Consider the following 72089-nt stretch of genomic DNA (forward strand, 5'->3'; position numbering starts at 1 on the left):
ATGCCCAAAATTGGGATTGCAGGGTTGTGGAACTCTATGTGGAGTCTTTATGCACAATGGAATTCTATGCCTCCATTAGAAAGAATGGCATTGCTCCATTTGTTAGGAAATGTAAAGACTTGGAAAAAATTATATTAAGGGAAGTAAGCCAGGCCCAAAGTAACATAGGTCCCATGGTTTCCCTTATTTGCACTAACTAGTATATGTCTGAGACAAGCAGAAACGGTCAGATAAGTTGATATAAGGCGAAATGAACCCAAAGATAATGACTCAAATAATTTTTTCTTTCTTGCTATTGTTTCTAACATATTTATAAGATGATTTCCTTGTTGCTTTGTATGTTCCTCCCCCACGGTATAACCCCTGCTTTCACTGTATTTGATGTTGGTATAATTTGTGGAGGAGAAGGGAAAAAACAAATTATTTAAATAGGCATACAGGTGGACCCATTGCAACAATGAGATGTACAAAATGTTATGTTGAAAAACGAACTTTACAACTTTGGCGCCAAGGGGTGGGGGTTGGGGATGTGTGGGAGGGAGATAGGATGGGATGGTAAGGGGAAACAAAGGAGGAGGCAACAATGCTTGATGAGAAATGTATTCATTACCTTGCTCATGTAATTGTAACCCCTCTGTATGGTATTTTCACAATAAAAAACAAAAAAAAAAAAGATGAACTTTTTAAATTAGAAAGACAGATTAGTACCCAGTGGTGGTTATAGTAAGATGCTTTATATTGATAGTTGAAAAATATTGTAATAGCATCCTAATGAGAAATACTAAGTTGTGCGTTCTTGAGAGTTTGAGGAGGAATGGGTTGAGTAATCAAAGGAATTAGAAGGTCTGGGTTGAGGCTATACCTGATTGAAGGAAGACCATTGGCAAAAGACAAAAATGCCAAACACTTCAATGAAACTAATCTCTAAAAAAAAGAGGTTACATAAGAGAAAAAAATAAGATTGAGACTCGAATAATTTAATTTTAGACATTTCAAATAAAAATTAAACTGAGCTAAAATGTCAATAAGAAATACTGTAGATGTATTCCTTTCTTTCTAGTTCTGAGATCTAAATGTCTGACACTAGCTTTTATACACAGATGAACTTGTTATGATAATTTATACACACACACACACACACACACACACACACACACACACACACACACACACACACACACACACACACACACACACACACACACACACACACACACATATATATTGTTTAACCAGAGGGGAACATCAAGTGGTAAGAAATTTTGAGATACAGTATCAACTTTTGAAACTTTAAGTGCTATGCATGTTTTTCTGAGGCCATTACTTAGCTACTATTAAACATTTTTTAAATTAATGATTGGGGTGATGAACCAAAGTGTATCTTTATTAAATTTGCTGATGACACCGATTTGGTAGGACAATTAGCACATTTAAAAGCTGGTTTGAAATTCCAAATGACCTTGATGAGTTGGAGAGGTGCCTGGATATAAACAAGATGAAACTGATTAAGTTCATGTGCCATAATTCATTCAGTCTATTTCTCATTCACAGTAGCCAAACCACTATGCAACTCTGTTGTGAACTTTTAATGACAATGCTTTGAACCATCTGTCTTCATTGTACTGCAGTCACAGCAAAAGTGAAGTCAAGATTTTGGGGCATCCAGCTGGCTTTAAACCAAAGTTGTTAGACTAATCGAAGTGATTTCACTGCTAAGCATCTGTAAGACTCCAGCACTCAGGTTTAATCACTCAGCCAAAATCACATGGGTCAGGTCATTCTTTTTTCCCCACCCTGGGCTGGAAATATCAACCAAAAAATCTGTATGTTGAAGAAGCAAATGTCATGTCACTAGTCACTCATGTACATAAAAGCAAAAGGAAATAGGATTGAGGTTCAGCTCAGTGGGAGAGCCAATTGTCTAAGCCTTAGAAACTCATGGATTGGACCCTCAGTACCATCTAAATCTAAAAAAATAGTAACTCACAAAGAAATATTTAATTACAAAGTGACATTATGCTACATTAGAAACAGTTTTTGAGGATTTTTTTATAGCTGACTTATTTCTTCAAGATGCTTGAAAATGCATATGTGACTACTGTAGTTTAAGAAGTAAACATAAAGCCAGTTGCCAGTGTTTCACACCTACTAATTCTAGCTACTGAGATCTGAGGATCATGATTTGAAGCTGGCCCAGGCTGCATGGGGCATGAGACTCTCAACTCAAATTAACCACTCAAAATTTGGAAGTGGCACTGTTCCTTAAAATGATAGAGTGCTAGCCTTAGGCTCAAAGACATCTCCCAGGCCCTAAGTTCAAGCCTCACAACATACAACAACAACAACAACAACAACAACAGAAGTAGGCATGAATAAAAGAAAATAAAAATTTACTGCAAAAGTAACAATGATGTTGACACTTTGTTATTTAAATTTTAAGGTCATGGTATATAATAAACATCTTACATAAAATTTAAATTATGAAGACATAACATTTTAACAAATTTTCAGAAGTGTGTCAGTAGTCTGATACTCATCCATCTTTTATTTCCTGTAGCCAATTTATCTAAAGTTAAGAAGAAAAAAAATCTAAGAAAGGTAGGGTTGAGGGTGAGGGTGAGGGTTAAAATATGCATGAACTACAGGAAGAATGCAGGCTGGGTAATCAAGATTTGAGACTAAGCCCAGGGAAAATGTGTAAAATCCTATGGTAAAATAATTTCAAGGCCAAGTGAGATGAAAGTGTCCTCAACTGGTAGAGTGTCTGCCTACTAAGTACAAGGCCCAGAGTTCAAATGCCAGTACAAGCCTCCTCTCCCAAATGTTTGTGTGTGCGTGTGTGTGTATGTGTGTGTGAGAGAGAAAGAGAGAGAGAGAGAGAGAGAGAGAGAGAGAGAGAGAGAGAGAGAGAGAGAGAGAGAGAGGGAGGGAGGGAGGGAGGGAGAGAGGGGGAGAGAGAGAGAGAAAGGGAGACTGTTTTGTATAAAGAATACATACTGAATGAATATATATGTCTGCCTGTGGGGATGTCTGTGTGTGTGTTACTGGGGCTTAAACCCTTACCTTGCATATTCATGTAGTTTTTTGAGGCACATCTCAACTTCTGGCTTTTATCTGGTTAATTGGATCCTCACATCTCATATCTTAGCCTTCCTAGGGGGTAAGGATTATAGGTGTGAACCCAGATCCCAAATGAATATTTTTTGGTTCATCAAATTATATGTTGAAAACAAAGTAACATGTTGAAAGGAAATCATTCGAAAACAAATCCAGAGGGGGGAAATGGTTAATTAATAGTTAGTTAAAATAGGCCCTACACAACTCTATTCTAAGTTTTCTGAAATATGCCCATTGTCACTATTTCTTTCCTATGTACTTGGCATGCAGGAAAACCTATGTTTGCATGCTATAATATATCTGTATACATCCAGAAAAATCATAGCTTCCTCAGCTCCCATGTGTTAAATGTGTACAAATAAAGTACTTTTAACAATAAAACAATTAAGTTGATCAGATTTTGAGAAGTTATATGACAGTGAGGATGTGTTTTACAATGTCTGCCTTTCAGAAATGATACATTATTTGAGTAGTTTTGCTCCTCATAATTGCATCAAATGTTTAATTATATTATTTATACTTTTCTAAATCTAAAAGTATTAAAATGTACTGGGATACAATTTTTGAGCTATAAAAAATCTTCTAAAAGCCTAATGTACATTACTATAAATGATTTCTATCTTTCCTATCTTGTTTTACTGAGATTATAAATGATTTTCTTTCTCTTATTTTTCTCTCTTAATAAAGGAAGATAGACAACATAATAAACTAGCACAGCTAGGAAAACAATAACAACTAAAAACAATAATTCAATGTGGGATGATATTACCAAAGTGTAACTCCTAAGTGTATAGAGTAAACATCACTGTTTTTAACACTATGAAAACAAGCAGTCATGTTTCCTTATCTCCTAATAATAAGTTTCATCAACATCCTGAAAGGAGGGCTGGGATGTAGCTCAGTGGCAAAAGCACTTGCCTAGTAAGTGCAACGTCCTGGGTTCGATCCCCAGTACCAAAAAAAAAAAAAAAAAAAAAAAAAAAGACAAAAAACATCCTGAAAGGGACACATTTTTTTTTCTGCTTTGAGAAAGATAATTTGGTAGTACTGTCATAAAAATCAAATTTCCATCACAGTATCAGACTTTGTCACAAAATTTAAAGCACCATTTCCCATGAGACAAATGGAAATCCACTGTCAGGTTCTGTGTGTTTTCCTCCCCAGCTTTCTGTGATGCACTGACCCCAGGGAAATAGATACACTCTACTCAAAAGATTTACTCTAAACTAATAAATACCATCCTAGAATGGTCAAATGCAAAGCATTCTTTTATCCTTTTTCTGTTATTTTGTTTTTTCTCTATACCTGATTCATAAAATCTATGATATATTTGATGATATTGGAATGATTTAAAAAACATTTTAAGATGAAATTGTGGGCTTCAAAAATGCAAATGTCTTACAATATCAGCTAAGATTATTTAAATGATTTGCATCAAATAGTTACTCATTTTGGAAATCTTTTCACAAAACATAGTTTTACATCCATAAGTACTCCTTTGCTACAGAGTCCAAACTTCATTTTAATATCAAAGCTGAGATATTTGCTATGTACTTGCTCTTACATTTCATCTCCTGCATCTTTCTTCTTCCCATTTAATGAGCTGTGAGCTCCAGGAATCAATGACAATCCTCCAAGCAACAAACATGCTGTATCAAACCGGTGTTGCTTGGTTTGGAAGGCTTTTGATAGTACCTTCACGAAGCTGTCAATACCTTCAGATCGCTTCAGGATGATAGACATATTTAAGTAGCCAATTTATTTAAGAATTATGCAAGCTGTGCACTGGTGGCTCACAACTGTATTTCTAGCTATTCAGGAGGCTCATGGTTTGAAGCCATCCTGGGCAGGAATGTCCATGAAACTTTTAGCTCCAATTAACCACTAGAAAACCGGAAGTGGAGATGTGGCTCAAATGGTAGAGCTCTGAAAGATTAAAAAAAAAAGAAGGAAGGAAAGAAGGAAGGGAGGGAAGAAAGAAGGTAGGGAGAGAGGAAGGTAGGAAGGAAGGAAAGAGGGAGGGAGGGAGGGAGGGAGGAAAGGAAGGAAGAAAGGAAGGAAGGAAGGAAGCAAAGTAGTTAGGTTAGAATTCAAATAATCTATAATTCTAAACATGTTTGTAATACACCCATTCCAATGGTTTACAGGATCAAGGAAGGAAAAGATACTAGACACATGAAGAAATGTTCAACATCCCTAGCCATAAAAGAAATGCAAATAAAAACAACATTGAGATATCACCTCACTCCAGTTAGAACAGCAAAAATCAAGAACTCTAACAACAACAGATGCTGGAGGGCATGTGGACAGAAAGGAACCTTACTTCATTGTTGGTGGGAATGTAAACTTGTTCAACCACTTTGGAAAGCAGTATGGAGGTTCCTCAAAAGACTTCACATAGATCTCCCCTATGATCCAGCAATCCCACTTTTGGGCATTTACCCAAATGTTTACAAACAAGATCACACTAAAGCTACCAGCACAACTATGTTTATTGCAGCATTATTTACCATAGCTAAGATATGGAACCAACCCAGATGCCCCTCAGTAGATGAATGGATCAAGAAAATGTGGTATATATACACAATGGAATTCTATGCCTCCTTCAGAAAGAATGACATTTCCCCATTTGTTAGGAAATGGAAAGGTTTGGAAAAAATTATATTAAGTGAAGTAAGCCAGGCCCAAAGAAGCATAGGTCCCATGGTTTCCCTTATTTGCAATATCTAGTATAGGTATGAGTCAAGCGGAAAAGGTCAGATAATGTGATGTTAGGAAAATGAACCCTTAAATATGTATTTTAATGTCTTCGTTTCTTTCATGCATGTGTTTCTAACACATTTATAAGATTATTTCTTTGTTGCTTTGTATGTCCCTCCCCCACAGTGTAACCCCTGCTTTCACTATATTTGATGTCAGTATAACATGTGGAGGAGATGGGGACAAACAAGTCGTTTAAGGATTCAGGTGCACCTGTTGCAACAATGAGAAGTACAAAATGTCATGTCAAAACCAACTTTACAATGTCGGTGTGGGGGGGGGGAGGGGGGTATAATTGGGTGGGGGGAGGGGGGAGGCTGGGAAGGGATGTGAAGGGTAAACAAAGGAAGAGGCTGCAATGCTTGGTAAGAAATGTATGCATTATCCTGCCCATGTAATTTTAGCCCCTCTGTACAGTATGTTCTCAAATAAAATAAAATAAAATTAAAAAAAAAAAAAGATACTAGCACAGTTAGAGGACAGGCTTTCAAATCTGACTTACAGTAAAACACCAATTCCCAAAGGCCAGAGAGCAGGGCCCTTGAAGGCTTCTGCTCCAGTGAACTACCTCACTATTGTTAACCTAATGATAGCCTGAGGCTTTCCCAGAACCTGAGGGAGGCATTTTAATTAAACTCATTACTTTAACAGGCTGAGAAAAAGCCTGACTTCTTGTGTAACTCTGTAACAAATTTTTCAGTTTCCTGCCAATGCTGTCCTTGTAACCAATTAAGTTGCTTTTACAGCCTGCTTCTGTTTTGAACCTGTAATTCTGCCCCCTAATCTTGCAGACCTAGATCTCTGCACCCATTCTGCCTTTGTGAAACTTGTTCTTTTTTTGGGGGGGGGGGATCCCGTTGTGGGGCCTGAACTCTGGGCCTGGGTGCTGTCCCTCAACTCTTCAGCTCAAGGGTATCACTCTACCACTTGAGCCACAGCGCCACTTCTGGCTTTTTTCTTATGTGGTACAGAGGAATTGAACCCAGGGCCTCATGCATGCAAGGCAAACACTCTACCACTGAGCCACCTTCCCCAGCCCATCTTCTCTATTCTTGAAATATACTGTTACATTGAAGAGTTCTTCCTGCTAACACAGCTATGGGATGGATCCTGAAAATGTCATTTGAACCCAGGGTTGGTTAATGATGTCTCTTTTATGCTTCTAGATGCTTAAGAAATCTACAAGTAACTTCTTATCACATAAGGCTTAGGAAGCAAATTTCTAAAAGTTTGACCTTTCAGAACCCTGAAGGACAGAAGGTTATTATCCTAGAGACTGAGAGCTGGGCAGATGGATTTGCTGCACTTAATCCCTTTGTTGCACTTAATTCTGGCTCAAATCCTAGTTTATTTCCTAGCTTGGTGCTCTTAATCTTAGCTACTCAGGAGCTGGACCTCTGCTTCTGGACCTCTGCCTTTAGTTCAGGGACCATGCACTGGCCATGGTCAGCCCTGCCAGTGTACTGGCATAGGTGACTTTGCCAAGATTTGTCGTAGGCCTCTCTAGCCCTTATGTCAGAGGTCTACATAAGCACACATTTTCCACTATTTATTTTTTTTTACTTTGCTCTCTGTTTTGTTTTGCTTTGTGCCACTGCAGGAGCTTGAACTCAGAGCATTGTCCTTTCATTTCTCCTGAAAGCCAGTACTTAACCATTGAACCACAGCTTCACTTCAGGCCTTTTTGTAGTTCATGGGAGGTAAGTGTCTCATGAACTTTCCTGTCCAGGCTGATTCCTAGTGGTGATCCTAAGCTCTCCTACCCCACCCCTGAAGAGCTAAAATGACAGGTAAAAGCCCCTGGGGCCAGGTGCTGGTGGCTCACACCTGTAATCCTAGCTACTCAGGAGGCTGAGTTCTGAGGATCTCGGTTCAAAGCCAGCCTGGACAAGAAAGTCTGCGGGATTCTTATATCCAGGTAACCATCAGAAAACCAGAAGTGGCTCAAGTGGTAGAGCACTAGCCTGGAGCTGAAGAGCTGAGGGACAGCTCCTAGGCCCAGAGTTCAAGCCTCATGACTGACAAAAAGAAAAAAAAAGCCCCTGAGGCCTGGCTGTCTTGTCTATGTTCATCAATATGTCTGTCTCTTTACATAACCATTAACCAATGTAACTTTGAAATTCATCTTACAAGTTTCATTTCATAGATATTTAGTAGAATTCATCAAGAAGTCAAATGTGGACCACAGTTCTTCTATTTTTAAAAGGATATCATGCATTAGTAATCAAAGACATACAGATGTTCTGAAATTTCTGAAGTCAGTTTTTGTAACCTCTAGACATTTTCCCATGGTGTTTAATGTTTGGAGCTATTGGTATTGTTTGTAGGATACCCAATGATGGTATGTCGTTCTTCATTCCTGTTCTTCATACTAGTTTTTCTTAATGCCTTTCTCCTTTTCGATAATGAGCTTATCTTTTTTTTTTTTTTTCAAAATCCTTAGTATTTTTATTAGGTCTGTGAATGTTGCACGATCTCAGTGTATTTATTTTATTTTATTTTTTCTGGGTCTTCAATTCTTTTTTTTTAATTTTAATTTTTATTTTTTGTGAACATACTCTACAGAGGGGTTACAATTACATGGGCAAGATAATGAGTACATTTCTTATCAAGCATTGCAGCCTCCTCTTTGTTTTCCCTTTACATCCCTTCCTAGCCTCCCCCCACCCCTCCACCCAATCCCCCCCACACACACCAAAGTTGTAAAGTTCATTTTTGACATGACAACTTGTACTTCTCATAATTGCATCGGGTCCACCTGTATCCTTAAATGACTTGTGTTTCCCCATCTCCTCCACAAATTATACTGACATCAAATATAGTGAAAGCAGGGGTTATACTGTGGGGGAGGGATATACAAAGCTACAAAGAAATAATCTTATAAATGAGTTAGAAACAAATGCATGAAAGAAAAAAACATTTGAATACATATCTAAGGGTTCATTTTCCTAACATCACATTATCTGACCTTTCCTGCTTGACTCATACATATACTAGATATTGCAAATAAGGGAAACCATGGGACCTATGTTTCTTTGGGCTTGGCTTACTTCACTTAATATAATTATTTCCAAGCCTTTATAGGAGAAACCCTAGGCCTCCTTGGCTCAGGCCGAAATTTTCTTAATAGAGAACTGGAAACACAACAAATCAAAGAAAGTTTGGACAAATGGGATTGCAAGAAGTTGCAGAGCTTCTTCATGGCAAAGGACATAGCTAGCAAAATCAATAGAAAGCCCACAGATTGGGAGAAGATCTTCACTAGCCATACAATGGACAAGGGTCTCATATCTAAAATATAGTTAGAACTCAAAAAATTAAATCCCCAAACAACAAATCCTCAAAGAAACAACTGCCCAATAAATAAGTAGGCTAAAGACTTGAAGGGAAACTTCTCTGAAGAAGAAAGAAGCATGGCCAATAGACACATGAAGAAATGCTCAACCTCCCTAGCCATAAAAGAAATCCAAATCAAAACAACATTGAGATACCACCTCACCACAGTTACAATGGCTATAAGAACTCTAACAACAACAGATGCTGGAGGGGATGTGGACAGAAGGGAACCTTACTTGATTGTTAGTGGAAGTGTAAACATGTTCAACCACTTTGGAAAGCAGTATGGAGGTTCCTGAAAAGACTTCACATAGAACTCCCCTATGACCCAGCAACCCCACTTTTACAAACAAGAGCTTATCTTAAGCCTTGCTAACTATTTACTCCACCTCTCGATCCCCACCACCTGCCTAACTAGGGCTTGAACTTATGACCTGAGTGCTGTCCCTCAGCTTACTCATTCAAGGATAACACTCTACCCCTTGGCCCACAGCTCCAATTCAAGCTTTCTGTGGTTAATTAGATATGAGTCTCATAGATTTTCCTGCTCAGTCTGGTGTCATACATGTCATATCTTAGCCTCCTGAGTATCTAAGATTGCAGGCATGAGCCACTGCCACCCAGTTACAAAGTCCTATTCATGACAGTGCCCATATAGAGATGTTGTTTAAACAACCGCAGATGGGAGCCGTTAAGTCTGAAACTTCAGGTGTTCATTGGGAATGATCCCTCATGCAGTGGACATGGGGATCTGGCCCTACTCATTGCCTCAAATCCCAGACCCAATGGGCAGCAAGAGGCTTGGGAGTTTACCACTGAAGTCACAAGTGTCTGTGTGAGAAGCCCTATGTGTTCCTGGCTTGTGCAGTTCCTGAGGTGTGAAGGGGAAGTAGACCCAGAATGTGGAAAGGAGTTAAACATGCTGTGGCCAGGCATGTGATCCTGGGATGGACACAGGGTCAGTAAGTCCAGTGGACACAACCTGAATGTCCTTAGCATGGCTGTTGGGCACGGTCTATGGTACCAAACTGTCAGCTGACAGCACTGTCCCCTCAGAAGTGTGGCCCAAGGAACACAACTCAGGAAGAGTAGGGATGGAATGGAGCTATTCCCAGGATGCCAGATGGTGTCTTGGAGGCTGAGGTATGTCCATGAATCATGGGTGGCCACTCAGCTGCACACAGGCATGCCCTAGCAAAGCACTTGCCACTATCCCTCCCACCATTGTTACTCCTCTTTTCCTTTCCCAATTGAAGGTGTTATACCCAAGTCCTAGAGATCCTCCAACAACCACTGAGAGACCAGGCAACCCGAACTGCAAAATGCAAGGTTTATTCAACAAGCCAAGGCTTGGGCCTCGTCCCATACCCGCAGAAGGCAAAAAACACAAAATTACAGCAATGCTATGGTTTAGGGACAAGTTCGATTGTGATCGGTCAGGGACCAGGTGTCTGCTTGAACCATCAAGGCAGACAACTCTTGTGGTTAATCTTCTGCTGACTGGGTCGCGAAACCATCTTGTTCTTGGGTGTTCTGCAATCTTTAAAAAACAGTTCTCAAAAATTTTGCACAAACATGTTATTATTCAGCTCATTTTTGCAACCTTTGCAACATTAACTCAGAACAGGAATTAGAGACTGACACAAGTCAACTTTAGAAGCTGTCACAATATGGCTTTAGTTTGGTTCTTACATTCCCCCCTTGAGTTTTGGCACAGTTATCAATCTTGATGACATTACATCTCAGTTTCAACATCAGATGTGTTTACAGGAGTATAGGTGTGTTGTACCATTAATTGTATTGTAACAATCTGTTTAGCAAGCAAGGCCCAACAGTAAGCAATAGCAGTAATATAAGCAAGGGTCCAATTAATGTAGAAATTAAGGTAGTTAACTAAGGAGAAAAATTAAACCATGATTCAAACGATCCTTGTCCAGCCTCTTACTTTTTCTTTCATTCTTCTAATCCTTCCCTAACTTTTGCCATGTTATTTTTTACTACCCCTGAGTGATTTACATAAAAACAGCATTCTTCTCCTAATGCAACTCATAGTCCACCTTGTTGTAAAAATAGTAAGTCTAGTCCTCTTCTATTCTGTAAGGCCACCTCTGTTAAAGAGGTTAAAGAATCTTGCAAGTGGGAAATTGAGCTTTCTATTCTTTTAATCTCATCTACTGATTCCCTCATGGCTGAATAATGCTGTTCCTGTCTTGTTAAAGCCGCTATTCCTGATCCTAACCCTCCAATGCTTGCACCTAACAGCAGGCTAATTGTAATAGCTGTGAAAGGCTCTCATTTATATCTATCTTTCTTAAATTTTGGAGCTTCATATAAACCTAAAAATTCCTCATTACTATGGTAAAAAAAAAGTCTTGGTAACAATCTTATCATCACACAATATTCCCCTGCATTCATTATAACTTATATGCACACAACTAGTTAGTCCAGATTGATTATACACCCACCATGTATTGCTAGGAGGGATCAAATATTTCATCTGTTCATTCCCCTTCTCAGGCTGTTTTATGATTTTGTTGGTTATCCAGTTCATATCCTGAGGTACTTCACCTATGCAGATCCCTTGACCTGTAACTCAGCCCATTGTTAATCCAACTTGACTAGTCCATCTGCACTCATTTTGGTTCACAGACCTCGTTACATTACCTACCACTGCTATCCCCTCATAATAAGGTGGAACAGTGTCATAGCATAGCCAACAAGAGTTAGTTAATTCTGAGGTAGAGGCATTTAATAATGCAAAGGAACCTATAACCAATTCTATTCGTGGATTTTTAGGCAATGCTAGTACTAGGTCCACTGGTTCTACTTTTCTGGGGGTGGCTGCCCTACTAATGTAGTGTGTTACTCTGTAACTATAGGGTAGTTACGTTTTCAGGTTGGGGTGGTGCAGGTGGGGCTTTCTCAGGCCGAATAGGCTGAATAACCTGGTTAGGGCCCACTGGGGCGATTCTAATGACTTCTTGTCTAAGGTTTATTCTGAAAATTAATCATGGTCATAATCATCCTTATGTAGCCTCAGTCCCCATGTCCTTCCTTGGGCCCAACCAAAATTGTTTCCCTTTCTCAGTAAACGTAATAGTTAGAGGATTACACCGGAATTCTTTGCACGGTCCATCTAGAATTGCTCCACAATTTTTTTCACCCTGATAGGTCCATTTTCTAGCCATAGTAATAAGGTCCCAGTTAGAGGACGGCTTCCAATGTCCATCTCCTGTGGTTTCACAACCCCATTCTTTGCAAAAATAGTCTTGTTCATAACCACACCTTTTTGCAAGATCTGGGCTCCTCCCATCCCTAGGACAGACATAGATAGGCCATCTCCCTAAGTAATATCTTCTGGCTGGGGTTGCACATCCTCCTGGCCTGTTGTCTAGTCCATGTGAGTTACAATGTCTTTTTGTTGCTGTACGAGTTGTTTGGCCATTGCATTCAGGCAGTTTGCTAGGGTCATAATGGTAGGGAATATCCCAACTCCCAATTGCTAAATCACATAAGTCTATTGTTAAGTCTGGCCACCAGGTATTAAGTGGGGCTTCTGTTGTTGCCACAGGGATAGGTTTGCCCATTTAGGATTCACCAGCCAACATAGTTGGTAAGGGGCAGAAGGGTTAATTCCCTTTACCACAGTGCTTATCAATAGTAGAATCAGTCCTTGGACAATCTTCTGATCTTCAATTTTAGTGGGTTGCTTGGGTGAGGCACACCCTCCATGCTGACACTGAAGATGCTGCTGGTCCTCCTCCTCAGGATTGAAGGGATCAGCTGGCTTGGCATGGGTGTGGTGGATCCATGCAGTTACTCCGTCCACCTTTAAAGCTGTAGGAGTGGTCAGAATCACCATGTATGGCCCTTTCCACCTGGGCTCCAGTGTCCTTGGGTGATGCCTTCTGACCAGGACTCAGTCCCCAGGCCTGAAAGAGTGAGGAGTGGGTATAGAAGCAGATTCATAAATGGCTTTTATCTTAGGACAGATTTCTCCTTGCACCTTCTGCAAGGACGGAACAGTGGTTATTAAGTCTCCATTACCTAGCTCAGCCAATAATTCTGATTGGAGACTAAGGATCATTGGAGGTGGATTGCCAATCATGATCTCAAAGGGAGTCAATCCTAACTGGTAAGGAGAGTTCCTAACTCTGAACAGGGCCAAGGGAGGAAGGGTCACCCAGTCTGCGCCAGTCTCCAAGGCTAATTTAGTCAAGGTCTCTTTTAGTGTCCGATTCATTCTTTCAACCTGTCCTGAACTCTGGGGTCTATAAGCACAGTGCAATTTCCAATCTGTCCCCAGTGCAGTGGCTATTCCCTGACTTACCTTGGATACAAAGGCTGTTCCATTGTCCGACCGTATTACTGCAGGAAACCCATATCTTGGGAGAATTTCCTCTACAATCTTCTTGGTCACTATTCCCGCAGTCTCTTGCTTGGTTCGGAAAGCCTCAGTCCATCCTGAAAAGATGTCTACAAACACTAGTAAATACTTATAACCAAACTTTCCTTTCTTAAGTTCAGTGAAAGCCACTTCCCTGGCCTAGTCACCCTTATTCGGCTTCCATTAACTTCCTCTCCCCTTCTGGCATTAGTTAGCTGACATGCTCTACATTTTTTAACAATGTCTTCTATTAGTCCATTTCCTTCTCTTATCTTGATTTTCGAGCCTCTTAGCAAGTCCTGCATCCTCCTGGTTCCCATGTGTGAGGCATGGAGAATTCTTTTTAACATCTGTAGTCCTAGAACTCGGAGAATTAAAAATTTTGCGTGAGCTAGGTGCCACCATCCATCTAGTTTTGGGGCCATAGGAAGGAAGTTTTGATGCCCATTCCTCTGCCTTTACTGGTAGCATTCTAGGTCCAGGATGTATGTGTCTGGCCACCAAGGTGATTAATTTTCCAGCTGCTGCTTGTCTAGCAGTCTGATCGGCCAATCTGTTGCCTTTCGCTGTGTTGGTGTCCCCTTTTTGATGCCCTGGACAGTGCATGATGGCCAGCTGTACTGGCTCCCACACAACTCTAAGCAGTCCCAAAAATCTCTTCCTTATTTTTAATAGATTTTCCCTCTGCTTTTAGCAGGCCTCTTTCTTGATATATAGTTCCCTGTATATGGGTTGTTGCAAAAGCATACCGACTGTCTGTGTAGACATTCATTCTTTTCCGTCCAGCCACGTTTAAGGCTTTTGTTAATGCTACTAGCTCCACTCACTGGGCTGAGGTCCCTCTGGGCAATGCTTCGGCCCATACTGCCTGATCTTCCGTGGTCACTGCAGCTCCCGCATATCTGTGTCCATCCCTGATGAAACTGCTTCCATCGGTGTACCGGGTCAGGTCAGGATTCTGCAGTGGTTGGTCTTGTAGGTCTGCTCTGGTCCCATGGACATGAGCTAGTATTTCCTCACATTGATGTAGCGGCTGCTCGTAGTCAGGATCTTGCAGTAGAGTAGCTGGGTTGAGGGAAGTTGGCATGCAAAAGGTTAAGTGTCCTGAGTTGAGCAGGAAAGCCTGATAATGGGTCATCGTCTCATTGCTTACCCATCTATCAGGTGGTTGCTTAAGAACTCCTTCCAGAGCATGGGGAGTGGCCACAGTCAGGGGCTGTCCCAGCGTTATTTTTGTGGCATCTTTAACCAGGAGAGCCACTGCTGTTATTATTCTTAAGCATGGTGGCCATCCAGTTGCCACAGTGTCCAGCCTTTTTGATAAATAGGATACAGGCCTTTTCCATGGTCCCAGCTTCTGGGTTAGCACTCCCTTAGCCACTCCCTCCTTTTCATCCACAAAAAAGGGTAAAAGGTTTATATACATCTGGCAAGGCCAATGCTAGGGCCTGCAAGAGGAGTCGTTTCCGAAGTTCAAAGGCCTGCTGTTGTGCATCAATCCAAATAAAGTTATTTTCTTTTAGTTTTGTGGCCTCATACAGGGGATGGGCTATTTCTGCAAAGCCTGGTATCCAGTCTGCAGAATCCTGCAGTCCCCAGAAACTCCCTCACTTGCTTTGGAGTTTTTGGAGAGGGTATCTTTAACACAGTCTCTTTCCTTGCCTCAGTCAGCCACCTCTGCCCATCTCTGAGGATATATCCCAAATACTGTATTTCTGGTTTACAAAGCTGGGCTTTCTTAGCCGATGCCCGATACCCCAGCCCTTCCAGAGTTTGTAACAGATTGGCAGTTCCTTCTCTGCATTCTAATTTGGTCTTAGTGGCTATCAGTAGATCATCAACATACTGCAACAGACTCACCCCTGGGTTCCTTTCCCGATACTCATGTAGGTTTTCATGAAGTGCTTCATCAGAGTAGGGAAATTTTTGAATCCCTGGGGAAGTCTAGTCCAGATTAGCTGTCCACTGATGCCTCCCTCAGGATCATACCACTCAAATGCAAACAATACCTGTCTTTTCAGGGCCAGGGGAAGGCTGAAAAAGGCATCTTTTAAGTCCAGGACTGAATACCATTTCCTATCCAGAGGTAAGGAACTCAGCAAAGTATAAGGATTTGGCACAGTTGAATGAATGTCCATTACTCTTTTATTTACTTCTCTCATGTCCTGAACTGGCCTATAATTGGAGCTGTTGGGCTTCTGAACGCGCAGTAAAGGTGTGTTTCTGGCTGATTGCGTCTGTATGACTCCTTTTATCAACCTGCGTATATGTGGAATTATGACTTTTCAGGCATCAATGGACATAGGATACTGCTTTATTTAAACTGGGTCTGCTCCTGATTTCAGCACTTTGGGGGACTCTGTATGACATCTGGATAAGGACTAAATCTAGAACTCATTTGAGCAAATCTGTTCTGATTCTGGAGGTGTCCAGAGGTCAGACTACAGATGAATGCCCACCATTATGAATATTATCCATGTTGACCCCATTATCATTGGACTGCAAATATAATATCCAGTGCCTCAGGCAAATGGAAATCTCTTGGAGGAGTGGTCAGTTGGAGCCTCCTATTTTCCCCCAAACACTCATCATTTTGGTCATCCCAACATGTGAGAATAAATGTGCTCATTTATTCTACAATTCGATCTGAAATAGCTATTACCTGCCAGGATCCAGACTCCATTCCCGTATCCTCCTCCTTGCCTCCATGACATGAATCTCTTCTTGTGTAAAACTGCCTCTCTGTGCCTGTATGGAAATTGGAGATTGTAAGGGTTTATGTATAAAACTTAAAGGGGTGAAAGGATCCAAGAGTTGGCATATAAAACACAATTGTTAGGCATCAGTGGCTAACATCTGTAATCCTAGCTATGCAGGAGGCAGAGATATTGAGGGTCATGGTTCAAAGCCAGTCTAAGCCAAAAATTAGAGAGAATCTTATCTCCAATGCACCAACACAAAGATAGAAGTAGAGGTCTGCCTTAAGTGGTAGAACACCAGCTTTGAGCAAAAGAGCTAAAGGACAGTAAGCAGACCCTGAGATCAAGCTCCAGGATCAGCAAAAAAAAGGTTGAAAAATTTCATAATAAAAAATACTTGGGGGAAAAAAGAAGAAAAACCATTCCACACGTCTTCCCTAACTTAGGGGAGTTGTGCCCCAAACCATGCTGACAATTGATTCTGAAGCATGAATAAAAACAAGAACTCAGAGTAGATAAGGAAACCTGAGGTTGCTGAGACTCTAGCATTTCTTTCCTTCTGTCTTATTTTTTTTGTCATCGTGGGGTTTCAACTCTGAACCTGGGTGCTGTCCCTCAGCTTTTCAGCTCAAGGCAAGCGCTCTACCACTTGAGCCACAGCACCACTTCTGGTTTTCTGAGTAGTTTATTGGAGATAAGAGTCTCAAGGACTTTCCTGCCTGGGCTGGCTTTGAACTGAGATCCTCAGATCTCAGCCACCTGAGTAGCTAGGATTACAGGTGTGAACCACCAGCGCTGGGCTTCGCATTTTTTTCTAATTGGAATACCAAAGCAGAGATAGCCACATTTTCTAGCAAGATATGAGAAATTGTTTTCTGCAGAACCCAAACATCTCACAGAGAAAAGACTTCAAGAAGAAAATACCCCTCAGAATTCTCCTAAGTCAGCCCAACCAATCATCATAAAATGCAAACATACATGCACACAAAAAGGTCTGGATGAACCCTGTCATTGGTACCCATGCTTAAATGAAAGCAGACAACCAAAGAAGATTGATGTAAGAGAAAAGAACGACAACAGAAAAAGAGAAGATAGGAAACATACTTTGGAGGTGTCAGAGGTGAGAGGAGAGAGGAACAAATGCTATTCAGGAAGATGAAAAACTGAAAGAGAAAAACAAAATCTGTCCTTAGCCTGTGAGAGAGAGCAGCCAGAGACACTGAATCCATAAAGTTAAAATATGATTCTATTAAAAGAGTCATAACAAAGCTGAAAGAACTCTTGGAAAATAAGGATGTGATTGGAGAAATAAAAACCTAAGGATCATAAGACAGAGTAGAAGATAATCTATCAAATATAAATACATAAAAGACTAAACAATGGATAACAAGGAAGAAAATACTAGAAACACAGATAATCCATCCAGAAATTCCAGCACCTGTGTAACAGGAAGTCTGATACAGAAATGAGGGAAGAATAGAAAGGCAGTAATCACAGAATATTTTCTAATTCTTTCCTATAAGGAAATAACCTGAGTTTCCACAGTGAGAGGCTCAGCACAAGCTGAGCTATAATTACAAGCTCACGCCTGTAATCCTAGGTACTCAGGAGGCTGAGATCTGAGGATCATTGTTCAAAGCCAACCTAGTCAGCAAAGTCCCTGTCAGCCTCTTATCTCTAAAACTCAAAAACCCAGAAGTGGTGCTGTGGCTCAAGTGGTAGAGCACTAGCTGTGAGCACAAAAAGGTTCTGGGACAGTGTCCAGGCCCTGAGCTCAAGCCCCACAACAGACAACAACAAAAACAAAGATCAGTACAGGATAAAACAGGCTTAAGTCAAGGCTAGTGCTCAACAATCAATGATCAAAGAAATTTCTCATTTCTCCAGATGAAGAACAAAAGATACAAATGTTGTTTTTGGTGGTGATGGTATTTTTGCTTTTTTTTTTTTTCTTCTGTGAGGTGAGTAAAGAAAGGACCAGAAAGGGAGGAAAGGAGAATAAACAAATGGACTCATGCAATTCAGTAGACACTATCTGGAAAATGACATATAACTTGTGGGGAGGGATGGGAGGGGGAAACAGGGAAAGTAAAGGAAGGGGTGACAGTGTCCAAAAGAAGAAATGTACTCATTACTTGACTTATGAAATGGTAGACCCTCTGTACAACACATTAAAGTTATATTAAAATATATCAACAATAAATTACATTAAATTATATTTAAATTTTTGTATTAAAATTTAAATTATATTAAAATTAAAATCATATTTGAAAAGCTAAAAATTCCCCTAGAGAAAAAAAAAACACTTGAATACATACCAATGCTCACTCAATAGAACTTCATGAAACTTTAAAGAAAATGAAACCAGTCCTTTTAAATGAGAAGAGAAAATAATTTTATAACCCAGAGTCCTCTTCCCAAGTTAAAGGTCAATGAAGTGCAGAGATTAAATCAGTGTTATTTCAGAAAACAGTTTTCCTTTCAATGTTTGTTCCTGTGGTGTCTATTCTGAGAAAACTCCCAAAAGAAGCTCTTCACTATGGTCAATAGACACATGAAGAAATGCTCAATTTCTCTAGCCATAAAAGAAGTGTTAATCAAAACAACATTGAGATTCCACCTCACCCCACTTAGAATGGCTAGAATCAAGAAAACCAGTAACAACAGATGTTGGAGGTGATGTGGACAGAAGGGAAGCCCATTGCATTATTAGTGAGAGTGGAAACTTGTTCAACAACTTTTGGAAAGTAGTATGGAAGTTCCTCAAAAGACTCCACATAAAGCTCCCCTATGACCCAGCAATCCCACTTTTGGGCCCCAAATGATCACAAACAAAACTACACTAAAGCTACCAGCACAACTATGTTTATCTCAGCATTATTTAACATAGCTAAGCTATGGAACCAACTCAGATTCCCTCGGTAGATGAATGGATCAAGGAAGCATGGTGTATATATATATATATATATATATATATATATATATATATATATATATATATATACACACAATGGAATTCTATGCCTCCATCAGAAAGACTTGGAAAAAAATTATATTAAGTGAAGTCAGGCCCAAAGAAACATAGGTCCCATGGTTTCTCTTATTTGCAATAACTGGTATATGTCTAGGACATGCAGCAAAGGTCAAAAGCTATATACATATGACCATATAAGATGATGTTAAACAAAATGAACCCAAAGATAGACAGTGGGTTTTTTTCTTTCTAGCTATTGTTTTTAACATATTTATAATGTAGTATGTGCTTTTTTTGTTTCTTTGGTCTGTTCCTTCCCCATGGTAAAATCCCTGTTTTATTCTAGTGTCCTACTTCTTGTATATACATTTTTCTAATTTGGGGAGGGGAAGGGAAAAAACAGGTGCTTAAATAGGGATAGAGGTTGGCTCATTGTAACAATGAGATGTACAAGACAATATGTTGAAAACAAACAAACTTTACAACTTCAGGCACGGGGGAGGGGAGTGGGGAGAGGAGTTGGGGAGGTAGGGAAGAAAGGAATGGTAGGGGAAAAACAAAGGAGGGGTAACAATGCTTGATAGGAAATGTACTCATTACCTTACTCATGCAACTGTAACCTCTGTACAGTAACCCCTCTGTACAGTATCTTTACAATAAAAATATATATTAAAAAACAAGCTCTTCACCAAGATGACAAGAGCAAAAAAGCAAGGTGATGGACATGAGGTTTAGTTGGGGAAAAGAAGAGAAGAAATTCACAAAGATGACAACAGGAGAGACCCCAATAGGAGAGTGGACAGAAAATACAGAAACAGGGACATATACAGGTTCAAACAAGTCAGAAACTCAACAGGTCATAGCTCCAAAAATATGTTCTAGAACATTTCCAGAAAGTATGTTCTTGAATGGGTTCTAGAATAGGCACTGGAATAGTTTCCAGGATTGGGTCTGGAATGTATTCTAGAATCTGTTGTACAATGTTTTCTACAATCAGTTGTACACCCAATATGTCTGAAAGTAGTGAAGAGAAATGAGAACACATAACGACAGTATGGTTGATGGAGGCATATTTTAATCTTTAATTTTAATTTTTAATTACATTTAATTTTAAATTACATATGTATATAATTTATACATAAACTTTATGTACACATTTATTTATATATTTATATAATTTTATATAATTTATGTATAAATATACATTGGCATATATTATATTATACCATTATATTATACATATATTACATTATAATTACTTTAAATTATATACATATATATGTATTTATTCACAAATTATATACATATATGTAAAGGCAAGTCCACAGAAAATAAAGTTAGAATCATGTCTTTGTGGCTTAGCAAAGAATGACATTCACCTAAAGTAAGCTTCCAATATTCATGTAATCACCTATGTAGTACCCACAGGAAGGATTCAAAGGATGAAGATGGGATTTGTGCATTAAAGGGGTATTGGGGATGACCAATAACTACTATTTCTCTTTAGTGGAGCATGTGTGCCAGAACTGGGACTTGAACTCGGGGCCTGGACCCTGACCCTGAGCTTTTGTGCTCAAGGCTAGCACTCTACGACTTGAGCCACAGCTCCACTTCTAGCTTTTTGGTGTTTAACAGGAGATAAAGAGTTTCACAGACTGCTTTTCTGCCTGAGTTGATGTTGAACCATGATCCTCAGATCTTCCTTACAGGTGTGAGCCACCGGTGCCCAGCTGACACACACTATTAAAGGTACAAAATTGAAATTGTTGGTTACCATATATATAGTCAATTATCCTTGAAAGAAGTATTTGATTCTGTAAACTTTTATTCAAAATGAAAAACTATCCAGGCACTGGTGGCTCATATATTTAATCCTAGAGACTCAGAAGGCTGAGATCTGAGGATCTTAATCTGAAGCAAAAAGAAGCTGGAAGCGGAGCTGTGGCTCAAGTGGTCGAACTAGCTTTGAGCAAAAGAAGCTCAGGGACAGCACCAGGACAGGCACAAAAAAAAAATTAAAACCATATTTAGATGCATGGAACTGAATGCCCTAAATTCAAGACCCAGGTCAGGTACAAAAATATTTTAAACCATATTTAGATGCATGGAACTGAATATGGAGCTTATATATAAACCCCACCATCTAGAGCCAAGTGATTTTTGACCATGCCCAGAAAAGACAAGCAGGCACTGGAAAAGGGACAATCTTTTCAATACATGAGACTGGAGAAATTAGATATCTTCCCTGCAGATGAATAAAATCAGATCCCTATCTCTCAGCAGTTTTAAAAAAAGAAATCAACTCAAATGGATCCATGATTTAAATGAAGATTTGAAACTGTGTGATTATGATGTTTATGTGTAACATTTCAATCAGGTAATACTTTATTTTCCTCATGCATTTTCTTTTGAGACTGGGACTCAATTTGGGTATCTGATGTTTTTGCTCAGCGGCTGGTGCTCTATCACCTGAGCCATGCCTCCAACCCCAAACACGATTGCTTTATGACAATTGCAAATTAGGGACAAGTACTGGGAAAAGCAGACTAGCACATTACTTACAGGAACACACAAAGGATCAAGGCCATCACAAGCCAAGTCCCTATAGAATAATGAGATGAGATTGTTTTTACAATCAAATGACTCTCACTCTCTTACCTTTCCTTCTGGCCTCCTCAATTAGAGCCAAGCAGCTTTTGGTTACATTCATATAGGTAAACTTTCTTCTCTAAAACCTTTTTCTTATTAGACAACTTAAAAAGTAAAAATAATCCAGATGCTGGTGGCTCACACCTATAATCCTAGCTATTCTGGAGGCTGAAATATGAGGATTGAGGTCCAAAGCCAGCCCATGAAGGAATGTATCTGAGACTCTTATCTCCAATAAACCATCAGAAAACAAGAAGTGGTACTGTGGCTCAAAGTGAAAGATAGCTAACCTTGAGCTGAATAGCTCAGGGACAGTTCCCAGGCCCTGAGTTCAAGCCCCAAGACTGTACAAAAAAAAAAGCAAAAATACCTTTTTGAATACACAGATGAACAATTACACTTTCACTAAGCTCCCTTCCAAAAAAGGACAGAATACAAACATACATAGTAGCACAAAAGAATTTTTTTATTGCGAAAATACTGTACAGAGGGGTTACAATTACATGGGCAAAATACTGAATACATTTCTTATTAAGCATTGTAGCCTCCTCCTTTGTTTACCCTTCTCTTCCCATCCTAACTCCCCCCCCAAGTTGTAAAGTTCATTTTCGACATGACAACTTGTACTTCTCATTGTTGCAACAGGTCCACCTGTATCCTTATTTAAACAACTTGTTTTTCCCTTCCCCTCCACAAATTATACCGACATCAAATACAGTGAAAGCAGGATATTCCTTCCACATACTAGAAAATGGGTTTTGCAAGATTGGCCAAAAGAAAGAAAATTGTAAGGAAAAAATAGTCTCATATAGTAGGATGCTACCAGAATATTCAAGCTTCAGAAGACAATATGGAAACAGCTATAAAAATTAAATCACATTTCTGAATCAGCAGTTTCTTCACTAAGCATTTAGCCTAAAGTATGCTAGGAAATTGTAGAGCTGCATATAAAGCAACCAGAAAAGAAAAAGAAAAAGAAAAAAAACACAAGCATCTGTCAATACCAAACGGGGCTAGACACCTGTGGCTCACACCTGTAATTCCAGCTACTTTGGAAGCTGAGATCGGAAGATCAAAGTTTGAAGCCAACCCAGTCAGGAAAGTCTGTGAGATCTTATCTCAAATTAACCAGCAAAAAGTAGAAGTGGAGCTATGGCTCAAGTGGTAATGCTAGGCCCCAGTACTGACACACACACAGAGCCATTGGGTTGCATCATTAAGTATTGCACATCCTTACAATATAATCCTGCACACTCTTTAAAAAGAATAAATTCAACATATCTCACTGGCACAGAAAGGCTTCTAAAATATATGGCTTAGCTAAGAAAATCAAGGTTCTACACAACACCCTCATATTTTTGTACGTGTCCCCAAACTGCTTTCCAGAAAGGAAAAGCTGTCACTTTGGAGAGAGGCTAAAGCTCAGGAGGAAGAACTTTGGTTTGGCTGCTATTTGGTTTTGTGCTGTTGGATGAACTTTGGGCCTCATATATGTTAGACAAATGCTTTACCATCAAGATATACTTCCAGCCCTTGCTTGGTTTCTAAGCCTTTTGAAAGGTTTCATGTCCCACCATAACTAAGGATCATTTATTTATTTTTAAATCACCAATTGTAAAGAGAGAGATCATGCTTGAAAAGCAATGGATTAGTTCTGGCTCTAAGGATGAAAATGACTTTCTGAACTTTTCTTCAAAAATTAGCAACAAGCTGGGTGCCGACAGTCATGCCTATAATCCTAGCTATTCAGGAGGCTGAGATCTGAGAATCCTGAGCAGACAAATCTGGGAGGCTTTTATTTCCAATTAACCAGCATAAGAAAGTACAGGTATGGATAAAGTGGTAGAACACCAGCCATGAGCAACAAAGTTGAACAAGAGCAAGCAGAAGGTTCTAAGTTCAAGCTTTAGTACTGGCATGCGCACGCGGGCACACACACACACACACACACACACGCACACACACACACACACACGGTTAGCAGCAATCTCAGAACTAAACTTTCAGACTATTGCTGACTACTCTGGAGGAATGGGAGCACTTGTTTCTTCTAATCCTTTAGAAGAGGTCAGGGACTACTGGTTGCTACCAGTAGCTCAGCATCAGCAACTTGTTCAATACATGCAGGAACAAATGGGAGTTGAATGAGGTAATGCCTGACAAACGTGCCAGAAGGAGGTGACCACCCTTCCCCGAGGGAGCTAAGGCCCTCTGTCCCTCTGAGATGTGACCCCTAACCTCTGAATCCTCATTTGGGAAGAAGGTGACTGTCACACTGACTCCTTTTTCTGGCATGATGGATGAGGAGGATCAGAACATAAACGGAAGGCTTCTGCAGTGGTGGCTTCTATTGGCTTTCTGAACACATCGTGCAGCTGGCTGGCTGTCAGGAGCAGGGACCAGCAATTTATGACAATCCCTAAGCAGAAGCAGCCTCTACAATGCTGGTTCAGCAGTAGCCCAGGGACCGGAGCCAAATTTTCACTCTCCTTGAAGCTGTAGCTCCTCTTGCACCAAAGCAGAAGAAGGAAGAGGCCCTGGTCTCTCTCTCTCTCTCTCTCTCTCTCTCTCTCTCTCTCTCTCTCTCTCTCTCTCTCTCTCTCTCTCTCTCTCTCTCTCTCTCTCTCTCTCTCTCTCTCTCTCTCTTGGGACCTGAATATATCACTGTTGTTGAGATGATGTAGACCTAGGCAACCCAGATAGCTTCACCAGGCCCAGCCCTGCCAAGTGACACACAGGGATTTGCGACCCATCTCAAGATGCCATAATTCATGTTGCCAAAAACCAGGCAGAGCTCTGCAGCTGATACAGCAGTCCAGGTAGAACAAGTTTGACTGATGGAGCCCATGAGGCATGAGTCTATTCCCTAGCTTTGCTGTTTGTCAGTGAGTTAATCTTGGACAAGCTGCTTAACATGTGTCTCCATCTCTTAACTATAAAATGACAAGTGTGTGTGTGTGTGTGTGTGTGTGTGTGTGTGTGTGTGCACGCGTGTGTGTGCATCTGACAGTCCTAGAGCTTGAACTCAGGGCCTAGGCACTTCTCCTGAGCTTTTATGCAGCTCAAGGTTGGTGCTGTACATAAAGCTCTTTATTTTTGGTGGTTAATTGGAGATGAGGCTCTCAGATTTGCCTGCCCAAGCTGGCTTCAAACCATGGTCCTCAGATCTCAGCTAGAATTGTAAGTATAAGCCACTGGCCCACAGTTAGGCAATTTTTATAAAAGACAACTGCTTTGATTGTAGGCTTGTTGTGAGAATGGAGGGAGATAGACCATTTGTGGAGGCCACTGTGTAGCAGGCAGTTCAGGAAGTAAAATGGGATCCTATTTATGATCAAAGAGATTGCATCTGGTGATCATATCACACATGGCTTCTTGAAAGGGTAAGGGATTGGGAAGAAGACAGCTAAAACATTCTTCACCAGATGGAGGTGGCCAGGAATGAACGAAAGGAACCATAGAAACAGGAGAAAAGGAAGAAGAGGTAACCAGAGTCGGGCACCAGTGGCACATGTCTGTAATCCTAGCTACTTGGGAGGCTGAGATCTGAGGAGAGATCTGAGATCTCATCATTCAAGGTCAGCCTGGGCAGGAAAATGTATGAGACTCTTTTTGTCAATTAAGCACCAAACACAAACACACACACACACACACTCACACACACACACACACACACACACACACACACACACACACACACACACACACACACACACACACACACACACACACCGCCCATCCCATAGATGGCTTATTGATGCAATTACATGGTTCAAAGCCAGTGGCACCTGATGGGGAAGAAAAAGACAAAACCAGAAAGGGCAGGATGGCCCCAGCCCTACTCCCTGGGGCCGGCTGTACAAGTGCCAAGTGCCTTTTCCTTGTGAACCACAGGGGCAGATGCGGGCCGGCAAGCAGACAGGACCACAGCCCTGGCAACAGGAGGAAGTGGTAGTTGAGGTTTCCCGGTAGCTCTCTTGATCCTCTCTGGACCTCAGGACCTCTCCTAGGCTCCCCAGTGCTTTCCCTCTCTGCTCTCTGCTTGGCCTGCTCCAGAGGGACAGACAGACAGAAGTTAAAAGAGCAAGGTAAGTTTCCTTTCACCCCTACCCCATCTCCTCATCCCTGTCCAGGGGCAGGGCGTACAGAGGTGGACACACAGGGAATCAAGAGCTCCGGGCTGCTGCCATTGGATCAGTGGGAAACTGGGCTGTTTGCATTTCCAAGTGCTGAATGGCCAGCCACTGTGATGTCCATGTTAATAATTCCTGATGCTTTGTATTCCAGCAAATGTTTAATCACTCACTGATCAATAATCCTCACTAGGCTGTTCTTTTTTCCTTTTTTTAAAGAAACAAATCCCTTTTTACTCTTCAAATCCTTAAATAAAATTAGGCTGCTTTAGCCTTGGATGCGTTATTCCTCAAAGAAGCTGTGTGGTTTCATAACCTCGTTTGGGGTATTTTTAAAGGGACTGCCTAGACACACTTGCTCTTGGTGTCACCTAACTTGTCTCTGCAATTGCTGTGTGTTATAAGCTGGTTTCCTCAGACACTGCTTTCAACACAGATCTACTTTTTTTTCCCTCAAAAGAAGAAAATAATACAAAGTGAAGTTATTTGCCCTAACTAAATCAGTGAGTCTAATCTTTGCATTCCTGGCTTACACTTAAGTCCTTCTGTACAACTTGATTTCTACCTTCCATCTATAATTTCTTTCCAAAAGCATATTGAAAGGAAAACAACTCCATTCCTAGGCCATCTTAAGAAGCTGTACTTCTTTCTTAGAGGCACGGCTGAATGTTTTGGAAAATGCACATGACACATGGAAAGAGACAACGGCTCTGTCCTCACAGGGGATGGACTGGCAGGGGGGTCTCACAATCCACTCCAGGTCCACCAAAGTTCCACAAACAATGGCAACAGAAAGAAACTGCCTTTCATCTGTAGCAGCAACCAAAGCAGCAACTTTCACCAAAGCTAACCCAAGCCAGGGGTGCGTCCCACACACACCAACCACTTCCACAGTTAGCCCATAAGAGCCCCAGCAGCTCACCACAATATTTATTAGAAAAACACATAATTTGTGGTGGAGAAAGAAGAGTCTCTCATACAAAAAAGAAAAGGAAGAAAAGGGGGGGGGGAAGCTCTTTCAAATGCAATTAACCAAAGACATATTTCCTCTGTGTTTGTAAAGATCAATCTATGAGAAGCACAGTTTTGTGTGTGGGGGGGGGGGAGAGAAATGGGTTATCCCCACTAGTTAAGAAAGACAATTAAATTATTGGAGATTACCTTCATCATTAAGGAGAATGAGCTTTATTCATATTTACAGACCTAAGCAGACTTCAGTTTCCAGGTCGCAAATGAATCTCTTCTCGTCTCAGATGCACATGTGGACACTGACATGGGCTGCTATTGAGTTGATTGGATAATAATCTTATTCTCAAGCTCCTGCTGGAAAGAAGAGCTCCAGAGTAGGGCAGGAGGGGGAGGGGGAGATGGGTGAGGGAGGGAGGGAGGGAGGGAGGGAAGCAAGGAAGGAAGGAAAGAAGGGATAAAAAGAAGAATCCAATCATGTATTCTTCCTGGTTGGTAAAAAAAAAAGTAACCCCAGTATCCTGGAAGGATTTCAAACACAGGCAAACAGTGTGCAGGAGGGTGTGTTAACAGCATGCCTTTGTGGTGTGGCCTGCCTGAGACACTCTTAATGAATATTACTTCCTTCCCATTGGCTGTTCCCGCTAGAAACCCAGATCCGTCCCTCCTTTCAGAAGTCAGGAATTCAGCTCCAGCCAAAGTCCAGAAAACATGCTCACACAGGGACAAGGCCCCACCATCGATCCATAGCCTTTGAGGTTGTGTCCTACAGTCAACCTGACCAACAGTACATAGGAGTGAATTTTTTCTGCCTTGGGTTGTGTTCCCAGCTTCGTGTCTGTTCTAAACTGAAGGTCCATCAAAGAAAAGAAAAATAGACAGCTTTCTTTAGAGAGAACATGCTGTCGTAAATGCTGGGGAGAAAGAACTTTCTCAATCAGGCTTCCAAAACCAGATATGAAACGTTGTCTATATCTTAAAATCCACCCAGGTGATTTTTAAAAAAAAAACTCTGTGCCAAATTAAAATAAAATCCACAATTAATATGTGTCCTTTTGTGGACTTAAGCTTCATCTCCCTCTGAAATGCCACATACTAACGCACACTTTGAAAAGCTGTTCAGAATCACTTGGAGCAGCAATATCTAAGCAGTATATAAATATGCATTCAGGTGACAGGATGATTAAGTTTTCTTTTTCAAACCATGCTCTTCTCCATAACTTCTCCTGTCTGCTTACTGACAGGAGACTTGATCTTCTCAACATTTTAAAGCAGATTAATTTTTGAGTATCTGAGAAGATATAATTCTTGCTCATAAGAAAAAAAAGCAACAAAAAATTGAAGGTGGGACAGAAGAAATGGAGAAAAATATTTTATTTTAAAAAATAGTAATAATAAAATATTTTGTGGCCCATTCAGTATTTCCCATATATAATTTATTAAAATTAGATCAAATTATGAATATTAAGTGCTCATTTGAACTAAAGTGCTTCCTCTTTCATACATACATGCACACACACACAATTTGTGTTGTATCAGTTTCAGAAGGCAACAGAAACTCTAAGGATACAAAGAAATATGGTGACCCCAGCCTCTAATACAAAGCGAGCTGGGCAGCCCTGAGCTCCTGGATTACTGAAAGGTGTTTCTGTGCACATAACAGCAAGGCCTCCACCTCTCCCTCCCTGCCTGTAACTCATTGCACAGCTGCAGGTAGCTGTGGCTCTAGTCCCCTTATCTAAGGTCCTTGGTCCTTGTTCCATATTTTCCTTACCACTATTAAATAAATGAGATGTCTTTCCTGTAATTCTAGGTTTCTGTGTTTAGAATGGAAGTGATTTTGTTTTTAATGCTTTGCTAAAGAGGGAAGAATAAAACTGAGCTCTCGCTCCAAGAGTGTTTATTTATGTTATTATAAGAGCAAACTAACTTTTCAGCACTTAGATAAAAAAATTAGTTTGCAAAGGCTAAACAACTTTCCTGTCCCTACCCCAAGAGTGGGGGCAAAATAAAAATATTCATTTGCCCTAAGACGATCACATGAGAGTTGTAAGAGTCTTCCCCCCACCCTTGAGAAAAGAGGGTAAAACCTGGGCCATAACCAGTGCCTGAGTCTGCCATGACCTCACCTAGGGGCCTTCAGCCTATGTCTGTGGTGTGTGTGTGTGTGTGTGTTCTTCAGCCTATGTCTGTATGGTGTGTGTGTGTGTGTGTGTGTGTGTGTGTGTGTGTGTGTGTGTGTGTGTGTGTACACCAATGCAGACAAAGTCCCTATGCGTGGCCGATGGCCTGGTGTACTAGGGTAGCATGGTTCCTCAATAAGTGTAAATTACATCCACGTCTCCAGATTTGTTTCCATGAACTATACTAGAAAAATGCATCTTAACCAAAGATAGATATATATTATCACAGATACAAGATCATATATAGTATGTGATATATCATTGTATGATTCAATTCATACAGAGCTGAAGGCATAAAAATAACTTAAGTGGATATTGTTCAAAGTGGTAGTCATTCTGGAAGGTAGCACCTTGGAGAGACCTTAACTTATAAGGCACTTTTTGGAGTGCTGGAAGCATTCCATTTCCTGATGGGAGTGGTACATATAGGGGGACTCATGTGTATATTTTGCCATTGGATTTTATACTTTCTAGTATGTGAGTCATTCCTCACCAAAAAGAAAAAAAGAATCTACCAAGTAAGTTCAGTGATCATTGATGACTTCTTTAAAATCCATTATTTTTGCCAACTTCAAAAAAAAATCTGTGCGAAAAAAATGGATTCTTTGCTCTGTTCATTATGAGAACAAAATCAAATGTGAATAATTTAGTGACTGGTTGAGGTTTGACATCTCAAAAGCGTTTGGGGCCTAAATTTTTCAGAAGCTCTTGGTTTCACAGTTCACGTTGGCACTCCAGGGCTTCACACCATCAGAATTCAGATATCTGCACTTGGCAATTTTATATGTGGACGTCTACACGCCACATTCTAACAGCACATCAAAACTCATTACATCCAGAAGCAAGCTCGTTATCTCAAAATAGGCACCTTCTTAACCACCAGCCCCCACCAAATTCCTTCACCTTGTTCTATTTTTGTGTCAGAGAGTTTCTCCTCTTCTCATTACCCTCTTGGAAATTTGTCTTTGAGTAACTCAGCTGTGCTTTCATACTGACTTTCCACATCTCTCATATCCTACACTTGGCCACACCTCCTATGAGCGTATTAGCAATGAACGCCTAATTAGTATTCTGGTTCCTGTCTCTGCCTCCACAGCACCACCGGGGAAATCTTCCCTCTGTGCTCCTGACAGTCCTCTGCTGCTGCAGCACAAAACCCGTCCTCAATGTGACATTCAAGGTCTCCTCTAGCCTCCTCTCCCCATGACTCCACCGCAACCCTACTGTCCATCTGCACCTCACCAGCACAGTAAGGGACCAGGCATATTCCTCCCACACCACCCCTGCTCGTGCCTCGAATCCTTCCTTTCTATGACATCCAAATATTGCATACCCCCTAAAGACAAAACATTCACTGTCTCCCTGAGATGATTTCTGTGAAATGGCTTTCCCCATTGAAGTGCCTGTGTGGTTCTATCAGTGGTCAGGCAGGTAATTCTCACCTATGCCAATGTCTCTCAGTGTTCGCTGCCCCTTTTATATTGTGGTTTTGTTATCAGTGGTGGCACACATCAGTTTATAAATACAATGCACCTTGATCATGCCACCCCTTCATCATTCTCTCCCAACCCTCCCAAAACCAGCCCTGTTCTCAATTCTTGGTTTCACAGAATACATGTTAAGTATTATGGTTGCCTTCCTCTCTTCATTCATCCACCCTCCCTCCACTTGACATACTCATACCTTTAAAGTGCCAGTTTCCTGGTATTCATTTCGTTGGACTATGAGTTTGTTTTCCTGAGGAATTTTACCCTCCGAATTATCCCCTGCAAATACCATACTTCAGTTAATACATCTGTGTACACTTGCATACAAACTGTGTCTGTTTACTTGTACACTTATGAATTAGTTTCTCATTTCCATGTGTGTAAGGACTTGTCTTCACAAAGTAAAATAAAAAAATTTCCAAGTTGAAATTTATATTAAGTGAAGTAAGCCAAGCCCAAAGAAACATAGGTCCCATGGTTTCCCTTATTTGCAATATCTAGTATATGTCTGGGTCAAGCAGAAAAGGTCAGATGAGGTGATATAGGGAAATAAACCCTAAGATATGAATTCAAATGTTTTCTTTCAAACAACTGCCCAATAAATAAGTGGGCGAAAGACTTAAAGAGAAGCTTCTCTGAAGAAGAAAGAAGGATGGCCAATAGACACATGAAGAAATGTTCAACATCCCTAGCCATAAAAGAAATGCAAATAAAAACAACATTGAGATACCACCTCACTCCAGTTAGAACAGCAAAAATCAAGAACTCTAACAACAACAGATGCTGGAGGGGATGTGGACAGAAAGGAACCTTACTTCATTGTTGGTGTAAACTTGTTCAACCACTTTGGAAAGCAGTATGGAGGTTCCTCAAAAGACTTCACATAGAACTCCCCTATGACCCAGCAATCCCACTTTCGGGCATTTACCCAAATGTTTACAAACAAGACCACACTAAAGCTACCAGCACAACTATGTTTATTGCAGCATTATTTACCATAGCTAAGATATGGAACCAACCCAGATGCCCCTCAGTAGATGAATGGATCAAGAAAATGTGGTATATATACACAATGGAATTCTATGCCTCCATCAGAAAGAATGACATTTCCCCATTTGTTAGGAAATGGAAAGGTTTGGAAAAAATTATATTAAGTGAAGTAAGCCAGGCCCAAAGAAGCATAGGTCCCATGGTTTCCCTTATTTGCAATATCTAGTATAGGTATGAGTCAAGCGGAAAAGGTCAGATAATGTGATGTTAGGAAAATGAACCCTTAAATATGTATTTTAATGTTTTCGTTTCTTTCATGCATGTGTTTCTAACACATTTATAAGATTATTTCTTTGTTGCTTTGTTATGTCCCTCCCCCACAGTGTAACCCCCGCTTTCACTATATTTGATGTCAGTATAACATGTGGAGGAGATGGGGACAAACAAGTCGTTTAAGGATTCAGGTGCACCTGTTGCAACAATGAGAAGTACAAAATGTCATGTCAAAACCAACTTTACAATGTCGGTGTGGGGGGGGAGGGGGGTATAATTGGGTGGGGGGAGGGGGGAGGCTGGGAAGGGAGGTGAAGGGTAAACAAAGGAGGAGGCTGCAATGCTTGGTAAGAAATATATGCATTATCCTGCCCATGTAATTGTAGCCCCTCTGTACAGTATGTTCTCAAATAAAATAAAATTAAATTTAAAAAAAATATTTTCTTTCATGCGATTGTTTCTAACGCATTTATAAGATTCTTTGTTGCTTTGTATGTCCTTCCCCCACAGTATAACCTATGCTTTCACTGTATTTGATGTCGGTATAATTTGTGGAGGGGAAAGGGAAAAACAAGTCATTTAAACAGGGATACAGGTGGACCCATTGCGACAATGAGAAGTACAAGTTGTCATGTCGAAAACGAACTTTACAACTTCGGTGGGGAGGGGGCGGGGAGGATTGGGGGAAGGGGGGGGATGTAAAGGGATGGGAAGGGGAAACAAAGGAGATGGCTACAATGCTTGATAAGAAATGTACTCATTATCTTGCCCATGTAATTGTAACCCCTCTGTACAGTATTTTCACAATAAAAAAAATGTAAAAAAAAATTTCCAAGTTGATGAACTCCAAAGCCAAGTGTTATTTTTCTCTATGACTCAAGTGTCTCAATGAAGATCTGCTCAGAAGTCGAACTCACAAATTGCTAAGTTAGAAACATCAGCAGGGAATCTGTGTTATGTTTGCATTGCATTTAAAATGTCCTTACTAGGATATATATCAACAATAGAATGATGATCTTTTATGTTTGCACAGGCTTTTATGCCCCACCTAAAGTATCTCCTGATTCCCCTACCTTTCAAGTGAAGACAACAGCTTTTATTGGGGTCATTTCTTTTTTCTTTTTTTTGGGGGGGGGGGTCCAGTCATGGGGCCTGAACTCTGGGCCTGGGCTGTCCCTCAGCCCTTCAGCTCAAGGCTAGCACTCTACCACTTGAGCCACAGCACCACTTCCGGCTTTTTTCTTTTTGCTTATGTGGTGCTGAGGAATCGAACCCAGGGCCTCAGGCATGCAAGGCAAGTGCTCTACCACTGAGCCACCTTCCCAGCCCGGGGGCCATTTAACAGAGCAAAGCCACATTCTGGAGACAGACAGTCCAATTTCCTTTGGAACAAAGAGACGAAGTTCTCCAACTCTGGCAGACCTGAAGTCAATGCCAGTTCATGTCATTACTTGATGCTGAATTACTTAACTTCTTGTGTAAAAAGATGGGGCTGCAGTGGTGCCCACCTCCTATGTGTTGTGAAGATGATTTGAGGAAATGCCATGCATCAGGTACTGTGCAAAGAAAGTCATCAGGGGCAGAACTCCCATGCTGCACCCAGAACCTCCCCCTACACTCCCCCCACTACGCCCCCCACTGCTCCCACCACACCCCTCCATCCCCACCATGTGGGCCTCCCCACTCCAGGCTGACAAGTCATCCCTGACCTGGGCAGCCCTCCCGCTGGACCAGACACCCCTCCACCACTAATGGGATCCTGGCTGCACAAGGCCTCTGTCAGCTCTGCAGGCCAGGGCGACAGCGCCCTCCAGCAGCCACCTGCGGAACAGCACCTGCTGCCCTGTCCAGGGGGGTGGGCCCAGAGCCTGGCCAGGAAGTTCCCCCGCCAGGCACAGGGCCCCACCCGACCTCCCTGCCGTGCTAGGTGCCCTCCTCAACCTTTGCTCTGAACTGAGGGTGAAGTTGGTCCAGATTGCCTCCAACTGAGAGCCTCCGCCCTCTGCCTCCGGGACCGCGGGGACCACGGAGTGGCGGGCGTTGGGCACAGTCAGGGTGGGAGCCAAGGCCGGGCTGGGCCTGCCAACCCTCAGCCCCGCTGGCCCCGCTGACCCCGCTGACCCAGCGACCCTACGACCCCGGCCCTGCGCAGAGCAGCGGGTGACCCACAAGCTCTGTGCTCTGCTCGCTGGAGAGCCACAGAAGGGCGGCCCGGAGCATAAGGCAACATTCACACCCAGCACCTAGGACAACGGAATGACTCACACTAACACCACACACACAATCACACACACCACACACGGTCACACTCCACACAACACACACACCACACATGCTCATTCAATCACACCACACACACCACACGCTCACACTCAATTACACCACACACACGCTCACTCACACACCATACACCACTCACACCACACACCACACATGCTCTCAATCACACCACCCATTATACTCACACCACATACGTTCACACTCACGATCACACTACACACGCTCATTCAAAATCATACCACTTCCACACCACAAACGCTCATACACCACACCACACACCATACACGCTCACTCACATACACCACACATGCTCAATCACACCACACCACACCTACAGCTCTCACACCACACTCAGTCATACCAAACTCACACCACACAGTCATACCATACCACTCACGCTCACACTCACCATACACCAAAAATACCACACACTACATGCTCATACTCAATCACACCACACACACCACACTCACACTCAATCACACACACCACATATGCTTGCTCACCATCACACCACCCACACACCACACACACCACACTCACACCACATGCTCACACTCATACCACACCACACACACACACCACACACGCTCAGTCACTCACTCATACCACACACACCACACGCACTCACACTCAATCACATCACACACACACCACTCACGCTCACACACACCACACACCACCCACACTCACACACACACAACCCCCTGGTCTGTCACCTTGAGCTGAAGAGCGCAGAGACAGCACCCAAGCCCAGAGTTCAAGCCCAACAACCGACCTCTTCAAAAAAATATCCTGAACTGAACATAGCATATATGTATATATGTGAAATAACATGGCAAAATTCCTTTGTGTAATACACACTTAAAAAAATGAATGATAGGAAAGTAATATAGGCTCTTCTGGGTGATCAGGTACTAGCAGGAGGGAAGAGGGCCAAGTAGAGGGCAAATTAAGTACTTTACACATTTATGAAAATAGAATAAAACATTTTCAACAATTTGTATGCATGTATGGAAATGTCTGAGAGCTAATATAGTAGAAGCCAGGCACTGGTGGCTCACTCCTGTAATCCTAGCTACTCAAGAGGCTGAGATCTGAGGATCGAGGTTCAAAGCCAGCCTGGGCAAGGGAAGTCCCTGACACTCTATCACCAATTAACTACAAGAAAACTAGAAGTGGTGCTGTGGCTCAAGTGGTAGGGCTCTAGCATTAAGCTGAAGAGATCAGGGATGGTGCACAGACCCTGAGTTCAAGTCCCACAACTGACAAAAAGAAAGAAAGAAAAAAAAGTCAGTACATATGGCTTTAAATCTAATATATTAAACTTTATTCTTAGGAGTAAATAACCAAGCATTTCTCAGTTTTCTGAGGTCTCTTTAGCAGTATAATAATTTCAGTAGTTCATCTAGACATAAAAAGTCAAAGTTTATTCCATAAATAAGAACACAATTTAATCCAAATGCCATCTTATTTAATCTTAAATGCCACCTTATTTTCCTCTAGCTATGATGGTATTTTTTTCTCCAAGACTGAATAAATAATTCCTAAACTAATTGGGTATCTAATGACTCACCTGTACACTTGAAAATTTCACTTTTGGATTGTTATCTATCTCCCATAAGCCTTCATTGAAACCTTTTTGTTTATTTGGTTTGCCATACTTTTCCTTATTTTCTGAGTAAGGAAATATATCCTTTGGTCCTAAAAAAGCACTAAAACAGAAGAAGATAATAAGTGCAATGCAACCTCAAATAAATACATAGTACATTACTAAAATAACACTATTATAGGATGCATTTCATAAAATACAAATTAAAGGGAAGACAAGGATATAAAGTCTGATGAATTCATTTCAATGAACACAATCTCACCAAGACATGACAAAGCTCTACGTACTGGCAGAACAAATGTTGGAAGTCTTTTTGGGGGGAGTATGTATGCAGATATTGGGGCTTGAACTCAGAGCCTCCCACTATTGCTTAGCTTTTTTACTTAAGGCTACAGTCACTCTACTACAGCCATAGTTCCACTTTCAGATTGGAACAAAAGAGAGCCACACAGACTTTTCTTCCAGGCTGGCTTAGAATTTTGATCCTCATATCTCAGGCTGAATAGCTAGGAGAATAGGTGTGAAACACCAGCCACCTGGCTTCTAAAAGATTTTTAGGCTCCATTTCTTTGCAGAACAATAAATGTTTTCTGTTTAGAGGTAGGGATAAGGTAGACTATATTTTATTCCAAATACTACTGTTTTTTTCATTTACAGTACTAAAGACTGAATCGAGGGTCTCACAGAAACAAGTCAAGCACTACACCACAGAACTACATGTCAGTCTGATATACTTTATTAATTCAGTAATGAGTTCCTAGATCCATAACACCATCTCATTTACATAAACTTTTTTTTTGGTACTGATCCTGGGCCTTGAACTCAGAGCCTGGGCACTGTCCCTGAACTTTTGTGCCCAAGGCTACAGCTTTAGACCACTTGAGGCATAGCTCCACTGGTTACTGAAAATGGGATTCTCATGAACTTTTCTGCCCAGACTGGCTAAGAACCTCAATTCTCAGATCTCAGCCTCATGTGGCTATTAGAGGCAAGAATCACCAGCACCTGGTCTCATTCAGTTTAATTGAACAGGCTTTTCAGGCACAGAGTTCAAGCCCCACGGATGACAAAAAACAAAAACAAAAACAAAAAACAAAAAACAAAAAACAAAAAACAAAAAAAAAACTTCCCCCCCAAACTGGACAAAGCCAGGCTGGGGAGAAATAAAATCACCAAATCTGAATAACCAGCAAAGAGATGGTCTGGAAGCATGGTTCAAGTGGTAGAGAACCAGCCAAGCAAACGAACCAGGCTCAATGCCTCAAAGCTCAAGCTCAAACTCTAGTACTGTGAAAAAACAGAAAGTACCTAATTTAAACATCATTATATACTTCTAATTAAATATGAACAGATTTTCATGTCAGTAATTATTTAATGCATTTTGCTAAATGGACCTATCAATCTATTGTTTGAGCACTTTTTCTGTGCCAATAGTGAGGGCTTGAACTCAAGGCAAGGCTTCATACTCTTGCTGTCTTTTTTCTGCTCACAGCTGGTGTTCCATCACTTGAGTCACACACTCCAATCTGCTTTTCTGCTGGTTAATTGGGATTCCCAAGCACTTTTCTTTGGGCTTCAAACCAAGATACTCAGATCTCAGTTCTCCTAAGTAGCCAGGAGGCTGCAATATTTTAAGAGTCTGGGACCAGTGGCTCATGCCTGTAATCTAGCTACTCAGGAGGCTCAGTCTGATGTTGGTTTAAAGCCAGCCAGGCAGAAAAGTCCAAGGGACTCTCCGATTAACGAGCAAAATCCTAGAAGTGCAGGTATAGCTCAAGTAGTAGCACACACCAGGCCACTGAAAAAGCCAAGCAAGAGTATAAGACCTTGAATTCAATATTCAGCATCAGCACACAAAAAAATAAAATAAATATTGTAACAGTAAATATACTGCTCAATGTTTGATCTTCACAATCAATTCCAAGTATAGGTGGGGTAAAGAATATGCTCAAGACTGATAAGTCAAAAACAAAGCTGATGAACAAAAGAACTGTCCATGGGGATACAATCCCCTAAGATTCCTGAATAGTACATAAATTAGCCTAGAGACCGCATCGCTAGTTACCAAGGAACACATTATGGTGGCTGTGGCTATGGTTTTCTCTTAGAAATGTTCCATTTTCAAATGGCCTACAAAAAGTGTTTTATATGCAAAATGGAAATAGGACATAATCTAATTACATTTTGATAGCAAATACAAAAAAATTGTGAAGCCAGGAACCCATGGATCACACCTGTAATCTAGCTATTCAGGAGGCTGAGATCTGAGGATCATGGTTAGAACCCAGCTCAAGCAGAAAAAGCCATGAAACACTTATCTGCAATTAACTATCAAAAAGGGAGAAGTGAAACTGTGGCTCACGTAGCAGAGCACCAGCCTTGCACAAAAAACAAAAACACTAAAGGAAAATGCCTAGGCCCTGAGTTCAAGTGCTGGTACCAGCTCGAGAAAGAGATTAAAGGGAGGAAAAAAGGGAGGAAAGGGAAGAAGGAAAGAAGAGAAGGGAGGGAGAAAGGAAAGGGAGAAAGAAAGGAAGGAATGAAGGAAGGAAAATTGTGAAAGTTCACAGGAAAAAAAAATCAGAACACAACAGGTTTAGAAATTCTAAAATATAAAAATATTATTCTTTCTCTTTAGTGGTTAAATTGTAGAACTTTCCTTTTATTATTTGCTTTTTAAAGGAATTGAGAAAATTAAGCAGTAAATTCCAAATCTAACAGTAAACTTATGTGGATTGAAGTTCTTTTGCAAATATATAGAAAAGCAGTAATGTCTCTGATTTTACCTTTTTACTAAACAGTATGGATGCCCATAAGAAAGCCCACACAAAGTCACCACAAACTTAGACCTTTTTTTTTTTTTTTTGGGTCCAGTCATAGGGCCTGAACTCTGAGCCTGGGCGCTGCACTTGAGCCATACCGCCACTTCCGGCTTTTTTCTTTTTGCTTATGTGATGCTAGGGAATCGAACCTAGGGCCTCAGGCATGCAAGGCAAGCACTCTACCACTGAGCCATCTTCCCAGCCCAAACTTAGAACTTTTAAGTCAAACCAAAGGGGCTATAATCAAAATATGAAGGCCTATCAGAGACAAGGACATCAAGATCAAGTCATTTATCTTTGTTAAGTAGTATTTTCTAAACAAAACGTTTCATTTTCAACTTATCAACTCTAACTTGCTGCTTCACTTACCTATTATAAAATCACAAAATATGAAACAAATCTTAAAAAGGATGTTTACTAAAATTTTATAACAAGTCAGGCACGAGTGATTCATACCTGTAATCCTAACACGTTGGTAAGGTAAGAGCTGAGGATCATGGGTAAAAGCCCATGAGACTTTTAACTGCCAAAAATTCAGAAGTGGAACTACAGCTCAAATGGTAAAGTACAAGCCATGAGCAAAAAAAAAAAAAAAAAAAAGAGAGAGAGAGAGAAAAAAAAAATCAGAGACAGTGCCCAAGTCCTAAGTGAAGGCCCAGGCTTGGCTAAATAAATAAATAGATGCTATGACAGTAAAAGGTAGCATGTTGGGGAAAGACGACCAGCAGAAGGAGAAAGGACAAGCTGGGTGCCAGTGGCTACGCCTGTAATCCTAGATACTCAGGAGGCTGAGATCTGAGGATTACAGTTCAAAGTCAGCCCAGGCCAGAAAGTCTATGAGACTCTACTCTCCAATAAATCAGCAAAAAATTTGAGTAACACTGTGGCTCCAGTGGCAGAACACTAGCCTTGAGTTGAAGAGCTGAGGGACAGAGCCCGGGCCCAGAGTTCAAGTCCCACAACTGAACCCCCCCCCCAAAAAAGGAACATAATTTCAACAATGTACATTATATGCATGTATGAAAATACAACTATGAAATCTCTATAAATGTACAGTAATTAAAAATTATATGCATATGTGTACACCGTTATATGTTATAGACCGTGATAGACAATGTGCTCCAGGAAAGTTAGAATGAACTTGTGACTTTAAATGAGCATTATTATTCCACAATACTGTGAAATCTGGGAAATTATGTAGTCACTTAATCACAATAATAAAAAAAAAAAAAAGAACCTCGGGGAAGGTAGGGAGGGAAGGGATGGTAGGGGGAAAACAATGGAGGGGGAAGCAATGCTCAATAGGAAGTGTACTCGTTACCTTGCTCATGTAACTGTAACCCTCTGTATAGTATCTTCACAATAAAAAATTTAAAAAAATTATATGCATACTATACACTACATATACTATATAATATTTTTTAAGTTTCTAAAGTTGAACATTAATAAGAGATAAAAGAGTTTGGAGAGTTCGAAGACATTCTCTCAATTAGCAAAACTAATCAGCAAAGTTCAAACTGAGCTGATCTAAACTTAGTAACACTACAATAACAGCCTTAGAAAAAAAATATGCAACGTTACTATTAATTTATAAATCCCAACAAGTATTGCTCCCAAAACAAGTCTTTCAAAGCCATACAATTCTTACTGGCATTTTATTCAACACATACTTAGCATTAGTCTAAGTAATTATTTATGAAAGCACCTTATCTGTGTCCTAATGTTCTAAGATAGATGATATCCCTATTTTACAAATTCAGAAGGACACAAAGGTAAGTAATTTGCTGAAAGTCACATAAAATCGGCAAATGTGACTGCTGTAATCTACTTGTATTAAATCCTGTGTCAAGTGTTACAACACAAATTCATCATCAACCCATGACTTTACTCTCCAAGCTTTTGGGAGGTACTGACTTTGCAAATGTAAATGGTATACTTAAAAGAACACTGATAATAGCTGGGCACCAGTGGCTCCTGCCTATAATCCTGGTTACTAAGTAAGCTGAGAGGATGAGAGCTGAGGATCACAATTTGAAGCCAGACCAGCAGGCAAGTCTATAAAACTCTGACCTCCAGAAATGAATCTATGGCTCAAGTGGTAGAGTGCTAACCTTGAATAGAACACCCCGGCCCTGAGTTCAAGCTCTAGGACTAGCAAAAAAAAAAACAAAACAAAAAAACCCAAAAAACACTGAAGATCAAAAACATTAAAGTATACTTTGAAATAAAAATGCCACTAAATTTTTATGAAATAGGTAGTTTTATTTTTTTTGTGGGGGGAGCTCGTGGGGCTTGAACTCAGGGCTTGGGCGCTGTCCCTCAGCTCTTCAACTCAAGGCTAGAGCTCTACCACTTAAGCTACAGTGCCACTTCCAGTTTTTTGATGGTTTATCAGAGAAAAGATTTTCACACACTTGGGGCTGGGAAAGTGGCTCAGTGGTAGAGCGCTTGCCTTGCAATGCATGAGGCCCTGTGTTTGATTCCTGAGCACCACATAAGCAAAAAGAAAAAAAGCCAGAAGTAGCGCTGTGGCTCAATTGGTAGAGAGCTAGCCTTGAGCTGAAGAGCTGAGGAACAGCGCCCAAGCCCACAGTTCAGGCCCCACGACCTGACCCCCCCTCCAAAAAAAGATTTTCATGGACTTGCCTGCCTGGGCTGGCTTTGAACCATGATCCTCAGATGTCAGCCTCCTGAGTAGCTAGGATTACAGGTGTGAGCCACCAGCACCCAGCTTAAAGCAGGTATTTTTAAATTTGAATATACCTTAATTTCCTTTATTTTGGTCAGTCATGGGCCTGAACTCTGGGCCTGGGCATTGTCCCTCAGCTCTTCAGTTCAAGGCTAGCATTCTACCATTTGAACCACAGCACCACTTCCAGCTTTGTTTGCTTATGTGGTGCTTAAGTGGTGCTGAGGAACCCAGGACCTCATGCAGGCAAGGACTCTACCACTGAGCTACCTTCCCAGGCCTTAATTTCTTGATTATTAATAGCCTCGTTTTTTCCCCCTTAACCATCTTAATACCTAATTAACCAAGTAATACCTAATAACTTTAGGTACCCAGTGTAATGTTGTGGTTTAAATACAGACTTTGGGCTACATATGCTTCTCAGTGGTAACACTGCTCAGCAAGTTCAAGACCCTAGGTTTAATTTTCAGCATTGAAAATAAAAGTTCTCCATTTTTTAATGTTGGGGAAAGAATAGTCACTTTTAAATTTAAAATACTAACCTAATGCTGGAGGTTTTTGCTTACTGAAGGAGCACTTGCCTTGTATGAACTAGGACCTCATTGGATCTCCAAGACTGTTAAAAAAAAAAGAAGTAACAATGGCCTACACAAGTGCCCTATAAAACTGTAAGAATGTGTATATATATACATACGCGTATATGAATATTTTACAAAATGTCTTAAAATCAGAGAAATCATAAGTAATTTTTTTTGGGTGGGGGAGGTCTGGTCATGGGGCCTGAACTCTGGACCTGGTTGCTGTCCCTCAGCTCTTCAGCTCAAGGCTAGCACTCTACCACTTGAGCCACAGCACCATTTCCGGCTTTTTTCTTTTTGCTAATGTGGTGCTGAGGAATCGAACCCAGGGCCTCATGCATGCAAGGCAAGTGCTCTACCACTGAGCCACCTTCCCAGCCCACTCAGAAAGAATATTTTAAAGTTACAAAAATAAAAAATTGGAGGCTGGGAATATAGCTTAGTGGTAGAGTGCTTGCCTAGCATGCCATGATGCCTTGGGTTTGATTCCTCAGTACCACATAAACAAAAAAGCAAGAATTAGCGCTGTGGCTCTAGTGACTGTAGGGTGCTAGTCTTAAACAAAAAAGCTAAGGGAGAGTGCCCAGGCCCTGAGTTCAAGCCCCAAACTGCCTCCCTTCCCCTCCAAAGAAAATTCAACTAATGCCAGCTACATTTAATACAGTATGTGTAAATTTGGTATGGCTCAGGATCATCCCCAAGGCTTGTTAGATTGTTGAACTCTTACAGACTGACTCAGAAAATCTTGGATTAGCCCTAAAATATGTTTCTTTAGGGGCTGGGAAGGTGGCTTAGTGGTAGAGCGCTTGCCTTGCATGCATGAGGCCCTGGGTTCAATTCCTCAGCACTACATAAAAAGAAAAAAACTGAAGTGGCACTGTGGCTCAAGTGGTAGAGCGCTAGCCTTGAGCTGAAGAGCTGAGGGACAGCACCCAGGCCCAGAGTTCAGGCCGCCCCCCACAAAAAAGATGCATTGTACTTATAAATTTATCAATTTGTTGAATTCAAATCCCTTTGTACAACTAAAGACAATTTTTTTAAGTTTCAAAAAAATAATAATTTGTGGTATTTTATAATACCACTAACATGAAATGGCCAGAAATGGTGATTCAACCGTGTAGATTAGTGGTTGTTTAGTACTGAAGAGAATGGAATGATCATGAATACAAGAAACTGCTAAAATCTAATGAAATTCGTATTAAAATCAACTTAGTGGTATACATTTTGTGTATATTATCACAGCAAAACATAACTGTTGAAAAAATTATGTGAGAGCTAGGATAATGGTACAGGATTATAATCCTAGTTACTGGAGGGGCAGGTAGGACTGTAGTCCAAGACTAGTCTGAGGCAAAAATACAACTCCCTTTCCAAAAACAACCAGAATTTAAAAGGTCTGAAGGATAATTGCTTAGTAAGCATGAGGCTGAGTTCAAACCTCAGTACCACACATACACATTAATAACTGGAAGCTGGTTGCTAAGAAACATTAAATCAGACGTTGTCATTGTAGCCATTTCTAGGAATATAATTATAATTAGAAGAGGAATACCAAGCTTTGTTTCTCTTCATCCCAAATAAGCAAGCCTAAGCTACAGAAATTATTTTAAGTTCAAAACCAGTCAAATTATATAGTAATTAGAAGGCTATTAAATGATAAGTATATACAAATATAATCATTGGAAACCCATGAGATAGCTCCCAGAAAATCTTATGCATGTAAAAGTAACAGCTCAATTTTCAGCTAATTTTTGAAAAATTAAAATTGTCTCACCAAATCAGTTTGTGCCCATATCCACTAGGGACAGTAGAACAAGCCAGAGTGGCTCTACTACCCATAAGCCTCTAGTACACTCAAAGGAACTGTCCAGATTTCATCTTCTCGTATTTCGTACAATATAGCCTAAGGCCTAAAGCATAATATAAGATAATCCTTATGGAAATCACTTAGTTGGGCCAGGCACTGGTGGCTCACGCCTGTAATCCTAGCTACTCAGGACACTGAGATCTGAGGATTGAGGTTCAAAGCCAGCCCAGGCAGGAAACTCTGTGAGACTCTTATCTCCAATAAACCACTAGAAAACCGGAAGTGGCACTGTGGCTTAAGCGGTAGAGTGCCCGCCTTGAGCTGAAGAGCACAGGGACAGAGTTTAGGCCCAGAGTTCAAGCCCCATGGTTAACAAAAAAAAAAGAAGAAGAAATCAATTAGTTGGGCCAGAGGCATGACTCAATGGTAGAGCACCTGCCTACCAAGTACAGGACACTGAATTCAAATCCCAGAATGGGGGGGGGGGGGAAAGTCCATGTAATTTTACTGAACAGAAATATTGAATGTCCTGTAAAAACTTCCCATACAAACTTTCCCCCATTCTTTTGCTTCCTTCCCTGATTAAGAAAATTAAACTTTCAATCAAAATTAAATCTACAGTGCCTTTACTATCTAAAAGTAAAAGATACATAGTGCTTCCTCAACACAAAGAGGTAGCTTGAAAATTTATTCTAAAGTTCAAAAATAATTTTACAGTTTTGTGTTTCTTTCCTATTCCTCTTTAAATTAATCTCTACTTTTTCATTTTATGCACAATCCTGAAACTTCTAATTTGCATCTAAAAGCTAACAGGACTTAGGTCTCATGAGTTCCAAAACAGAAAATGGGTAGTTTGTTTGTAGGTAGTTTTACAGCTCCATCAGGAACTTCATCTACCTAAAAGAAACATTAAAAAAAAATTACCATCATTCAGTCATATACTCTTCAACACATCTGAATAAGTTGGTAACATATTCAAGACAGCTGAAGATATAAATCAGACATTTTACAGGTTCCAAATCTTATTTCCAACTCTGAAACCTAAGAAGTTCTGTAAAACAAAGGTGTCTTTTTCAAACTCACTTTGTTGCAAAATCAAAGCTAATTCAGTCATTTCTTTTACGCAGTCATGTTTCTATGATTTCTCTGCAGAAAGTTATGTGCCATGCTAGCAGTAGCAAAACACATGGAATATGTACCACCATTAACTTCCTCAAATCCCCAAATTCTCAATTCTTAAACATCTTAATCCAAATATTTCACATAAAGAATGTCAAAATCTACTTGAAGAAATGCTCAACCTCTGTAGCCATAGAAGAAATGCAAATCAAAACAACATTGAAATACTACCTCACCCCATTTAGAATGGCTATAATCAAGACCTCTAATAACTACAGATGCTGGAGGGGATGTGGACAGAGGAGAACCCTACTGCATAGTTGGTGGGAGTGTAAACTTGTTCAACCACTTTGGAAAGTACTATGGAGATTCCTCAAAAGACTCCATGAAGAGCTCCCCTATGACCCAGCAATCCCACTTTGGGGCATTTACTCAAATGATCACAAACAAGACCATACAAAAGCTACCAGCGCAACTATGTTTATTACAGCATTATTTACCACAGCTAAGATATGGAACCAACCGAGATGCCCCTCAGTAGATGAATGGATCAAAAAAAATGTGTTATATATAAAATGTAATTCTATGCCTCTATCAGAAAGAATGACACTGCCCCATTTGTTAGGAAATGGAAAGACTTGGAAAAAAATTATATTAGGGGCTGGGAAGGTGGCTCAGGGGTATAGCACTTTCCTTGTATGAATGAGGCCCTGGGTTTCATTCCTCAGTACCACATAAGAAAAAAGCTGGAAGTGGCGCTGTGGCTCAAGTGGTAGAGTGATAGCCTTAAGCTGAAGAGCTGAGGGACAGCGGCCAGGCCCATCCATAGTTGAGGCCCCACGACCGGACCCAAAAAAGAAAAAAAATTAAGCGAAGCAAGCCAGGTGCAAAGAAACATAGGTCCCATTGGTTTTCCTTATTTGCTATAACTAGTATATATCTGAGACAAGCAGAAAAGGTCAAATAAGATGTTATTAAGTGAAATGAACACCAAGATAAGGAATCAAGTGTTTTTTTTTTTTTCTTTCTTGCTATTGTTTGTAACGTATTTATAAGGTACCACATTTTTTTTTGATTTTTTCTATGTCCCTCCCCCACGGTATAACCCATTTTCACTGTATTTGATGTTAGTATAATTTGGGAAGCAGAAGGGAAAAAATAAATTGTTTAAACAGGGATACAGGCTGACCCATTGCAACAATGACATGTACAAGATGCTATGTCAAAAAACAAACTTTAAAGGCTAGGAAGGTGGCTCAGTGGTAGAGCACTTGCCTTGCATGCATGAGGCCTGGGTTCGATTCCTCAGCACCACATAAGCAAAAAGAAAAAAGCCAGAAGTGGCACTGTGGCTCAAGTGGTAGAGCGCTAGGCTTGAGCTGAAGAGCTGAGGGACATTGCCCAGGCCCAGAGTTCAGGCCCCATGACTGGATCCAAAAAAAAAGAAAAAAAGAAAAGAAAAACGAACTTTACAATTTGGGCAGGGGGGTAAGTTGTATAGGTGGGAGGGAAGGGATGGTAGGGGGAAAACAAAGGAGGAAGCAACAATGCTTGATAAGAAATGTACTTATTACTTTGCTCATGTGATTGTGACCCCTCTGTACAGTATCTTTGCAATAAAAAAATTATTAAAAAAAAAAGAATGTCAATCTACTTCACAATTCTAAATGACATTCTAGAAAGCATAAACAGAGTAATGTAAAAGCTGAGATTAACAAAAGTTTAAAGCAACACTTCCCACTCTGAAATGTATAATGAAAACAAACATACTTCAATTGTATGGCTGAATCACATGGGGTTACCTGTTCCTTTATCAGTTTTCAATCTTTCAAGCCACCAAGCACTAGTATGTTCCAAGAGTTAAATAACATTTCTATTTGAAATTTCAAAAACATGGGGTTGGAGTTGTGGTTCAGGTGGTAGAGCACCAAGCCAATGAGCAAAAGTATCAGATTACCAGGGTCTGAGTCCCAATCTCAGAGAGGAGGAGGACAAATACAAAACATTTTAATTAGAAAACAAGTTGACTGCAAATACAAGAGCTGACCCTACTATCTATCTGTGTAAGCATTACAGAATAGAAAATCTGGACTCATAATCTATAATAATGAGGGTTTCAGACAATAACAGAATAATCATCCAATAGTTCTAAGAACCTTAATTTCTCTACTTGTCCCCTCCATCCTTATACTATTATGTTCGTTCATATGATTCTTTCTGCTAGTAAACAGCTTTAAGAGTTTGCTCAAACGCTTACTACGTGTTTTGCAAATATTTTAAGTTATTTTCAAAAGTACTGCTAATAGGAAGAGGTGACAAAGTTCCAAAACAGAAATGTACTCATTACTTATGAAATGGTAACCCCTGTACAAAACACTTTAATACTAACAAAATCTTATTTTTAAACTACCACTAGTGCCGGCGCCAGTGGCCTGTAATCCTAGCTACTCAGGAGGCTGAGGATCGATGTTCAAAGCCAGCCCAGGCGGGAAAGTCGGTGAGACTCTTATCTCAGATAAAACCACTAGAAAACTGGAAGTGGCACTATAGCTCAAGTGGCAGAGTGCTCGCTTGAGCTCAAGAGCGCAGGGACAAGAAGCTTGCAATATGTTTCAAAGTCAAAGCATATACAAACGAGTTAAACAGATTTTCCTAAAGGGAACTGCTAGCTTAAAATACCGAAGGATTATTATATTAAGGATTATTGTAGTAAGACTCTACTGAAAAGGTAGACTAGGGGAAAAAAGGAAACAAACTGAAATTGAAAAAGACCTGGAAGGAGAAGGGATCAAGGCACATTGGAAAAGTCCATCAAGCCACATACTGCAGATTTGGGCAGACTACTGTACATATTGTTTTCATGAAAATATATAAATATAAAACAAAATCAATGAACAAAGTGATCTTTGTTTTGTTTTTTGTTGGGGGGTCCGGTCAATATAAATATAAAACAAAATCAATGAACAAAGTGATCTTTGTTTTGTTTTTTTTTTGGGTCCGGTCGTGGGGCCTGAACTCTGGGCCTGGGCGCTGTCCCCCAGCTCTTCAGCTAAAGGCTAGTGCTCTACCACTTGAGCCACAGCACCACTTCTGGCTTTTTTCTTTGTGCTTATGTGGTGCTGAGGAATTGAACCCAGGGCCTCATGCATGCAAGGCAAGCGCTCTACCACTGAGCCACCTTCCCAGACCCCAAAGTGCTCTTTTAATACTTGGGAAACACTTTGCTTCTCACTCCATGATTCTCTATCTAATGGGTATTCCCCCACCTCCTCTTCCTAGGTACCATAACCAGAACTGTGATTTATTTTTAAGAACTGTCTTTTTAAGGAAAATTAAGTATCAAATAGTTTGAAAATAAAACAACTTTGGAACATCACAGTTATATTTTGAAAAAAGGGTTTTGACTGTACCTAATTAATAGATCTCAATATTCCTGGGTTCTGAGGACTTGCATCCCACCATAAATTGATTAAAAAAAAAAAAAGACCTTTCCCTGAACTAAATTCAGAAAGTCTCATGAACTGCAATTTGTAATCCTTTTGTAAGCCAAAAGTGTAAAACAACTTAATCATAGCTGACACTCAAGAATTGATCATCTGCATTAGATTCCATTGGTATTTTGTATCTTACTCAAAAAATTAAAGAAATGGTAATGGTTCACTAAATTTTAAACATACAAACTCCTACTTGGGTCATTTCACCTACAATGGAATCACTCCCTAGCTTGTTTTCCACCAGCAGATCATTCTGTTTAACTCTTTCTGAAAAGACTCAGGCCAAAAATCATATCTGGAAAGGCTCTGCTTCATCTTCCAGTGGCGCCTATTTACAATCTTTCTTGGTAGTTGTATACTACTTAGAAGTAGACATCTTATGCATTGCCTATACTTGGCAGATAATCAATTTTTCTAACAAATATTTAAATGGATGAGAAGAAGCAGGTGATAAACCCTGATGGAAAGATAAGGCATAGAGGGTCAGAGTGCTTGTCTATAATCCCAGCTATCATAGAGGTGAAGGTAGAAGGATCAGGAATTGGAAGCCAGCCTAGGCAACTCAGTGAGACCCTGTATTAAAGAATATAGATGGTTGCCCGGACTCACGCCTGTAATCCTAGCTACTCAGGAGGCTGAGGTCTGAGGATCATGGTCCAAAGCCAGCCCAGGCTGGCAAGTCCGTGAAACTCTTACCTCAAATAAACCACCAGAAAACTGGAAGTGGCACTGCAGCTCAAGTGATAGAGCTCTAGCCTTGAGCTGAAGAGCTGAGGGACAGTGCCCAGGCCCAGAGTTCAAGCTCCAGGACCGACCAAAAAAAAAAAAAAAAAAAAGAATATAGAGGATTAAGAATATAGCTCAGTGATAGAGCTCTACGTTCAATTCTCAGGAACAAAGACACATGCATGAGGATATTTTATCTTTACTTTATGAATTTTTCATGTACTAAGAGGTTAACCCTTTCAAAGCACTGATTTTTCTTTTAGGACAAATACATTCATTTTAATGAAAATCTTTTGCATTGTATTGGCTCAAGTGGTAGAACACTGACCTAGTACATGCACTGAGTTCAAAGTCTAGTCCTGTACTCCCCCAAAATTAACGACAATCCCTTCCTTTATATTTTAATATAATTATTCATCTTAATACACAATAGTACTAACATACCTTACACTTTGTGGTTTTATAATTATATAATTATATATTCTATATATAATGTGTATTATATATAATACTTATAGACATTTCATGTGATGTTTTAAATCTGATGTAGACATAGTGAGAATTACCAAAAATATACGGAAATATAATAAAAATAAAGAACATTAGCGAACAAATGCAACAGTGGTATTCACTATGTTGAAAAGTGAACTCTATAACCTGTGGGTGAGGACAGGATGGAAAAACAGAGAGAGGGAAGAGGTGACATTGTCCAAAAGAAATATACTCTTGGGGGGCTAGGAAGGTGGTAGAGTGCTTGCCTCTTATGCATGAGTCCCTGGATTCAATTCCTCAACACCACATAAACAGAAAAAATTGGAAGTGGCACTGTGGCTTAAGTGGTAGAGTGAAGAGCTGAGGGACAGAATTCAAGCCCCACAATGAACAACAACAAAAAAAGTACTCTTTTCCTAACTTATTGTAACTGTAATTCCTCTGTACATCACCTTTATAATAATAATTATAATAGTAAGTTTTTGTAAGAATAGTAATCAAAGATCCAGTTCAGTCAGAGGCGTGATAAAGTCAGTGTAAGTTTTCCACCGTGAATATCAAAAAGCAATCAGAACCTGGGTGCCTATAATGCTAGCTTCTCAGCAGACTGAGTGTTGGAAATCTCCATTGGAAGGTACCCAGAGCAGGAAATCCTGTGAGACTCTTTATCTCCAATTAACCAGCGACATGTAGGAAGTGGAGCTGTGGCTAAAGGGGTAGAGCACTAGCCTTGAACAAAAATAGTAAAGGGAGATGCCCAGGCCCTAAATTTAAGCCCCAGGACCAGTTATACCCCCAAAAAACAAAAAAAAATGAGAGCTTTGACAAGTAGGTTAAAAAAATTTTTTTTAAATGGGGCAGGGAGGGATGTAGTTGTGGAGATGGGAGGGAAGGGATGGCAGGGAAAAAACAAAGGAGGAGGCAACAATGCTTGATAAGAAATGTACTCATGCCTGACACTGATGGTTCACTCCTGTAATCTAGCTACTCAGCAGGCTGAGATCTGAGGGTTGAGGTTCAAAGCCAGCTGGAGCAGGAAAGTTCGTGAGACTCTTATCTCCAATAAACCACTAGAAAATCAGAAGTGGCGCTGTGGCTCAAGTGGTAGAGCGCTATCCTAGAGCTGAAGAGCTGAGGGATAGTGATGAAGCCCAGACTTCAATCCCCATGACTAAAAAAAAATAAAAAAAAAAAAAGCAAGCAATTCTTTTGTTATATATGTTGTTATCTCTAGTGTCAGCTGTGCATTTCTCCTATAGAAAATGAGATTTTAATAAGTTTTTTGGGGGGGTCCGGTCGTGGGGCCTGAACTCTGGGCTTGGGCACTGTCCCTCAGCTCTTCAGCTCAAGGCTAGCGCTCTACCACTTGAGTCACAGCGCCACTTCCACGTTTTTTCTTTTTCTTTTTTTTTGCTTATGTGGTGCTGAGGAATCGAACCCAGGGCCTCAGGCATGCAAGGCAAGCGCTCTACCACTGAGCCAACTTCCTAGCCCTTGAGTAAGCAGTGCAGGTGGATTTTGGAAATACTCTTAAGTCAGCTGCTTCTTGTAGTCACGAATAAATCTTTGAGCAGTAGAAGGCTAGTTACTTCAAAGAGGAGGGATGGGTAAAAATTATATTGGAGATACTTGGGGTTCACAATTTTTAGGTTTATGTAATTCTGAAAGCTCTCAACCAAGGTCCTTTATTTCCTAATTATCTCCAAATTGAAACTTTTTAGGAGAAACTTGGTTAGACTCACCATTAAAGATAATTCAGGGTTCAGCATAATTAGAGTCTGGTTCTTGAACTTGTATGTTCTAGGGCTACAGGATATAAGAGATTCTTTAAAAGCCACCATGGAAATTCTCTGAGTTTTCTGAGTATCTTCTAGTACTGAGGCTTGAAATTAGAGCTTCTCACTCTTCTTTGGCTTGCTTGCTCATAGCTGGACACTCTACTACTTAAGCCTCACCTTTAATTCCGGCTTTTTGCCGGTTAATTGAAGTCTTTTCCTTCAAGTTTCAGCCTCCTGGACTATAGATTTAAGTTACTAGTACCTGACTTTTTGTCTGTCTTGAGCTGTGTTCCTGAATGCCTGAGATTGTTTTTGCAAAATGTTTAGTAATATTTAGTCTTTTGGCAAAGATAATGCAATAATGGTGAGTTGCGTTTCTAGTTCATTTTCTAACTGTTTGGTTTCAAATGGCACTTCATTTTAAACAGCTTTGCATGATAATTTAATTATCTGTGGTCCTGCTGTATATTGTGGATTACTAGTAGATTACTTGCTGCAGGATCTTCACTATAGTTAGACTTACCTAAATTAGCCCCCCAATGTCCGAAACCCATCTTGAGACCATTTCTGATTCCAAGATGTGAGTATTATTATTGAAGTTCGATCACAAAAATGGAAGCTGAATCAATGAACTTCATTGGAGATATCAGTAGAGCGTATTGATATAAAGATCCAAAGAAACACAGTGGACATTAAAGTAACCTATAAAGCCAGAATTATTTGGAGAGATCAAGGAATAGAGAAGGAGGAACTATTTAGAATTATTTACAACCTGAAAAAAAAAGGGAGAATGCCTGTGTAAAGAAAATGAAAACTATTTGGATGGATTTGAAGCAAACAAGGAAAAAAACTAACACAAAAGAGGATCCAGTGCTAACTACTTTAGTATTATGAGAGGTGAGGGAATGGGCAGGGAGTAATGGAATGAAGCTGGAACAAAATATTAGAGTTACCTTAAATTTATAAATAAGGTGATTTTTATTCTTTTTAAATTTTTGTCTATTGTGGGGCATGAACACAGGGCCTGGGTGCTGTCCCTGAGCATTTTTTTTCTCAAGGCTAGCACTCTACCTCTGAGTCACAGCAACACTTCTGTTTTTTTGAGTGGTTAATTGGAGATAAGTGTCTCAGGGACATTTCTGCCCCTGCTGGCTTTGAACCATGATCCTTAGCTAGGATTACAGGTGTGAGCCACTGGGGCCTGGCTGTTTCTCTTCTTACATGCTAATGGACATTTGTAAATTACTATGTCACATGATTTTTTTCTTTCTCCTTCCCCACTTTTTTGCCCTTGTGGTGAATATTGAACTCAGGATCTTGTGTATACTATGCTCTGTCATTGATCCATACCTCCAAACCTCATTATTTATTTGTTTGTTTTTATTGGTTGTGGGGCCTGAACTGGCACTGTCCCTCAGCTCTTCTGCTCAAGGCTAGTGCTCTACCACTTGAGCCACAGCCCCACTTCCAATTTTTTCTGCTTATGTGGTGCTGAGATATCAAACCCAGGGCCTCATGCATGCAAAGCAAGCACTCTACTACTGAGGCCACCTTCCCAGCCCCACTCACTGGTTCTTTATTTGTGAAGAAAGAATGTAGTTTCTGCCACATACATATTAATAGCAGCTAGTAGTAATTTCTGATGTGTCTTTCAGAAGTCCCTTTGTCTTTTCTTTCATTGTTTGATTTTGACCCTAGGGCTTGAACTTAGGGTTAGGCACTGTCCCTGAGACATTTTACTCAAGGTTAGTAGTCTGCAACTTGAGCCACAACCCCATTACTGGCTTTTTTGGTAGTTAATTGGAAATAAGAAACTCTTGGGCTTTCTTGCCTAGACTGGCTTCAAACCATGATCTATAGATCTCAGCTTCCTGAGTAGCTAGGATTATAGGCATGAACTACTTTCACAAAGCCTTTTGTCTTTTCTTTATTTGATAGATATATAGACCACAGTCTGATATAGTAAGCAGTTTAACTGGGCTTTGTGAGGTACTCTTATAAAATTGAACCTATATACTTTCTGTAGCATTTAATTCCTTGACTCAGTAGTTCTGTAACATTTGGTTTGTATCTTTCACAGTGCTTAACACATAAGTATTTAATATGAATCACTGATTAAATCATATGATTTTAGAATTAGAAAAAGGACCTTTTAAATCATCTAGTTCTCTCCGACCTATTTCTATCATAATTGTTAATGGAGGATCATACATTAGTAGTTTGTTATGATTTTTGCAAAGTTGCCACTTTTCTTTGGGGGGGGGTGTCCAGTCGTGGGGCCTGAACTCTGGGCCTGGGCGTTGTCCCTCAGCTCTTCAGCTCAAGGCTAGTGCTCTACACTTGAGCCATAGTGCCACTTCTAGCTTTTTTCTTTTTGCTTATGTGGTGCTGAGGAATCGAACCCAGGGCCTCATGCATGCAAGGCAAGCACTCTACCACTGAGCCACCTTCCCAGCCAAGAGTTGCCACTTTTATTACTATATGTTTTGCCACTGATGTCATAAGCAACAAAAATAATATAGACAATGTTTAATAAATTGTACTTTTAGCCAGGTGTTGTCTGTAATCCTAGCTACTCAGGAGGCTGAGATCTGAGGGCTGTGGTACAAATCCAGCCCAGGCAGGAAAGTCTGTGAGACTCTTATCTCCAATGAACCACCAGAAAACCAGAAGTGGAGCTATGGCTCAAATGGTACAGCACTAAGCCTTCAGCTGAATTGCTGAGAGACAGCACCCAGACCCAGAGTTCAAGCCCTATGACCGCCCCCCCACCCACACAAACAAAATTGTACTTCGATGCAGTTTTCTTTGTGATTATGTTTATAGAATAGAAGTAGAGAAAATAAGTTTTGTTTTTGTTTTTTTGTTGGTCGTGGAGCTTGAACCCTGGGCTTGGGCGCTGTCCTTGTGCTCTTCAGCTCAAGGTGAGTACTCTACTGCTTGAGCCACAGCGCCACTTCCAGCTTTCTAGTGATTTATTGGAGATAAGAGTCTCATGGACTTTCCTGCCTGGGCTGGCTTTGAACCGTGATCCTCAGATCTCAGCCTCCTGAGTAGCTAGGATTACAGGCGTGAGCCACCGGCGCCCGGCTGAGAAAATAATTTTTAATTACTTATGTTTCATGTTCTTTAAGTACTTACTTATCATTAAAAGGCATGATTTTTCTTTATTTGTATAACAATTCATATGAGAGTTTAAATGTTTTTGGCTAAGCTTGCTAGTTTACTTGTATTCTACTACTTGAGCCTTACCTCTAACCAAGCTTTTTGCTACTTATTTTGGAAAGGGAAGTCTCATGGACTTTGCTGGGCTGGCTTTGAGCCTTTGTCTTCTGCATAAAGTAGCTCTGGGTTGCTAGGATTACAGGCATGAACTATAGGTGCCTGGCTTTAAGAGTTGGATTTTTTTTTCCTCCCTCTAAAGCAAGGAACTACTGAATATCATTTGATACAATAATATTTCTAGTGTTTCAGAAAATACAAATTTGTGAATTCTTACAAATGTATGGAATCAAGTTTTTCTAAGAAGTTTAAATGGTTAAGTACATGATCTCACTATCTTAGAAACATGTTTTAATGTTATTTGTTAAGCTTACAAATTTGTTTTTAGTTGTCAAGCTATGAGAGCCAGATTGCCAAGCTGCGGTCTGAAGTTGAAAAAGGTGAAGCATTACGACAAAGTCTGGAATATGATCTGGCTGTTGATAGAAAGGAAACTGGCCTTGGAAGATGAGCTGCTGAAGAGCAATTAGCTGAAGCCCACAGGATCCAAGAAAAACTTCGTGGTAAGAATATTGTTATTTCGGGGCTGGGAAGGTGGCTCAGTGGTACAGCGCTTGCCTTGCATGCATGAGGCCCTGAGTTTGATTCCTTAGCACACCACATAACCAGAAAAAAAAGGCCAGAAGTGGCACTATGGCTCAAGTGGTAGAGTGCTAGCCTTGAGCTGAAGAGCTGAGGGACAGCGCTCAGGCCCAGAGTTCAGGCCCATGATCGGACCACCCCCACCCCCCCAAAAAAATATTGTTATTTGTTTTAATGTTTAGGGCTGTAACATTATTCTAGAGCATTGCTTGATGTGTATATTTGTGTAGGATCAATGGGAGGGTTTGGTTCATTGAATGGCCTTTGATTGATGGACTTTGCTGAGTGTGCATAAAATCTGGCAATTCTGTGAATACTTACTTACTATAGATTCTTTAAAAAAATTTTTTTTATGATGTTGAGGATCCAATCCAGGGCCTTGTGTGTGCCACTTAAGTATTCAGCCTCCTTCAAAATGTATTTCAAGGGCTGGGAAGGTGGCTCGGTGGTGGAGTGCTTGCCTTGCATGCATGAGCCCGTGGGTTTGATTCCTCAGCACCACATAAGCAAAAAAGAAAAAAGCCAGAAGTGGTACTGTGGCTCAAGTGGTAGAGCACTAGCCTTGAGCTGAAGATCTGAGGGACAGCATCCAGGCCCAGAGTTCAAGCCCCATGACCTGACCAAAAACAAAAAAAAACAAAAAAATGTATTTCAAAATTACTTTTGCTTCCTACTACTACCATTGTTAAAGAAAGTCTTCCAAGAGTACAAAGATACCCTGGATTCTAAGGCATATTGGAAAAGACTGGAGCAGATAAATTAGATCAGTCAAAGCATTGCAAAAGTACTTAGAAAGTCCAAGAGACATACAAGTCTTCTCAGACACAGTCAAAAGATTAAACCTGGGGCTGGGAAGTTGGCTCAGTGGTAGAGCGCTTGCCTTGCATGCCTGAGGCCCTGGGTTCGATTCCTCAGCACCACATAAGCAAAAAGAAAAAAGCCGGAAGTGGCGCTGTGGCTCAAGTGGTAGAGCACTGGCCTTGAGCTGAAGAGCTGAGGGACAGTGCTCAGGCCCAGAGTTCAGGCTCCACAACCGGACCAAAAAAAAAAAAAAAAAGATTAAACCTACAGATGTAGGGATAGATGAGGAAGAAGAAATAAAAACTAAAGGCTTTGAAAACATATCCAACAAAATAATAGCAGAAAATGTTTGAGAAATAGAGTATCATCCTTGTGCTGGAGGCCTACCATACTCCAAACAGGCAAGATTAGAAAAGAAATGCTCCTAGATACAGTATAGTAAGCTATCTAAATATACAGAATATAGAAAGTGTCAAAAGAGAGGAAACAAGTAACTTACTATCACAAGCTCATTGTAAAAACAGCAGATTTCTCAACACAGATAACTAAATGCAAGGAGGACTTGGAAAGACATTATTCGAGACCCAAAAGACAACTGTCAACCCAGACTATTTTACATAGTGAAGCTATCCATAAAAATTGGTTGAGAAATAACAACATTCCACAATAAACCAAAACTACTGGAATTTATGGCTTCCAAACTAGCACCACAAAAGGTAGTTAGGGAAAAATTACCCGCAGAAGAAGCAAACATCACAAAAAAAACCAAAATGCCAGGAAACATGGCATACTTCTCCCAATACTGACATTGAATGTTAAAGATCTTAGTTCTTTAGTCAAAAGACATACACTAGTCAGGTTCTGGTGTCTCACATCTGTAATCCTAGTTACTTAGGAGGCTGAGATTTGAGGATCGTGGTTCAAAGCAAGCCTGGGCAAGAAAGTCTATTAGACTCTTGCCACCAATTAACCACTAGAAACCTGGAAGTGGAGTGGTAGCTCAAAGTAGTAGAGCACTAGCCTTGAGCAAAAAGAGCTCAGAGAAAATGCCCAGGATGCGAGTTCAACCCCCATGACTGAAAAATCGAAAGATGCGAGTTCAACCCCCATGACTGAAAAATCGAACAAACAAAACCCTCAAAAAACATACTTAGATCAAAAAACAATATCTAAAACAAGATCTAACTCTGTTGCCTATAAGAAACACATGGCTTGGGGTAAAAGAATAGGAAAAAAGACCTTCCAAGCAAATGGACTTCAAAAGTGTTCAGCATTAGCCATATATATATCTGATACTATAGATTGCAAGCTAAAAATTAGTCTGAAGAAACAAAGTTGCTTCATATTAATGAAGGTAATGATCCATGAAGAAAAATTATGATTGTTAATATATATGCACCAAATAGCTCACACTCAGATTTATTAAATATTTCTGAACTTACAAACTTTGGTAAATAATAATGAGAGACTTCAGTATTTCACTTTCACAGATAGGTTATCCAAACGAAAACATCAGTAAAGAAATCCTAGAATGGCAGCATTAAATGGCAGTGTAGACGAAATGAAATCATCAGACATCTACAGATGTTACAACACAATACACATTCTTCTTGACAGCTCATAAGACTTTCTAGAATATATAGGAAGTCTGAGAAAATATAAGAAAATTGAAATATTCTATCAGACCAAAATGGAATTAAACTAGATCTCAACAGAAAAAAGATACTACAGACAGTATTCAAACATAGACATCAAACATAACACCAAACCTCAAATTATCTTGAAGAACCAGGGTAAGCTGGGTGCTGGTGGCTCATGCCTGCTGGTGGCTCATGCCTGTAATCCTAGCTACTCAGAAGGCTGAGATCTGAGTATCACGGTTCAAAGCCAGCCTGGGCAGGAAAGTCCATGAGACTCTTATCAATAAAACCACTCGAAAACAGGAAGTGGCAATGTGGCTCAAGCAGTAGAGCACTTGCCTTGAGCTGAAGAGCGCAGGGACAGCGCCCAGGCCCCCCATGACTGACCCACCCCCCCAAAAAAAGAACCATGGTAACAAAAACATGGTATTGGCACTGTATGTATGTGTACCTTACAGGAAATCATGTCATTTACAGGAAAGTGAATGCAATTGGAGGACATTTGTTCAGAAAACAAAATATCACATTTTTAGTTATATGAAAACTATATATATTGGCAAGAACAAAATATCCTAAATTTCTAAAATTCTGTATTTTCATACTGTTAGACCAAAAAGGCTACAGGTTCTTATCTTTTAAAAATATGCACACATAAGTGCTTTGCTTTTTGTTTGTGCTGGGAATAAAACTCAGTTGCTTGGCAAGCACTATCTATCTATCTATCTATCTATCTATCTATCTATCTATCTATCTATCTATCTATCTATCTATCTATCTATCTGTCAGTTGTGGGGCTTGAACTCTGGGTCTGGGTGCTGTCCCTGAACTCTTCAGCTCAAGGCTAGCACTGTATCATGTGAGCCATTGTACCACTTCTGGTTTTCTGGTGGTTTTATTGGAGATAAGAGTTTCATGGCCTTTCTTGTCCGGGCTTGCTTTGATTGGTGATCCTCACATCTCAGCCTCCTGAGTAGCTGAGTAGCTACCAGCGCCCAGCTAGGCAAGCACTATCCCTCTTTTCTTTTTAATTCTGATCAGAAATCTCAAACTGCTTTTCATAAATAAATACATAAATAAATCACAAACTGCTTTTCATACATAAATAGCATACACATTATTATACTGCTGAACCAAATTACAAAAGAGATTCAGAGACAAAGGTATAGTAGAGGGTGCATAATTTTTTCTTAAGGATTTGACAATGAAGTGTGTTTTTATTCTCTTCCTCTGAAAACTTGCATGGAGAAATTAAACCAAGGAAAAGTAATAAAACTTATAGGCCTCAGGGGTCTCAAAGGAAAAACAGAATAAAATCAGGTATCCACTAATATGCTCAGACATTGCACACTTAGTGGTCCTGAATCAAAAATTAAGAATGGTTTCTAAAGGGATGGGGAAAATATCCACTACCCTTTACAAATTTAAATAGAGGGCAGCAGACATGCTTTACACTCCAAAACTATGGTAGCTGTCATTCTCAATGTGATCAAGGTAAATGTAGTATGGAGATGTTCTAAACACAGCTACGATTCAGCAAATCTTAAAACACACTAAAACCATGATTTCATTGAAGGAAAATGCACAAATAGGGATTTTGAGGGTTTTTTTTTTTCATTTGAAGGTAATCTTAATGCTATTAAATTCACAAATATGCTAATTTAAATACCCAATCCTATGTATCTAAAACACACAATGCATACATGCAAGTATCTATTCTCTCCACATGTCAGCGCCCATTCGTATCATGGTTTGGAAATGAGGAGAATAGATTCCCCTTAAACTGCAAGTCAGTAGGTGTTCCTTTACAGTTAACTTTAGCAAAATTCATACAAAATAGTGATTAACAATGATCTTTACTTGTTAACTCACAAGGAAACACCTTCAAAACTGCATTTCGTTAAAGTTTCTGTACTAAAATGTAGAAAAACTGAACTACACAAATATTGAAAAGTTAAAAATTCCTTAATTTTTTATTCCTGGTACCACTACCACAATTCACAGGGCAATATAGCTGATGTAATGAAAAGACAAAGACAAAGCTACAACAGATAAAAGACCTCAGGAATATACATCTAATTGACACTATGTTGCATGAATCAATAGCTGCACTTTTTGCAAACTGTGGTTATGACAGTCCTGAACAAGAAGGGTTTCCTGTTTAAGCTGCAGTAACTTTTCTGACTATGGATCATTGTTCCTTCTGTGGCAGATTTTTACAGTTCCTTTAATGCATTTGGGACGACTGTCTCAAAATAAACTGCAGCTTTCCTGACAACTCCTCGCTCTCTCTCTCCTGCTAAGAACTGTAGCCTTTTTTTCTGTTGTTTTAAAATCTTCTACTACCATATCCACCACTTCCACCACCAGATCCATAACCACCACCATATGGACTGCCAGAGCTTCTTCCACCAAAACTGTCCCCTTTCATGGGTCCATAATTTGATTGCTGTTGTCCACTGTAATTTCCAAAATCATTATAGTTACCACCACCAAAATTTCCTCCTTCATTGTAACCATCATATCCTCCTCCACCACCCCCATATCCTCCACCTTGGTTTCCATAACCTGGTCCACCACCACCATAGCCTCCTCTACTACTATAACCAGGACGGCCACCATAGTTGCCACCATCACCTCCAAATACATTGTATCCACCATCACCTCCTCCATAGCTACCTCTGCTGCCACCACCTCCACCACCATAGCCTCTTCTTCCACCAAAGTTTCCATCACATCCAAAATTATCTCCACCACCTCCAAAGTTTCCTCCACGACCCATAATGTTGCCAGATCCACCTCTACGACCTCTTTGTGATCCAGCAGACTGCATCTCTTGTTTAGAAAGGGCCTTTTATACTTCACAATAATGCCCATTAATAGTGTGGTATTTCTGAACAACAATTTTATCAACTGTATCATGATCATCAAAAGTTACAAAAGCAAATCCTCTCTTTTTTCCACTCTGCCGGTCTTCCATAACTTCTATGGTTTCAATCTTGCCATATTTTTCAAAGTAGTCTCTCAAATTATATTCTTCTGTATCTTCTTTAATACCACCAACAAAAATTTTCTTCACTGTTAGATGGGCTCCTGGCTTCACAGAATCCTCTCTAGAAACCTCTCTCTTTGGTTCCACAACACGTCCATCAACCTTGTGGGGTCTAGCACACATGGCTGCATCATCTCTTCAACACAAGAATAAGTCACAAAACCGAAGCCCCTGGAACGTTTTGTCTGAGGATCTCTCATTAACACACAATCTGTGAGTGTGCCCCATTTCTCAGAATGTTCTCTTAAACTATCATCTTTAGTTTTGAAGCTCAGACCACTAATAAACAGCTTCCGCAGCTGCTCTGGTTCCTTTGGATCATGGCCTTCCTCCCCCCAGTGACAGCAGCGACGGCCAGAGTCGGGCTGGGGGCGACCCGGGCGGCGGTTTTACCTCCATTTTGAGATCGGACCGGCCTCTTCCAACTCGAGTTCAATATGATACCGAGAGGAAGAGGCCAAGGGTGCATAATTTTGAAACGTATTTTGAAAGGGTATAAATTTGATTGAAAGAGATGGTTTGCAGCTATGAAAATTGAACAAGGAAGCATGTTGAAATTGTTTTGGGAAGGTAGGAAGGGGAGAAGGGGGAAAGGAAATTGATATAAGGGGTGAGATTGATTGGGACAAATTTTAAACATGTCTGGAAATGTAGCAGGTGTGAGCAACTGGTACCCTGCTCCTTTTTATTTGTATATGAAATTACTCTCCCTTCAAGAATGCTGATACAGTTAATTCCCCTTATTTGTTTGTATGAGCTTTCTTCTTTTATGTATGTATGGTACCAGGGTTTGAGCCTAGGGCGTAAGGTTTGCAAAGTGGTGCTCTATGGCTTAAGCCACAACCCAGCACTGATGCATGTAATTTTAAAGACATTTTTACATGTAGCTATTACAGCCTTGACACTGAAGACTTTACCTGCTCATGGAGAGTTCTCCATTAGACCTCCCTTGTACTGGATCCTCTTTATACATTCGTGTTCCGTAGAAATACCAGTAGAGTGCCCCTGAATTGTCTTCCCCTAGAGGTTCTACACGGAGACTGTCTGCATCCAGACCCTTAGCAGAAAAGGAAGGAGGGTTGGGGAAAACAATGAACTAAATAAATGGAAGAAAACTTCAATACACGAACCTATCACCTGTTTCAAAATGCCAAGTACAGGATATCATTTTTCCATCTGGGCAGATAAAACACAGAATGGGATGGGGGTACCTTCTTTGAAGAACAAGATATAGAAATGCTTGAAATGTTCCCTACCCCAACCACGGCTCCCACCCGTCCAAAAACGGAGAATTACAATGAATGGTCTGACTACCTGGCTTAGATTTACTTTATACGTACACAAAAGGTAGTGGGTAGGATAAGATGCTCTAAGGTTCTGTCCCATGTAATCCACTATGGCAGCTCAGTCAGAACCCACAGCAACATTCTGCTCCAGCTGAGACTCCCAATTTACCCCAGGGCCTGACCTAGGCTGGAGTCCTGAACGAAGACTACTTCTAAATGACATGACCAAGAAAGGACTAGAAGTCATCACCAGGTCTAATCCTCTATGATCCGGACACCTGCCAGCCGGGCATCCGTGGCTCATGTCTGTCATCCCAGCTACTCAGGAGGCTGAGGTCTGAGGATCACGACTCAAAGCCTGCCCAGGCAGGAAAGGCCATGAGCCTCTTTATCTCCAATTAACGACCAAAAAGCCAGAAGTGGAACTGTGGCTCAAGTAGTAAAGCATTAACCTTGAGCAAAACAAAAACAAAACAAAAAAGGCTCAGGGACAATGTCCAGGCCCTAGTTCAAATTCCTACCACACCCCCCCTAAAAAGGTCCAAGAGCTCTTACGTCTAACTAACCACTAAGTGATAGAAGCAGCACTGTGGCTCAAGTGGTAGAGAACTAGCCTTGAGCAAAAAAGCTCAGGGACAGTGTCTAGGCTCTGATTTCAAAGCTCCATTCTCAACTACTGGGTTTTTACTGCACTAGAGAATGGGCTTTCAGGGAAGCACCTTGAGTAGATCGAAGACATCATCTGCATCAAGCCGGTAATCACAGAGGCGGTGCAGAATCTCCACACGGGTACGGAAGAGGCAGGTCTTGGAAACTGTCTTCTCTCAGGGGGTTGGGTTTCCCCTCCTCAAGCTCCCAGCGATAGTTGATAATGTCTTCCAGGTAGCTGTGGAATGTCTGAGGCCTATCCATAAGGCCCAGACAAAAATACATGAATGTACACAAAGCTGTGGCTTGAGAGCTGACAAACTTATCAACGGCAACAAGGAGGATCTGACGGTCTTGGCTGCTTTATGTATTAGACCAACTACATGAAGTTCCAAAGAAGATAAACGTGTCCTAAGAGCTCCCCACGGAGAACTCTTAAAACACTGGCAGCAGCACACGCAAGTCAACAGCAAACTACGAAGTGGAGACAACTGTCTAATCTTTTGCTCATCCTATTTATTTATTTATGCATGCATGCGTGCATGCGTACATGTGTACATGCCAGGCCTGGGGATTGAAATCAGGGCCTAGGCATGGTCCCGGAACAACTTCTGCTCAAGGGTAGTGCTCTACCACTTGAGCCACAGTGCCATTTCTGGCCTTTTCTGTGTATGTGGTACTAAGGAATCGAAATGCATGCTAGGCAAGCACTCTACAACTGAGCCACATTCCCAGCCTCCATATACTCTTAAAGATCCATTTTCTCTTTACTTTCCTATTCAAAATATTAGGAAAGACCACTGACTCTAAGTCAGTATTGCGTGAATAAAGAGACAAAGACCTACTTGAAGTTACCTGTTTCTTATAGCAAAGAAACCAAGACAGAACAGTAGAAAGAGAATGAAAACAAGGATGAGTCAACTGCTTTCTAACACCCAAGGTTAGCCCCTTGATAGAAGTCAGCAAAGAGCTCTTCAGCCAGCTTCAGACAGAAGACACCTCCCTTCTATTGGCCAGCCCACAGACAGAGGCAGAGGGCTGGGGTACTGACTGCTTTTAAGGGTCAGCGGGCTGGAACTGGCAGAATTCATGACTAGGCAAAGCAACTGATTTAACAGCTGCAATGTGTTTGGGATATCATAGAAAACAGGCAGCTACTGACCTCTTAGAAGCACATGTCAGGGACATGAAAAGGTGTCCAGTCTCCTTACTAAGGAAAAGAACCATACATAATGCAGACTAAGTGAAAAGTAGAATCGCCTCATTCCACACGCTTCAAGCATTTGTGAGGCTTAACTAATGCATGCACATGATTGATGAGGCAATATTTAGCAGGAGTTCTTGTAAATCAGCAAGTGAAGAGGTTGTATAAGATAATCTGAGGCCTGGGGTAGAGCGCAGCAGTGCACCATCCCCAGTACTGGAGCCACAGCCACTGACTGACAGTGTCTATCCTTTATTTGTGTGGGTAGATGTGAATCCTGAGGCTTGAACTCAGGACCTGGGGGTGCTGTCCTTGAGCTTTTTTGCTCAAAGCTAGGGCTCTACCACTTGATCCACAGTTCCACTTCTGGTACTTTTACTTGTTAATTGGAGATACAGAGTTTCATAGGTTCCTGCCTAGGCTGGATTGATCTGCAGATCTCAGACTCCTGAGTTACAGGTACCCAGATTGAAAGTGTTTCTTCTTTAAGATCACAGAACCTAGGCCAAAATAGCTAACAGATCTTTTGTTTTGTTTTGGACAGGACTTTACAATGTAGCTAAGCCTGTGGATGAAATCTGAGGATCATGGTTCAAAGCCAGCCCAACAGACAACCTGAGATTCTTATCTAAAACAAAACAAAACAAAAACAGCAAAAAAAATCCTAGATGGAGGTATGTCTCAAGGCATACAGCACCAGCTGTGAGCTAATCTTAGGACCAACTCAAAAAATACTGAAATTGGAATTTTGCAATGATAAATGGGGTGATTTGACAAGAATACCTAGAGAAGTTCTATAAACACCTAACAACAAGACATCACACAGGTGCTGTCCCGAGCTACATCACATGGCTGAGATGACCTGGGATGACCATGGTTTGAGGCCAGCCAAGCAACAAACACAGCATTGGGCATTCCATGCCTGTCATCCCAATTCTGAGGAAGGCTAAGATCTGGAACAGCAGGGCTCCAAATCAAGACAGCCAAAGGAAAAAAATCCTGGGACTTCTTATCTCGGCAGAAAATGCTAGCCCTAAATGCAGCGAGAAGACAACTTATAAGAAGCTAAATCTGGAAAAATCATTAAAAAAAAAAAAAAGCATGTGAAAATGATACTTTTGTAGTATCACTGATTTCGCACACAGAAAAAAAATGTGAAATATATAGGAAAAAATATATTACATTGACTTGAACTAAATGAAACTTTTTTTGGAGGGAGGGAGGTCATGGGGCTTTAACTCAAGAGACTGGGCACTGTCCCTGGGGTCTTTCACTCAAGGCTAGCACTCAAAGCTAGTTCTCTATCACTTGGAGCCACAAAGCCTCTTTTGATTTTCTGGTAGTTAACTGGAGAGATGAGTCTTATGACTTTCCTGCCAGAGCTGGCTTTGAACCACAACCCTCAGATCTCAGCCTCCTGAGTAGCTTGGATTACAGGTGTGAGCCATCAGTGCCTAGCTAAATAAAAACTCTTGTTCTTTAAAAACATAAATGGAAAATACACACTAGGAGCAAATATTTACACTTTGACATTGTATGTCTAACAAGGGACTTACATCCAGACTGCATAAAAAATCTAAACAGTTCCATCTACAAACTAGTAAATACCCCTAACTGAACATAAGTAATCAAAAGATGTGAGTAAACGTTTCACCAAGAAGAGATGTACAAATGAACAAGAACGATGTCCAACATTCCTGGTCATTGGGAAAATACAAATTAAAATGAGAGTGAGTTACTACCTTAAAGACAAGAGAATCGGTGAAATTAAAAGAGCAAATGTTGGTAAAGATATAGAGCAAGCAACTAGACTTCTCCTATTTCACTAGTAGAAATATAAAATGTCACAACCACTTTGGAAAAAGAGTTTGGCAGTTTCTTGACGTTAAACATACCATTACCATAAGATTCAGAAATTCTCAAAATAAATGAAAATACATTTACAGCAACATTTGCATGCAAATACTCACAGTAGCTTTATTCTAACAACCTCAAAAGCAACACACATCCCTATCAACACATGGAAAGGATAAACAGCTTGCAATTTATTTTTCACTAGATACAATTTAATCCTTCACTTGGCCAAAATGAACAAATTGATACAAACAGCAATCCCAAAGAATTCTGCAGACATTGCACTGAATGAAAGAAGCTGGACTTGATAGTGTGTTGTCCCATTAGCACAAATTCTACAACACTACCACAAGGTATCTTAGTAAAACTGAGGCCACTGACAGCCAGACCAGTTTACATGGGAGAGCAACTACAAAGACAACTTTCTGGGAAGATGGAAATGTTCTGTTTCTGAGCAGAATGATGACTACATGGCACATTCATTTGTTCAAATCCATTGGCCTGCCAGGTGCCAGTGGCTCACATCTGTAATCCTAGCTATTCAGGAGGCTGAGATAAGAGGCTCCTAGTTCTAAGCCAGTCCTGGCAGAAAAAGTCTATGAGACTCCTATTTCCAATTAACCACCAGAAAGCCAGATGTGGAGCTGTGGTTCAAATGATAGGCAGCTTTGAGCAAAAAAAGCCAAAGGACAGTACCCAGGCCTTAGTTCAAGCCCCCAAACCAGTACACAGACCCAGTCATGCGCACAAACAGAAGTGGCCTGTATGCTGAAGATACGTGATTTTACTGCATGATGTCACAAGTTCAAATAAACACATTTAGCAGGAGCACTGTATTTCCAAACAGTTAATGTTTAAAGGACAAACTTTCAGTACTAGATTTTGTTTTTGAAAGCAAAGCAAAAAAAAAAAAAAAAAAAACAAAGAAAGTGGGGTTGGGAATGTGGTTCAGTGGTACAGTGCTTGCCTAGCATGAATAAAGCCCTGGGTTCAATTCCTCAGTACCACACACACAGTAAAAGTTGGAAGTGGCATCATGGCTCAGTGATAGAGTGCTAGCCTTGAGCAAAAGAAGCTCAGGGACAGTGCCCAGGCCCTGAGTTCAAGCCCCAGGACTGGCAAAACAAAAACAACAAAAACACCCCTGTGTATAATAGAGAAGAAAATGGAAAAAGAAACCCCAGCAAGAGTGAACAGAAGAACCCAGGTGCTTATCATCAACCTTGGGGAACAGAAGATAGGCAATATTCTACTACTAGCAGAACTTGGGCGTGCTCCAGAGCCGTTGGCTCCTACGACTCTGAAATCATGTAACCTCAGACCCCTGCTCTACAAGTGCAAGTGCTGGACCCACACAGTTCAGATAACCCCAATCACCCATCAATGTGAACATGACACTCTCCCTGCCCAAGAGACAGAACAGCGCTCCTGAATTGTGTGAGGCAGGCTGTCAACTGCTTTGTACATTTTGTCCATTTACATGTATCCTCAGTTTTCCTTCTTTTGTACTTATAAAAATACATCTCTGATAATGCTTTCACAACTTGTGCTGATTGCTCGACCTTTTCACCTGTCGTGTGTAACAGCTGGGGCGGGTCTGCTCCCGGTTCTCAGGGGCACGGGCCTCAGGACATGGGCATGGCACGGCCCTGCACCCCAGCAAAGCCAAGGAGCTTCGGAGAGTCCACAAGGGCCCAGAGAACCATGAGACCCTCCTCAGAATCCAGCGTCTCTACTTTGGGGAGTGTTTATTTGTGCATCAAGAGGAAATAAACAGACCCAGGGCCTCATGCATGCTAGGCAGGGGCTCTACAAAAGGGAAGGCTAACAAATGTCAGGGCTCTTTTCCAAAAATAAGGGAAAGGTGAGGTGCAGTGGCACATACTTGTAGTCCAGATATCCAGAAGGGTGAGAACTTCAAGGAGAACCCCTTGAACCCAGGAGTTCTAGATTAGCCTGTACAACACAGGCTCCAAAGACAACCACCACCAAGAAAACAGATCTCAGAACAAAACAGTTTTGTTAACATTGATCAAATTTACTTGCTAGTGCCTTCACAGACACTAGAGAGCTATTTATTTGGCAGTTATAACGGCATCAGAGAGCCCAGAGGCACCAAGTAAATTATGCTATTGCTACCAGGTTATGTGGACAACAGAAGACACAATTGCAAGAAATATAGAAAACTCTTATCGTTTTGTTGGCGGTATTTCACCAGTATTTCAAACAAAAATCAGAAATAGGCACAAGCAAGAGACAAAAATTCTACACTTGAGTGGCAGCTGGTGTAGCTACAAGTAAATGATAACAGATTTGTGAAAAGCAAACTCAACCATCACAGTAAAGGATGAGCAGGGGCTGGGAAGGTGGCTCAGTGCTAGAGCGCTTGCTTTGCATGCATGAGGCCCTGGGTTCAATTCCTCAGCACCACATAAGCAAAAAGAAAAAAGCTGGAAGTGGCGCTGTGGCTCATGTGGTAGAGCTCTAGCCTTGAGCTGAAGAGCTGAGGGATAGCACCCAGGCCTGGAGTTCAGGCCCCATGACCGGACCTCCCCTCCCCCCCCAAAAAAGAAAGCACAGACACAGAGCCTGGGAGCTCATTTGCATATTATGCATTAGGGTATACTGTCTTATATGGACTAGGGGTAGATGCTATGATTGGCTAGCTATCCCTGTGCGATAAATATGTGCTAAGAGCACAGTTAGTAGTTACTCACTTTGATATCCCTTCGCTGATGGCAGCCCTGAAGCAAGCAGGCAATCTGATCGCTAATAAACTCCACATCATCTCTGTGAAGAGCTGCCTCTAACTCCTGAGAGAGAAGAGGAAAGAGAGAGATTAAATACTGAGAGTTCTTAAAATCTACACTACCACCAAAAACACAGAGCCCAAGCAACAGAAAATGGCTGGTCAATGAAGCAAAGGGTTTGCTGCCATTTTCCCTCTTCCCCCAGTTACTGCTGCAAGAGGAGCAATGAGAGCTTTCAGGTTTTTCCTGGAGTTTCTCTTACTGCCCCTACCATCCCTCCCATTCCTTTTGTCTACACTCTGGAAGACATACCCACAGTTCTTGGGGAGGGTTGGGGAAGACAGTAATGGGGGGCAGGGACTGAAATCAGGGTCTTGCACCTGCTAGACCTGTATTCTAACACTTGAAGCCCAGTGTGTGTGTGTGTGTGTGTGTGTGTGTGTGTGTGTGTGTGTGTGTGTGTGTGTGTGTGTGTGTGTGTGCGGGCGTGTGTATGTGCGTGTGTGTGTTGATCCTAGGGCTTGAACTTAGGGACTGAGAGCTGTACTGAGCTTAATCTGCTCAAAGCTAGCATTCTGTCACTTGAACTCAGCACCACCTCCAGCTATTTCTGAGTAATTTACTGGAGTTGAGTCTTAGGAACTCCCCCGCCCAGGCTGGCTTGGCAGCACAATCCTCAGCTCTCAGCCCCTTTTGCAGCTAGGGTTACAAGTGTGAGCCAAGGGTGCCCGGTTCAGTCTGCTTTTTTCTTGGCTATTTTGGAGATGGAGCTTGGAAACGGTTCCCGGCTGACTACTTACTAACGGCAATCCTCCAGATCTCATCCCAGCCCCATGGCTGTGATACAGGTGCATATTTCTTTTTTGCAAAGCCATGCTAGTTGTATAATCAACTAGTTTGCATATTGTATAGTTTTCTAATTTAGTGGCAAAACAAAATACAGGAGCATTAAATGCTTTATAATCAATTACAAGTACTTTTTGTTATATAACGGTTTCAAAAATAAACCAACTGCAACACTGTATTTTGAACTTAACAGAACTGGGAGGAAGAAATTTGGCAACTTTTACTGTAATGATGCTACTCCTACATGTCTAGAGGAGATTGCTAGAATAAGACGGCTCTTACATCATCTGGAGAGTAATGCCTTGGTGAGATGCATTTGTTTTGCTTACGTTTGCAAACACTCATGTGTACAGTCTAGGGCCTGGAAATCCCTTTTCTGGGCCAACTGTACATCACACAAAGATTTTTTTTTTGGTTGGTCGTGGGGCTTTAACTCTGGGCCTGGGTGCTGTCCCTCAGCTCTTCAGCTCAAGGTGAACGTTCTACCACTTGAGCCACTTCCAGTTTTCTGAGTGGTTTACTTGAGCTAAGAGTGTCATGGACTACTCTCCTGCCTGGGCTGGCTTTGAACCGCAATCCTCAGATCTCAGCCTGCTGAGTAATTAGGATTAAAGGTGTGAGCCACCAGCACCAGGCACAAAGACTTTTCTCTACGGTCTTCCCAGGTGAATTTCACTTTGCCAATCCTCCAATTTCGATGCCTGAACTACAGTAGCTATGTACCCTGCAACACACCTGCCTATGAGTCCCTCCTCTCCCAGAGTACATCAAAAGCACAACTTGCTTGCTCTTAAGTGTGGCTTCCAACTCTGAAGAATAGTAGAGATGGGACCCAGGCCTTTGCACACGCCAAGTACTATTCCACTGATGTAAATTCCCAGCCCCAAAATGTTCATTTTTCATTAGAGGTGCTTAGACTGAACTATGTAATGTCTCCTAGAGTTTATATTATTACTAAATATATTACTGGCTCTGCCAAGTAATTCTAACTACCTAGGAGGCCGAGATCTGAGGACTGAACTTCAAAGCCAGCCCCAGACAGGAGTCCATGAGACTCCAATTAACCACCAAAAAGCCAGGACTGGAGCTACGGCTCAAGTGGCAGAGCACTACACTAGCCTTGAGCAAAAAAAATCTCAAAAAATGACAATGTCCAGACTCTGAGTTCAAATCCTAGGCAAACGTGCACTCGTGCATGTGCGTCTACATACACACACACAGAGGACATACCAAATTAAGTTGTTTTAACAGCCATACTTGAGAACATAAGACAAGAACCAGGAGGGTATTGCTCAAGAGAGGACTGCCAGAAGTCTAACATAGGATATGCGTGATCTCTTAGAGACCAGACTTGAAAAACATTTAATGGTGATTTTATTTTTAAAAAACAATCATGATTTAGAGTAGAATGTAAGATGTGCATTAACTTTTTTGTCTGAGGACAGCTCCTGGGCCTGGCACCTGTAGAGAAGGCTTCAACCACTGAGCTCGCCCCCAGGTTCCCTAAATCAATATGAAGGGGGAACAAAATCATAAATGATCTTCAGTCAACTATTAAGTGAGACAAGAGGCTTCTCAGGCTTCTCCCTGGGAGAAAAGTTTGCTTTCTTATAGGATAAGTACAATAGAAGGATACAGCGTCCGGACTGTTGGATTAGGAGAAACGAACAAGCCCATGCTGTCTTTCAAACAATATTCCAGCCCCTTTACTTGCTTGCCATTTCCCCCCACACCATAGGTCCTAGAATATGGTAAATAACTCAGTACAGTCTGTAGACAAACAGGTTCAAATACAAAACTGCCTTTTAAAACATAATTGTACAATACTATGTTTAATATAACAGAATGCCACCTGGAAATATACTAGGATGGGGGAGAGGCATGCAGGCATGGATGCACAAATGCAGACCTGAGTTAAGAAGATGGTTAAATCATTAGGAGTGACATTATCCAAAAAGAGATGTACTGTACTCCTTACCTGACTTATGTAAATGTGACTGGTCACCCTTGTAACAACAATTTTTTTAAGTTATCATTAAAAATTAGAACCAAACTGGGCCTAGGTGGCTCACACCTGTAATCCTAGCTATTCAGGAGGTTGAGATCTGAGGATCAGGGTTCAAAGCCCGCCTGGGCAGGAAAGCCCATGAGATTTTTATCGCCAGTTGAACCACTAGAAAAACAGGAAGTGGCACTGTGGCTCAAGTGGTAGAGCGCTCACCTTGAGCTGAGGGACAGTGTCCAGGCCCAGAGTTCAAGTCCCATGACCAACCAAAAAAAAGAAAGAAACTTTTGCAAAGGTTGAGAAATATTTTCCTGCCAAAGGTCATATGGCCTTTTATAACATCATTATGGGCCATACAAAGTTATCAGTACAATCAGAGCAGATGCATTCCTGTCTGTCTGTCCCCTCATTTACCAACTGACTTCCTAGGCCTTCAATGGGCCACAGGCCAGACTTTCCCCATCCCTGTTTAAAGAGTGGTTTGAGTTGTGCAAGATGAAAAGCTCTGGAGATGTGTTTGTTTCACAACCATAAAAATACACTACTGAATATAACAATGAAAATAATACAACGGAAATGCACTGGTGGCTAATGGTAATTAATTACTGTACAATGAAAACTTGTTAACAGGAAAAAAGTCATTTTCATGATTTTTCTTTTTTCTTTTGGCTTTTGCTCTACCACTTTAAGCAACAGCTCCACTTTCTGGTTTTTGAGTGGTTCACTAGCGATAAGAATCTCATAGGGGGCTGTGAATGTGGCTTAGTGGTAGAGTGCTCGCCTAGCATGCA

The 72089-nt window shown here is 40.9% G+C and overlaps 1 long non-coding RNA gene and 1 pseudogene across 1 annotated transcript; both read right to left on the reverse strand.

Moving 5' to 3' along the window:
- Positions 1-10526: 10526 nt before the first annotated feature.
- On the reverse strand, positions 10527-13858 carry LOC138822657 (uncharacterized). The gene is made up of 2 exons (XR_011370603.1): positions 13544-13858; positions 10527-13145 (listed from the first exon to the last, which is right to left on the reverse strand). It is a non-coding gene; the product is annotated as an uncharacterized lncRNA (long non-coding RNA).
- A 46124-nt stretch (positions 13859-59982) lies between these two features.
- LOC138822656 (heterogeneous nuclear ribonucleoprotein A3-like) lies at positions 59983-61104 on the reverse strand (annotated as a pseudogene).
- Between the last annotated feature and the right edge of the window lie 10985 nt (positions 61105-72089).

Source organism: Dipodomys merriami, unplaced genomic scaffold, assembly GCF_024711535.1.
Source record: "Dipodomys merriami isolate MVZ:Mamm:240054 unplaced genomic scaffold, mDipMer1.0.p SCAF_1139, whole genome shotgun sequence".
NCBI lineage: Eukaryota > Metazoa > Chordata > Mammalia > Rodentia > Heteromyidae > Dipodomys > Dipodomys merriami.